Source organism: Micrasema longulum, unplaced genomic scaffold, assembly GCF_059751315.1.
Source record: "Micrasema longulum isolate JH-2025_06_02 unplaced genomic scaffold, ASM5975131v1 h1tg000097l, whole genome shotgun sequence".
Classification (NCBI taxonomy): Eukaryota; Metazoa; Arthropoda; class Insecta; order Trichoptera; family Brachycentridae; genus Micrasema; species Micrasema longulum.
The window spans coordinates 3,301,114-3,373,202 of record NW_028277303.1 but is presented as its reverse complement, the minus strand read 5'-3'; the positions used below and the strand labels follow the sequence as shown (position 1 = coordinate 3,373,202).

The following is a 72,089-nucleotide window of genomic DNA, read 5'->3' as shown; positions in this document are numbered from 1 at the left end:
TTTTTAATATTCTTTGGGGGAAAAAATTGTTTGGCAACAAGTCAAATGGATTCGATATGGTGGAGAAAGTAATGATGTACAATTTAAAAAGTCCTTGGATATATCTCTACCCTTTGAAACAATTCAATTTTTCCGGAGTGGCAAATCCAATGAACTATTGCAAAAAAGTCCTTCTTTGTATTTTAAACCTAATTGATAATGACTGTCCTGATTTTTTCAAAACATCAAAAGACAGTTCTAATGTGCCATGCACAGAAATTATAAATTATTTTAATGAAAACTAATATATTTATACACATAAGTGTAAATTATTTTATCTTAATAATGAATATAAAGAGAGTCTTTTGAATGTACCTACATAATAAAAAATATAATTTATTGTTTTTTCTTATCCCATCCTTCACTCTGAGCTCCTTCACTTATGTTATCTGAATCCCATCATATATTAGATCTATATGAGATAGGAGTGGAGTTTATGTAATGGGATGGGTTTAATAATTATATAAATATATTGCACTCTCTAGAGCGCAAGTCTGATCACCTTTCCTTTACATAATTATTAATCTTTATAATACAATAAATAATAATACTATTATAATCATTTTGAGTTGGACGGTGTGGTGGCAGTGTCGTGGACTCTGCGTTCAATGATTCTCGGTTCGAATTCTTGTTCCGACACCACTTGATTCCTATTTTCAAACACAAGTCGCTCAGGCTTTCTTGAAAATGGTATTTACAAATCAAAATACTGGCAAATATTGTAAGATTGCACAAATTTGTTTTCAAATATAACATACTCGAATAAACATATTTTTAATACTACGTCTATATGATCTAGTACCCTATGTACCATTTGGGGGTACATGTGAGTCAATTTATTATTGTTTTTTTATTTTTATTGGTTTTGATTCGGTATCAAATGACATGAGTGTCCATTTTAATAATTGATGACCGAATATTTGGAAAAGAACAATGGCATAAGTCAGAAAAAAGTAATAAATTATTAAGTTACACTAATTTAGGTAACAGAAAAATTTAATATTCTTTCTCAACTCTACTGGTGCAAAAATTTATTAAAAATAATAAAGCCGTTAACGATTTGTAGGATATTTTATAAAAAACCGAAATTCTTAAATTTTATTTTGGCTCTCCTGAAAACCTGCATTTTTTTACTCATTCCGTTATTCCTTTCGCACACAGATATACTTCAAAGGGTTTATTTGTTTACACCTAAAAAAAAATTTAAAAAGTAAAATATGTAGGTACTCTAATTTTAATTTTTGAAGTGTGGGGTCTGGTGGGATGTTTCAGCTGTGGCCTATTTTAGAAACTTCTGCATAATGTTAGTAAGTAAAACATTATTTCTTAGTAATTATAAAAACTGAATTATTTTAATGTATTCTTCACAGAGTACGGTAGTTGACTAAGCAAATAAATAATTGCCTTTTTAACGTTTTTTTTTTTAATGTCTGTACTTTAGAATAATTCGTTTTTTGCTTGAGGTTGCACAATGTTATGCCATCATTGCACGCGTAAAATATTTTTTTACTACAGCATTTTAGGAGATAATGAAGATTTACAGTGTACTTGTTGACAAACATTGGAGCATCATTCAAATATTTTTTGCATATTTTACTGATCTTGTATTTCCATCATTAAATTCCTTATCAAAATCTACTTAAATAACAGAAGTGCCTATATGAGACATGTTTAGGACAAATATAAAATGAAAATCTACTTATCATCATTATCATTCCCTTTTCACACCTGAGCGGTGCATAGGACACTGCATTGGTACACCAATCGCAGCGAATCTTAATCATTTTTGTTACATGAAGGTAAGAAGACTAGTCTTACGCTTCAGTTACCAGTCCGGGGACTATGAAATATTCTGGTGTAAGAACACCCTTTTAAATAAATAATTCTTATTTGTTTATTTATATATACGCCCAATGGGCATTTTTATGGACACATTTATGCATAGAAAATTATTATAACAAAATTAGAAAGACTCAATGGTTTATAGTAGACTTTGTGGGAGTGGAAGCGGGAGAGAGGTGTTTAGAGTTGAATTTGATTCAGTGAACGTTTGAAAGAAGACAACTTGTTATCAAAGAAATCAAGACTGGTATGTTTGTTGGCAGACCTAAGAATTCTGGGCATAGGGGAATGAAAACTAAAGTTAGTTCTATGGTTATCAGTATGAAAGAGTAAGTTTTGTCTGAAGTTTCTAGTTGGGATATTTAATTTTATTGAGCTCAGTAGTTCAGGCACATCAAAGAGTGAGTTGAGAATTTTAAATAGGACCATAAGGTCGGATTTATTTCGACGGTCTTGAAGAGAAGATATATTCAAGGTAGTTTCTAACTCATTATACGTATATAGGTCTCTGGATAAGCCCAAACTCCAGCCTATCTTTCTTAAAAATCGAAGTTGAACTGATTCAATATTCTTGATGTGAACATCATAATATGGAGACTAGATAACAGAGGAATACTCTAGGTGCGGGCGAACTACGGAACAGAAGAGAGTTTTAAAGGTATTGATATTTTTGAAGTCAGCTGTGCTTCTGTTAATAAACCCAAGAAATTTTAAGGATTTATTGATAACATGTTCAATATAAATTGTAAAAGAAAGTTTAGTGTCAAGTATAATACCCAAATCTTGTATACTAGACACAGATGATAATATTTCATCGTTCGGTGAGTAGTCGTATATGATTGGATTTTCCAGACGAAAAAATCTCATAACCTTGCACTTACTTAAGTTGAGATGTAGATTATTGGATGAGCACCAGGTGCTAAAAGACAATAAGTCAGATTGTAATAGTGAACAATTGGAAGGGCTGTCAATCTGTTTCAGAATTTTAGTGTCATCAGCAAACAGCCAAATCGATGAAGTAAGAAAATCATTTTTAAAATCATTGATGAACAGATTTAATAGCAAAAGAGCTAGGTGAGCACCCTAAGGTACACCCGAAGATACATTAATGCTGTTAGAGATGGAATTATTTACCCTTACAAACTGTTTCCTTTCACTGAGATATGACTTAAAAAAAGATAACAATGGATTACGAATTCCAAACGAAAACAGTTAGGTCAACAGTATTTGGTGATCGACCTTGTCAAAAGCTTTAGAAAAATCGGTATAAATCACATCGAATTGTTTATTTTTCTCCAGACCTTATCAACCAACCTCCTGACAAGGAATCGTACCCGAGACCTCTTGGATGGTAGGCAAACGCGCTGACCATTAGACCACAAGGCCGACTAATTATACAGTATCATCATGTGAGCAGTTTTTTTTTTTGAAATTTTATATCTTAACAATTGCACGAATTATTCGAAAAATTACCATTCTCCATACTAGATAATTTGTGCCAAGTATCAACATTCCACGTATTGTTGTTTTATTATTGAAGAGAAAACAATAGAACGCTAGTTTAAACAAAAGGTTGAGTGATTAATTTTGATTTATTTATGGACTTATTCAGTCCCTTTAACAACAATAAATACATTTTTTTATTTACAGATACAATTGAAATAAAATACGACTAACGAAAATTAAAGTTAGGAAAAAAAAAAAAAAACTACTTCAAGACATGACCAGATCTAATTTAGTTATTGTTTGAATCTAGAAAGACTTGCACCAAAAAAGTCCAGATCCTGTCTCGAATTTACAATGCAACACAGTCGGGACAGTTGGTGAATGCAAGCCATAAAGGAACAACACATTATTATTTCGCAACCTGCGGTTCAAAACATTGAATGCCACTTGTTCCAGTAACAATGGTACAGCAGTTAAGCCATTTAGTAAATTCATCATGAATATGGAGTCAATTTTATGTCTACGTTTTTGTACACTTGAAATTTTAAACATTAACTAAATTTCTCTGTAAGTGTAGTCTCCCCTCTCAAGGCCAATTATTCATGCTACTTTTCTTAGCAGACGATGTTGCACCGTGATGATAGACTTCAAAATACCGTCTGTTTTACTGAGAGATATTACCGCATTTGGTGCTCTGTTATAACTTACTTTCCTTTAATATTCTTCATAGATTCTTCATAAGATAAAGAATAAGTTTTGTTATGTCCAAATGCTTGCAGACTGGCTGGATTTCATCCCTAGGGAGTTGTTCATATTTAAATTTATTTCAACAGAGAGGGAAAAAGTTTTCGAGAAGGGAATATGGAAGTCTAGGCATTTACAGGGCTTATGACCTGTCATTGGCTGGTTTAAGTGGCCACTTTACACACTGTGTAACATTCACCATTCTGCCCATGTTTGAACATCCACATTTCCTCAACTCTTCCATCTGTTGACTTTTGTGAAGTAAAAGAGCTGAAACCTTTATCACGTCAAATTGGAAGGGCTGTCAATCTGTTTCAGAATTTTAGTGTCATCAGCAAACAGCCAAATCGATGAAGTAAGAAAATCATTTTTAAAATCATTGATGAACAGATTTAATAGCAAAAGAGCTAGGTGAGCACCCTAAGGTACACCCGAAGATACATTAATGCTGTTAGAGATGGAATTATTTACCCTTACAAACTGTTTCCTTTCACTGAGATATGACTTAAAAAAAGATAACAATGGATTACGAATTCCAAACGAAAACAGTTAGGTCAACAGTATTTGGTGATCGACCTTGTCAAAAGCTTTAGAAAAATCGGTATAAATCACATCGAATTGTTTATTTTTCTCCAGACCTTATCAACCAACCTCCTGACAAGGAATCGTACCCGAGACCTCTTGGATGGTAGGCAAACGCGCTGACCATTAGACCACAAGGCCGACTAATTATACAGTATCATCATGTGAGCAGTTTTTTTTTTTGAAATTTTATATCTTAACAATTGCACGAATTATTCGAAAAATTACCATTCTCCATACTAGATAATTTGTGCCAAGTATCAACATTCCACGTATTGTTGTTTTATTATTGAAGAGAAAACAATAGAACGCTAGTTTAAACAAAAGGTTGAGTGATTAATTTTGATTTATTTATGGACTTATTCAGTCCCTTTAACAACAATAAATACATTTTTTTATTTACAGATACAATTGAAATAAAATACGACTAACGAAAATTAAAGTTAGGAAAAAAAAAAAAAAACTACTTCAAGACATGACCAGATCTAATTTAGTTATTGTTTGAATCTAGAAAGACTTGCACCAAAAAAGTCCAGATCCTGTCTCGAATTTACAATGCAACACAGTCGGGACAGTTGGTGAATGCAAGCCATAAAGGAACAACACATTATTATTTCGCAACCTGCGGTTCAAAACATTGAATGCCACTTGTTCCAGTAACAATGGTACAGCAGTTAAGCCATTTAGTAAATTCATCATGAATATGGAGTCAATTTTATGTCTACGTTTTTGTACACTTGAAATTTTAAACATTAACTAAATTTCTCTGTAAGTGTAGTCTCCCCTCTCAAGGCCAATTATTCATGCTACTTTTCTTAGCAGACGATGTTGCACCGTGATGATAGACTTCAAAATACCGTCTGTTTTACTGAGAGATATTACCGCATTTGGTGCTCTGTTATAACTTACTTTCCTTTAATATTCTTCATAGATTCTTCATAAGATAAAGAATAAGTTTTGTTATGTCCAAATGCTTGCAGACTGGCTGGATTTCATCCCTAGGGAGTTGTTCATATTTAAATTTATTTCAACAGAGAGGGAAAAAGTTTTCGAGAAGGGAATATGGAAGTCTAGGCATTTACAGGGCTTATGACCTGTCATTGGCTGGTTTAAGTGGCCACTTTACACACTGTGTAACATTCACCATTCTGCCCATGTTTGAACATCCACATTTCCTCAACTCTTCCATCTGTTGACTTTTGTGAAGTAAAAGAGCTGAAACCTTTATCACGTCAAACATGGGCAGAATGGTGAATGTTACACAGTGTGTAAAGTGGCCACTTAAACCAGCCAATGACAGGTCATAAGCCCTGTAAATGCCTAGACTTCCATATTCCCTTCTCGAAAACTTTTTCCCTCTCTATTGAAATAAATTTAAATATGAACAACTCCCTAGGGATGAAATCCAGCCAGTCTGCAAGCATTTGGACATAATCAAACATTGTTGAATTACTACCCGGTAAAAGAAGAAGTATAAAAATTGGAAAATTGTTTCCAGGCGTTGCCTAGTAGGTGATTTGGTTCAGCCGGATGAATCTCACCCACGTGATAAAGGTTTCAGCTCTTTTACTTCACAAAAGTCAACAGATGGAAGAGTTGAGGAAATGTGGATGTTCAAACATGGGCAGAATGGTGAATGTTACACAGTGTGTAAAGTGGCCACTTAAACCAGCCAATGACAGGTCATAAGCCCTGTAAATGCCTAGACTTCCATATTCCCTTCTCGAAAACTTTTTCCCTCTCTGTTGAAATAAATTTAAATAAGTTTTGTGTTTATAAGTCAGTCTGAAGTAAAAGCAAATTTCAGGAATGCGTTTTTTTTATTCCATTTCTAATTTAAGGTAAGAAGAACTCTGAAAAAAAGGAAGTTGAGTGGAGATTAGTTCGCTTTATGGTGTAGTGGTTAACGCTTTGCCTACTATGCATGATGCCTTGGTTTTGATTCCCGACAAGGTTGACATGAAATATTTATTTAAAAAGGTGCAATTTTCACAGGAATATTTCATAGTCCCTAGACCAAATCTAAAGGGTAAGATTTATAATCTCACCTTCATGTACCGAGTAAGTGTATGAGCGAACTTTTAGAAGATGAAGTTAAACTATGAAAAGAACATAACATTAATATATTTAAGTTTAGTGTTAAGTCTGAAATGTAAAAAATTTTCTTCATTGGACCTTGTTCGAATCCAAATAAGGTTAACATAATTTTTTTATTTGATACTTCGCAGGCTGACTGGCCTTCCTTTAAGAAACAATGCAGTGCTCTATGCACTTTTATATGGGGATAAGGGAATGATGATGGGTAGTGTAAAGCTGGATTGAAATAACCGGTTCATTTAAAACAAAAATTAAGACGAAAATAAAATTCAAAGGAAACAATGATTTCTTTAGAATATATTTAATTAATATCAATAAAAAATACAACATTAGCAATAATTTCTTAGTAATTCAGTATATAGATTACAAACAAATCTATAAAATTATTTAAAAACATTACTTATCCAAAATAACTTTTTTGTATTAAATTGAAAATACTATATAGCAATCCTAGACACTTAAATGGCGTGATTGGGACTATTAAAAATTTGGTAAGAAAAATAATACATAAAATAAAAGAAAGCACGTTGTGCTAACTTATTGATTTAAAAAAATAAATATATTGTAATAAGATTTATAATATACGTATATAATATTAACTAAAGAAAATAAATAAATTAATAAAATAAATCTAATAATATGAAGATGTAAACATAATAGGCATGTATAAACTTGTACTTACACTTTTCAACAAGAGGTATCTTTGGTTGTATAAACCTTACTGTAAAAACTAAAATATGAACTTGGATTGCTGGCAATATGGTACTAAGTGGTATAATATGAATAAAAATAGTGCAAATAGTTCCATTTTTGTTACGGTTATTCAATGAAGAAGTTAAGCGGTTTTTTCATATTTTTATTATTTGTTAATAGACTATAAAACTAAACAAAAAAAAATTGTATGTATCGTATTATCACGATTTTTTTGTTTCGTAATTTTTAATTACTTTACATGTTATGTCACAAGTTCTTTTTGGTCAATTCTGCTGACTGGTGAGTTGGCTTCCCGTAAACTGAAAATTTATCACAACACTTTATTATTGGTTGATTCGAAAGAACTGGTGACGTCATTCAAGGCAGTTTGTTTTTATATTAATATTTTACTTTTTCAATAAACTTCACAGTAAAATTGAATGCTCTTATTTTTACGGCAAAAAACTATTTTTACACCCAATTTCCCTTAGCACTAAACTTCCTCATTGTGTTATAAAAACATGAACCTATATAATACATGGCATTATCATTTCAAAATTTTATTATAAAGATGAAAAAACTGAGAATTTACTGGCTAAAATATAAGTTTTGTGCTTTGTAAAAGCTATTAAAATGTAAGTCCAATAAACCTCCAACGCTCATTATGTGTAAAGGATCTAGGTGTCTTCCATGATAGTAAATTACTTTTTGACGCCCATGTTGACAGCATCATAAAAAAGTCATCGCATGCGTTTGGCTTTGTTATGCGTAGCTCTACGTCGTTCACTATGGCAAAGACACTTAAAATCCTTTACTGTACATTAGTGCGAAGCAACTTAGAATATGCATCACAAATATGGAATCCTATGTACAATGTGCAGATATCACGCATTGAAAATATTCAAAAAAAATTCGTAAAGTTCATGTGTTTCCGGTTGAAACTTGAGTTTAAATCTGACCAGTATATTCATATATGTAAAAAACATCACCTACTGCCTCTGCAAAAACGTCGTGAAGTAGCGGATATAATTTATTTATTTAAAATTGCCTCTGGTTCAATTGACTGTCCTGAACTACTTTGCAAACTTTCTATCAATGTTCCTTCCAAAGTTTTAAGAAATAACCCTCTTCTTCACATACCTCTTGTTTCATCTAATTATAGGCAAAATTCATATTTATGGCGAACTTTTAATAATTTTAATGTACTAAATAAATCATTTAACATAGATTTATTTGAAAATAATCTTAATAACGTGTGGCGTTTGCTTTCAAAATAACTCGTAGTATTTTTTTTCTTTTCTTTTAAATTTACATTTAATTACTATTCATTTTATGTTCGAGAATCTTTTTTAACTTACTGTGATGCTACTTGTGAAAACCTGTAATTGGCTTATTTGTTATTTGTTTTGTTATATAAATATGATATAATTATAGCTGTTGGTTATCCAAATAAATAAAAATAAAAATAAAATAAATAAAATATCAGGCATTTATGATAAATTATCTTCAATACTAATATACTGTAGTCAATTTATGATCAAAGTCAAAGAAAATTTCTAATAAGTGTATTACGTTGTACTTGTAACATAAGAAGTTTTACTCCATTATCAGAAAGGAAAAAACTTCACAGGAATTAACCAATTTGATTATTAGTTCAGAAAACAATGGGAATTTTTAAATTTCGAGGGTTTGGAGAGTCCGATTGTCAAATTTTATTTCATTATGTTGGTATACCCTAAAGTATGCTAAAATTTTAAGCTGTATTCATATTCATTGTTTACTTTGTCTGTGGCAGCCGCAAAGGTTAGACGTGTTTTTATGAGCTTGATGATTTTCGTTTGTTAAAAAAATGGATCAAAGAATTTGTATAAAATTTTGTATAAATAATGAAATAAAGTGTAACAAAGTGTGTGAAATGTTAACAAAGGGCTACGGTGAGTCTGCTGTGAGTAAAACAAGAGTTTACGAGTGGTATAAGCGTTTCCAAGATGGCGACCGGCCTGGACGCCCCAGCACGTTAACAACCGATGCAAACGTGGAAAAAGTTAAGGAAATGGTAATGAACGATCGGCTAATAACAATCAGAGGAGTCACTGATGATGTTGAAATATCAATTGGCTCATGCCGTGAAGTTTTTTTTAATGTTTTGGGTATGAAACGCGTGGCAGCAAAATTTGTTCCAAAATTGTTTTTGAACTTTGAACAAAAACAGCGGCAAATGGAAGCTGCTCAGGTGTCACTAAATGAAGTCAACGACGAAGCAGAATTACTGAAACGTGTTATAACAGGTGACGAAACATGGGTTTACGGATATGATGTCGAAACGAAGGCTCAATCGTCCCAGTGGAGGCATTCTGAATTGCTAAAATGAAAACCGCCGAGCCTGCCGAACACATCTAACCTTAGCAGCTACCACAGACAAAGTGAACAATTAATATAATAGACAATTTTAGCATAAGTACATAAACATAGAGAAAAAAAAATGACAATCAAACTCTCCAAACCCGCGAAATTTAAAAATTCCTGTTATCTTCCGAAGAAACCTCGTATGTATTGATATCTAATTTTGTGGCAAAACTGTCAAGTAAATGTCTTGTTAAAAGGTAAATTGAGGATAAATATATCCTACACATATATCAAAATGTCATCGTGATCATAGAACAATGACGGATGTGCGAAAAATGACACATTTACTTTTTAAATATTTGATCTTGAAAAAGATTTTATAAAGGCTTTATATTCCAGGTTTAAAAAAAAAACATATAAATAAACTAAGTATCGATGGATATACTTTTGTACTTATCAAGTTGACATAAGGTGTCAAAAAATAATTAACCGCTCTCATGTAAAGTTGAAGAAAATCACAGGCGTCGTTGTTCATAGATCATGACGATATTTACTATGTATACTTAAAGAAGAGTTATATGCATCTGGTTCCACAAAAAATTTAAAACAATAGGTTTAACAAACACTCTATAATGAGGGAGTTTGGTGGGTTTTTTTTATTTGTTAATGGGCTCTCAAACTAAGTCAATTTTTGAATCGTTTATCAGGTTCTTTGTAATTTTGAAATTATTCCGCACATGATGTCATAAGTTTTCTCCATTGTGAGTTGGCTTCCCGGAAACAGGAAATATATCACTTTATCATTGGTTTATCTGAATGAACTTGTGACGTAGTTCATTTTTATTATTTTTTTCATACATTTTTGAGAAACATCGCCTTACAATTAAATGCACTTATTTTTACCGCGTGCAAGAAAACATTTTTAATATCCAATTTTCCGTAACACTGAACTTTCTCATCAAACTATTTTTTAAAACTGTATATCATTCATACATTATTGAATGAAAGTTGAGTCAAAATATTTTTTTATTTCCTCAAAGCTTTTCAACTATAAGAGAACATTATTTTAAGTATGCAACTCTTCATTTTTCTTATTCCTAATTATTAATTCCTAATTTATCCTAAGACCTATTTTTGGTCTGTTTATCGATAATTATTATAATATCTAAACACCTAAAAGTTATTAATAAAAATAATCTGAGGTAATTCTTTTTTTTTATTTATAAACATGCACATGGCCAAAAACATACAAAATGTATAAATAATTAAATAAAAATAATAATATCAGAATAGTATCAAAAATACAAAATGTGCGATGCAAACAAAAATTTTCATATTCAATTTTAAACAACTTACTGCCAATACAAGTTAAAAACACATATCTTTACTATTAATTCTCCATTTGCATGGATAATTTTACCTTCAAGATTAAAATTTTGCTGGAATGTACTTTTTGCTTTGAGAAATTGTATTTTTATAGCAAAATATTAATATTTTATAACTAGCATAGAAATAAAATAATGTAAAAATACACATCTCTTTGATCGGCAAGTTACTACATACTACACCTTCCATATTTCTCATTCGAGGAATAATATTGTACTCTTTTTAGGTATTTCTAGATATAATATTTTTATAACAAAATATATATTTTTATTAATTATAATGAACCTATTATAATTATTCTGAATAAAGGTTAAGGGGTAGAACTAGGAAAATTGGAAGTAAGTATGAATGTTTAACAATATGTGATATTTAAATGATAAATAATTTGAGAGATTACACTGTTAATGAATAATGAACTAAATTAAGAATTAACAATATTGGGTAACATAACCACACTAAACCTGTATTCGAAACAAACTGAACACATGTAATTAGTAGCTACAAAAATGTGTGGAAATTTTTTGCTACATATTTTGGAAATCATAACACCAAGATAAAATAATATTATTGATAATTAAATCTCTCTCTCTCTCTATCTGTACTCCTTGTTTTCCACATCTCTGTGTTTATGGTGCATTAAGCGCTGCATTAGATATATGCAGTTTATCATAAATCACAATATGAAAACGAGAACATCAGTCATCAGACACCAGCAAAATAAAATATTTTAGTGACCGAACATCAATTTTTTAGTTGTCCACCAGGGAAAATCACGGACCACGAGTTGCGCAATACATTGACAATGAAACTATTTGAATATACTTGTTTTGTGCAAAACCGATTTGAATAATGTTTTTCATTGTTGCAGGCATCAATTTAATTCATGTTTTCTATTTACAATTCACAAAACTATTTATTTACGCCAGAGGTGGTGGTAAGGGCGCATCCTCTTCATAAACCATAACTAACTTAGCATATGATCTTTTCTTCTTTGTGACCTGCAATCAACCACAAAGTTTATTATTATTTAATGGAAATAAGGATTTCTTCGTGATTAACATATTACTAAAATGTAATGAAGGCTTATTATCAATTGAAATCTTTTCAGGGATTTATTTTTCTAATAATTATTATTGCACTTCTATAGTTTAAGGAAATAAATAATTTTTCTAAAAAAAATTATACTGTTGCACAGTGTGTTCGAATGTTTAATAGACAATGTTAATATATTAGTCATCGACGGCAATCCATTACCGCGTAACTCAAATTTGACCACTCTAGAGAAGAAGAGATTGAAATGTTTTTTTTTTATGTCTTCAGTAAAATTATGGAGTTTTTTTAACATTCAGGTAAATCTTACGTTACAATTGTTTTTACTAGCAATGTTTGAATATATTTACCACAAAATGGTCTTAGGTAGTTACGTGCGGTTACATACACAGTGACGGATTGCCGTCGAGGTAGTGTGTGTCGGTGAACTAATTAAACATACAATTTCGGCTTGTGGAAGTTGCACATTTGAATGGACTGGATTTGAGATCGAAGTTTAAAGAGTGAAACCACATTTTTGTAGCAAATTGTGGTGAAGTTTAGTTTATTATTTCTTACAAGTTTATTGACATAATTAGGAAATAAGTCTTGCGTATTTGAAAAAAATATCTAAATATTTCGATTCTGAGCATTTTACCAAATTAAACAGTTAATTGATATGCAACGAAAATGCCTGCTGTTTTCCGAAACTGTTTATTAAGAATAGTGACATCCTTCAGTCTAGCACTTTCACTACTAACTTTTATAAACCAATTCAGCAAAAAATATCATTTCTTTTTTTAAATTTACTTTTTATTTATTTTATTTTGAATCTTGAAATAGGGCACACATAAACATATTACACCGTGCATTTATTTAATTTATAAGTTATTGAATACATATTTATTAACCTTCTTTATGAATTTTGATATTTTTTACTGCCTTATATAAAATATAAATTTGGGACTTCTCTTTTTTTCTAAATGGGAGTCTGATTTCTACCTTTTCTCTGGTATTGTGATCATGTTCATGTTGGCTTTGATCATTTTTTTTATTTGTCATTCAATTTTCTTTACAATCAAACTACAAAAAAATTGTTTGTATGTATGAAAAACTTTCATTATGCCCCTCACTACAATTTAGTCGATTTGTGATCAATAAAATACTTCAGTCCTTTAATCTCATACTAGTTTCTCTGTATGGGGGCGCCGGATGAGAAGGTTGCGCAGTAGGTGACGTAGAAAGTTGACTTGCAATCACATGAGGGCTCGAGGATCTAGAGCGTAGGTCCTGCATTTTGCATGATTCACACTTCCAGTTACCGCGTGAAATTTGGGACATTCTTTTAAAAATAGTAGAGGAAGTACCCAAACATGAATGGTGCACTCATATAGCACCTTGAGCACTTTAAGGTCTTCGTTGGGCTCATGTTTTTCAAGCAAATTTTGCAATTCATGATGTTAATTAACAATGCGTGATTTAGTAGTCGACGCCTGGCAAATTATTGTCCGCAATTATACTAGCGTGACGAGCCAAAGTGACAACCAATAGCAGTGCACAGAGGGCCGAACAGATCTTGAAACAACAACTGTCAAAGACTGTTTACTTCAAACACTTCCTTTTTATACAACGTTTTCACTTGTTAAAAAAATCACTTACACAGCGCAAATAATGTAAAATTTTACAGAAGAGTTCATTTGTTATGATGGAAGCATTTTACGGACTAGCCACGAATAAAGTTTTGCTTTATTTTTAAATTTATGAGTGACAAATGTCAAACTTCGCGGATACAATTTAATGATTATATTTTTTGCTGTTTTTTTGCACGAAAGAATTTGAGCTCATTGAAGCTAACACTTCCACAGAACAAGTAGGTAAAAACAATGTTATATTTATGCTTCACGACACTTGGCACTGATTTTATGTTCTGTAAACTTGATAATAACAGGACAACGTTTGGTAGGTATGTTGACGTATTTGATTTGTGATATATATTTTTGAATGTCAATGTATCAAAGTGTTTGCTTATTTCTTTTTCGCGAGGTCGACATCCCATCCCATATCATTATATATTAGAAAACCAATCTGTTCAGAGAGTTGACACCGTACGCGATCTGGGTGTTATTCTTGATAGCAAACTTACATTTGAGAATCACTTCGATGACATACTGACCCGTGCACATAGAAACCTTGGTTTTGTACTTTGTACATGTCAGGTATTTCAAGATATCGCGTGTATTAAAATGGTCTACTTTGCTCATGTTCGCAGTTTGCTCGAGTATGCCTCTTCTGTTTGGTCTCCACAATATGTCACACATAAAGAACAGTTTGAGAAAATTCAATGGACATTTCTTAGACATCTTAACTGGAGATGCAGGTATACCGATCTCAATTATATGTCTTCCTACAAAAAACACCACTTGCTTACTTTAGAAGATCGCCGTCTACTGTTGGACATGGACATCATTAAATGTCTCCAGCTACCGCACCCGACACACGTCAGCTCTCTATTTCATGTGCCAGCAGTTCGTACGAACTATGCCCTGAACTCTCCACTTATACGGTTTGCTCGTGAATATAATTTGAACTTTTCCCTTATTGATCCATTTGATTGTAAAAAAATAACATTTAAAATGCGCGTCTTAAAACATACTTTTTTGTCTTATACTTAGTTTCAATAATAAAGTCTTATTTTATTTTATCTCTAATTCTTAATGTTTTATATATATTTATATTTTCGACACTTGACACCTGAGCAATATTTACACACATGTCCACCCTCATTCCAATATAACACCCACTCACCCACCCACTCACTCACTTACACTCACACAAACACACTAGTATGTATTGTATGTGTATTTAATGTATTTCTGTGGATATCTGTCATTGGTTTTATTCTCTGTATATTTTATTTGTTATATTTTTGGTACATGTTATTCTGTTGATATCCCCAATAAATAAAATAAGAAATGACAGTGAAGGATTACGTTAGTTAAAGATTGAGACTGCAGCATGCCCCTTCGGATCCTGTTCCAGAAAGGAAAAAAAAACATGCAAACAACTAACACACATTGGAAACATTCACAGAATTGGCTTAATATAACACGCACTCAAATAACAAAAGAAAACAATTTGCACTGGAAAATACATACATAAAACTTCAAGAAAACACTGGCAAAATCATAACAAAACAAACCTAACAGATCTTTATAAATTCCTATTAAGCCTTCGCAAAATTCCCTATTGATATCCAATTAGAAAATAACCTGATTCGAATCTTCTTCTCCAGAGCTATTGCTGGTTATCCCTTCCTCGAGCATCAATGTTTCAGAAAGGCCATCAAGTTGCAGATCCATATACAGCTGTGACAGTTGTTCATTCACCAAAGCAGGCTGAAAAGTTTTCCATTTTATTTAGTGTAAATATTTAAATAAGTAAACGAATATTAAGCAATCAGGTAACACACACGAATTATTCCCTTTTTTTATTTCTTGATTAGGAACTTTTTACCAAAACATGATAACATTGGCCGAAAACAAGTTACATGCATTCAGAAATTATTATAAGCATTATATAGACGACAAACATTGATAGATTTCGTTAATTGCCGAGAATTTTGCTTTTAGAAAATGACTTAATTAACCTGGTTGAAAACACAGTTGGAGTGCGCATTAGATAGAGCTGCACATGAACCAGCGGCCATTTTAAACAAAATTTAAATGCATTTGATTTATCCGCATATTAGTATAGAACTTATCACTATTATTTGATAAAGGCAGGCAGCCTTGGCTGGTGTGCCTATATCTCGTGGCAATTAATTGCAGTCAGAAAACATCCTGCAGGATAGGAAGTTTTTCTTGGGATTGAGGTGGAATCGGGGACGATAAAGCTTCCAGTTACGACCCTGTATTTTGGTGTTAGGGTTTAATCATAGAATTAAGAATAGTCCAGAAACCGCATACGCACATCAAACAGAAGGCGACTCAACTACTCATAAATGAATAGGTTTACGTTTTGACCAATTAGTTTCATTGTAGACATCGCTCAGTACGCAACTCCTGATTTGAATTCAACTATGCCGTGTTGTGTCCTTTTAAAGTTTAGAAATACTGCTAGGATCTTAAAGAAACAGGATGCAATCACAATTCACCTGTAATTTGCAAATGAATGTGTATATAACAAATGCATTACTTGAAAATTGAATTATTTTTCCATCTGTCAGATTGTCGAAGAAACAAAATGGAAATTTCGTTAGTGTTGCCAGGGTAGAATTTTTTTTTACTATTAAATTATTTAAAAATATCAGTTTTATGTCAAATAAAATTTGTTTTATATTTTAAGTTCAAAGTTCATTAATTCAATGACTCTTATTAAATGACCCTTTACTTATCTACTCTGTTGTGTCAATCAATGTTTCCGCGTGCACAATAAAATTTTAGAGAAATTAACAGATTGCTTTTTTTTACCTTACATTTGTGTTATGATTTTTTTTTTCCCCCATCTAGCAACATTACCCGGCGACTTCACGAATACGCGTGGCGAAATTAAGCCGGAGTGGGGGAATTATTGGACACAGTCCGATGTATTCAAATATGATTCTACTGGACTGTTACTTCTGGACTGTTCTTCATTCTATGGGTTTAATTAATATATCTCGGCAATCATAGTAATAATTTAGTATATTTTAGGTTTCTATCATGTCCCCATTTTTCAAATGATGTAAGCCCTAGTGCTTTTAATTGGTGGGGAAGTAATTGAAGAATTATTAAAATTTTGATTTTTAATTAATGTAGGTTAACTATTTTTTTGTACTTACTTGGCTTATGTTGTTCAGAGAATTCATGTCAGATTTTAAGACTTCATCGACTTCCCTAACAGATACTTGGTATCTGTAAACTAAATCGGATGTCACACACACCTAAAAAATCAGTCAAAAATAGAAACTATAAGACATATTTTATTTTTAATACACCTACAAGCTTCTAAAATTGTAAATAATATGATATAATAAATACGTTTTGGTGTACTCAAAAAAAAAATATTTCTTTAAAACTAACATATTATATAATACTTATGTAATATTCTAACAAATTCTATTTTAAGCGTTTAAATGTCAGACAAATTTAACAGATTTTGGAATGCTTTTGGGATAGAAAAATAATGTCAATAGGGATACGTTGTGCTAGAGGATGTGGAAGAATGGTCTCTCTATTCATTTTCAATAGTGTTTGGCGGTAAAACAAATTCTAGATTTTTACACGCAAATGTTCATGTTACACTGTACCATGCGCGAGATATCTCGCTTGCGGCACCTAAAGGGCTAATATATTCACTTCTTTCAAACAAAAAGAAAAATTTATATTACCGCATCTAACCAAGGTGGCTGCACATTGTTAACTTGTTTCTGTTTCCGAACATTCCAACTGGCATTATTTGACATTGACGAAGAGCTTTCTGAATTCAATTGTTTTCTTTTGACATACACATTTGTAAAATTCTGTATCCCTCCTTGTCTCCATAACTGTACCTACAAGAACCATAACGCCTTAATGAATAATCAAATTTTAATGACGAAGAACATTAAACAATTGTAATAATCATCTCAAATTTGAAGTAAAAATTTAAAAAATTAATAACACAAGAAGATATTGAAATTAAAATGAATTTATTATTAATAAAATTATTACAACAGTGCAAAGTATTAAATTTGCATTTATAATATTTATTATCAAAAAAATTATAAACAATGGAATAAATTAGAAAAATTATTACTTATGTTTTATGTTACATTTGCCAGCAATAAAGTGTTTTCTTTTCCATTACCAACAATTCATCCCAAACTCAGCATGTAATATAATTATACTACTTATAAAAGTAAAACAGTCCTATCACCCTAAGATTGCTGGCTCTACTCAAGTTCACAGCGTTACATATAAGTTCATAATAATGATTTGAAAATAATATTGATATTACATAGTTACTAAAATAATGGAAATTAATCTACATATGTTGATTCCATGTGGTTCGCATAAAACACTCACGAGGCCGCCTACCAAATTTTATTTTGTTTTATTTCTATTCAATTTAAACTAACAGTTTACTCAAGTTAAAGACATGAAAATAAATTTGGTTTAGTCTTTATAAATACAAAATGGTCATACTCTTCGGTTCTTGGATTCGTTTGTAGTAGAATCTTTGTCCATGGATAAACACGTAGTGTTACTTGGTTCACCACCGCTATCTATATCTTCAGTACTGTAAGCATCTGTTTTAAGGAATGAAGAATAAAATGAAGAATTGCTGGAACCATCTCCATATGCGTCTTCAGCTGACAATTCTTTTTTATTGTGACTTGATGGGATTACACGCTAAAAAATAAATGCATACAATTGTACAAAGGGATAAAAAATACAAATACGAAATTGATAAATACAATCTTGAGAATGAGCTGACCTATGAGAAATTTTATTATTTTGAGCGGTGAATTATTTTATGCTTTATTAAATTAGTTCATTACATCTTAAGAACTCACATAAACTTGTAAATTAAAAAAACTTAGTTTGTAGGCAATGTAAAAAATAAACATATGGTCTGTTATATCATGTTAGGATAAATCTAAATCTACCGAAAACCTAACAGTGGACAGTAATTTTGTTACGTATTTGAATTATCCTATAGTAAATATATTTATTTATTATTCACAGTAAATATATATTGACAAACATGAAATATTTCATTACTTAAAGGTTTTCTTAGTGAAATCGATCATTTTAGATTTTATCTCAAATTGTGACAGAATTAAAATAAATTAAGACTTGGTTACACAAATCAAGTTACATAACTGAAGTTGTTACATTGAATAGTCAAACTTACCCTGCTAAAGACTGACAGTTGGTTGGGGTTTCTAACACGTTCCCCCCCCATAGGGGAATGATTATATGTAATCCTGTTAGAAACTCCAGTTGATGATGATGTCTCCTTTATAGGGGAATGACTACCTTTGAATGGAGAAGAGTTTCCAGAAAAAGCTCTTGGCATTGAACTAAAACCACTAACTTTTGGAGTAACTGTTGCTACTTGGGAAGCCTGAAATATCAAATTGATTTGCAAAAATATCTAAACAACCTCTCTACACTACTTATCACTTTAAAAGTAAGCAGTTCAGAATGTAGTATTTACTTCAATTGTAATTTTTACTATGCTAAAAAATGCCTAAACTTTCTAGTTTTTCTAAATTTATTGTATTATATTTTATTTACTTTTGACATAAATAAAACACAAAAATATTTGTGACGGGCAAGAGCATTTTTTATGGACTTATGTATATTTAACATTGAGTGGACTACTAATAAAGAACAAAGACATAAAAAACAAAATAAAATACTGAATTTAACCCTCTCTAGAATTGAAAAAAGATTACTGTTCAAACACAAGAGCTTGACTCGCCATTTAATAGGGAAATGTCACCTTTTTTTAAAATTTAAAAGTAATAAGGGTCTATGAAATACTGTCGATTAAAAAAAAAATTATTTTAGTACTCATTAGTAGCATAAACAATATTTAATTTATAATTTTGGATTCCCGCAAAAATGGTAATTGTATTGGCCACGCCCTTAATATGTCACGATTCATGTTAATTTTGAACATTGTTTGTAACTGTTAAAATTTTTGTAGAACATCACCACGAATCTTGACGTCACAATAATTATCAATGCCAAAAAAAATGTCGCGTTTTTCTAGGGACATATTTAAAAAAATTTCTTTTTTAAAGTTATGTATGGAAACATTTCTCCACAATATCCATATTGATTATGAAAATACAATGGATTTTTCTAAATCCATTTCGTATATTTTTATTTGTATTCGTAGTATGTGATAATTCCCTATTGTATTTTTTTAAATTAATTTTTTCACATGGAATTAAGAATAGTCCAGAAACCGCATACACGCATCAAACAGAAGGTGACTAAACTACTCTCAAAATAGTAGTTTTACATTTTGACCTATTAGTTTCTTTGAAGACGTTGCTCAGTACGCAACTACCAATTTGAATTCAACTATGCCGTGTTGTGTCGTTTTAAAGTGTAGAAATACTGCTGGGATCTTAAAGAAACAGGATGGGATCACATCGTAATTAGCAAATGCACGTGTAAGTAGCAAATGCATTAATTGAATATTGAATTATTTTTCCATCTGTCAGATTGTTAAAGAAAACAAAATGGACATTTCGTTAGTGTTGCCAGGGTAGTATTTTTTTTTTACCCTACTTTGCTTATCTAATGAGAGAACTAATGAAAATTGGACCTCGGATTAAACAACGCCGTGATGGACATTTGACCGACATTATCTTTAATACATCAAATATTATTTAAATTGATATAAAAATATCAGTTTATGTAAAATAAAATTTGTTTTATGTTTTAAGTTCAAAGTTCATCAATTCAATTACTCTTATAAAATGACCCTTTAACTATCTACTCTGTTGTGTCAATCGATGTTTCAACGCGCGCAATAAAATTTTAGAGAAATTAACAAATTGCTTTATTTTTTACCTTACATTTGTGTAATGATTATATTTTTTCCCATCTGGCAACATTACGCGGTGACTTCTCGAATTTCGGTGAAAGTGGGGCAAAGTGGAGGGATTTTAAGACACAGTCCGATGTATTTAAATATGATTCTGGACTATTCTTAATTCTATGTGTTTTCATATTTTTTTTTTGAATGAGGGTTTTTTTTCAATTTCAAAATATAATAAATGTAACACAGTTTGTAGTGATCACTCAAACCAGCTAATGATGGGTAAATTAATACCCTAGACTTCCAAATCCATTTCTTAAAAAAAGTTTTTCCCATTCAATTAAGATATTGATTTTTCTAAATAAGGAGGATTATGTTGAAAAATAATACACTACCTGTTCGTAATTATTATTCGATTGTGATCCAATTGGTTTGATACTCGAGATAGTAGATACGAATGGAGTTTGAGGAGTGGCAGGTGCTGAGTTTGTTGACAATGGTTGGTAAGCTAACGGGAGAGGTGAATACATAAATCCTTGGGTTGTGAGTACTGGTTGTGGGTATTGTATCACATACTGAACTGAAAATCATAGAAAAACACTAAATAAACTTCAAAACCGGCATTTTTTTTTTATTAATAAAGTATTTACTTAACTATGATTTGATTTCCACAGATTATACATTTGAAATGTTGACCTGGCTTTAACACAGTTTTTCAAGCAAATTGAGACAAATTTAAGGACAAAAAGCTTTTTTTTCCTTCATGTTCAGTGCATACATATTTTTTGTATTACACAGCGTTTTTTTTTTGTGTTTTAATACCATTTTAAATGGCAAAAGAGACCATTATTCATGTGCATTATTTAGTTAGATAAGAAGTTGTTAGGTAAAGTGCACGCGTAAATAATAATTAAATTATTGAATTATCAACAAGTTAGGATATACATTTATAAGTATAGAAATAACATAACAATATTACCTCCATTAATTATTGATTCCATTGGTGTTTGTACTGTTAGAGGTTTCGAGTAACTACTGTTTAATCCAGCACTTGTTAGACTAATTAAGCTTTGTGGTAAAACAACATCTAAAAGAAAATGAAATATTAAGTAGGTAAAAACATTTTAACATTATTTAGAAAACTAATAATAAAATGACGCATTTCTCCTAAGTTGGAGTTGATTAACTTTTCTCTCGCGAGCATCATCTCACTATCTCACTTTACACATAATTTAGGCCCTCATATTGTATTCAGACATGAGGCACGATTAATCATCGATTGGCTACTTTACAATATGGAGCATAATTTGGCAAGCCAACTGAAATGACAATTTGGCTGTGAAATAAGCATTTTATACAAAATACAATTGTTTTTACTTTGGGACGAATGCATAGTTTTTTTCTCTTTTGACACATGTATGTAAATTTGTGTAAAACTCATTTGACTTTACTATTCAGCTAAAAACTGAACCCCTGTCGCAGTATATTCGACATGGCTGTAGCATTAAATTCGTTTTAATATCTGATTATCTGTTTAACTCTAATCTTTACAGACGTTCAATACAATTTGAAGTGTCATAAAATGTTTACATCTCAATGTGTTAGTTGAGTTGCCATAATTTGAGTTGATGTTTATGTAAACCAAAATTTGAATAGTATTGTATTGCCACAAGGCAGCGCCGTATTCATGGAGTAAAAGTAGAGGTAAATTTACCTGGTGTTTTTGACAAAGCTTGTTGAGACGGTATTCCTGAATGTGAGACATACTTGATAACTTTATGGTTATCATTCTCTACATCCCATGAAACTGATCCTGATCTTTTCAACCCAGTCTCAAACTTATTCCCCTATAAAAAAAATTTAAAAGTAAATTTTCTTAGAACTGATTCAAGTAGTATTCAATATTATAAATCCATTCGACCGGGCAGAACCAGTTAGCAGGTAAACACATATATTCACACTCTATTATACACATATTTTTATTCAAATTATTTTATATAAAACTGAATCCAATAGTGCTCAAGATCTTTTAAGAGGACTAAAATTTCACGGCAAAAAAAAACCTTTCACTAAATATAAATATTATATATAGAGATAAACAGGTTTTTTTCTACTTCTTTTTTGGTATTTTTAAACCTTGTACATAAAAAAAACTAATTTGCTGTTGGTAAATTTTTTTGTTTGTATGCGTGTAAAATAAATTAAATTGAAACCGAGAATACGATAATAATAATTTTTGTATTATTATTATTATATTTTTACATTGGATTTTTCCAAATATTTAAATATTGGGGAAAATATTAAGTCAATAATAAATGTGCTGGATAATGTAAACCAAGTTGTGGTAGATTGAGGTTCGGGCTTCTGATCCCTGAGTCCACTACAATACCACAGGACCACAATCCTTTTTTGAATGAATTGAAAAAAAAACATATTTAAAAATGTAAACAAAAGGAATAACTCATTACCCTCTCCTGTAATTTTACATAAACGGTATTGCAGTATCATTGACGACACATATGCTAAAATTAATGGTGGTTCAAAAAGTGTCCAAATTCAAATTTGGTATTTTGTTTTTGCACGGTTGTAGTGGTGAATGACAGGCAGGCTTGAGAAAAATCTAATTTTCAATTTTTATGATCACACCGGGAATTCGGTGGCATTAGGTGGTATACAACTTTGCTTTCGCCCTTTTCCTGTTTTAGCAGTAAGTAGTCCTCAAAATAAATAGATAGGTCATGAAATAAACTTGAGTCAATATAACATCATAGAAACATTAGTCGATTTGTGTTTGCGTCATAAAGTTATCTCGATTGAAAATGCCAGTTTACGAGCCAAATTCTCGTAATTTGCGGCTGAGGCTCATTGAATGCTTTGAAATACTTATGGTGAGGCCGCTACTAGTTAAACAAGGTGTCGTGAGTGGTTTCAACGCTTCAACAATGGTGATTTTCACATCGAAGACAGCCATAGCGGTGAAAGGGAGAAGGTTTTTAAAGATGCAGAATTAGATGCATTACTTGATGGAGACTCGTGTCAAAGTCAAGAAGAATTGGCATGATCATTAGAAGAGACTCAACACACAATTCCAAAATGCCTCAAAACCATGGAAATGATTCAGAAGCAAGGAAATTGGATGCTGTATGCGTTGAACCTGAGAGATGTAGAACGGCGTTTGTTTGCTTGTGAACAGGTGCTTGAAAGGCAAAGATAGAAGGGATTTCTGAATCGCATTGTGACTGGGGACAAAAATGAGTCCATTACAATAAATCATAAGAATTTCCCAGCCATGCTTCAACATTGATTTTGCAGCATGACAATGCTCGGCTCCATTTAGTGAAAGTGGTCAAGACATACTTGAAAACTTTGAAATGGGAAGTCCTACCCCACCCACCGTAGTATACACACGTTGCACCCTCCGACTATCACTTGTTTTGACCAATAGCACACGGCGTGGCTGATCAGTATTTCCAATCTTATGAAGAAGTAAAAAGGACCGATTCGTGGATCGCTTCAAAAGATTACCAGTTTTTTTAACGCAAGATGGAACAAAGTATTGTCCGGCAGTGTACAATACTTGAATTTTAAATATATAACCAGTTTTTTACAATAAGGACTCAAATTTTGGAAAAAAAAAATGGCGGAAGCAAAGTTGTACACCTAATATGCAAATATTGCGTTATGTAAAATATGAAAAAGGGGGTAGAAAAACTTACTTGTGCATCCACAAGAGCGATATTGGTAGAATTCATACATGATTTCATATTGTGATCATTTTTCTTCTCTTTCTTATCTCCCTTATCCCTCTCTTCAGCTTTAGAGATGCATCGAGCTTCTTTATACTTTTTCACCATAAGTTTTTCCATTACAGAGTTGTGCCTAAAACCCAAAACAATAACAATAGTTTGTAAACAAAAATAACAAAATAAAAAGAATATGGAAAATAATGTATGTAAGTATAGAACTAAATATTAGGTAAATCAGATATGAATGTCGTATTTTAAAGTTCGAGCTTTGATGATCAGCCGTGCTTCGTTCATCTGTCTGTGACAACAACTGTGTGAAATATGTGTGCACAAAACCACTCCCATAACCAACACAACATAAAACCATGCCATATGATATTAACAATACATATTTTACGCCTTATTTAAACATGCCAATATATATCGAGGATATACTGAGAGAATGCATTAAGTCAACAGTCTTTCATATATTTCACATATTTTAAAATAAAGGTGCATGATGTTGATTTCCAATTTTATACTATGCCTAGAATAATGATTACTCTTTCAAAGCTATAAATAAAAGAAAATTGCGGGAGAAATAATGCGTTGAAAGAATAAAGCTTTGAATGCGATTATCTCGAAACTTATTTTAATGACTTAATGCATTCTGTCAGTAAAGCCTCGATATACTAAATAAACCATTAAGATAAAATTGTATAGAGGTGTACAAATTAGTTCGGTCCGTTTTCAAAAGATGGTTCTGGTTGTTATGGATGTTTCATAGTAACGGCTGATTTTGGTGATTTCAGAGAAGTCAGACATTTGTCAATAATATTAAGTTTATATCGCTTTGAATTTTATACAAAAACCCTGTTTTTTACTTTGTTGAATACGTCAAATTTTGTGTTAACTAAGCAGCATTTGCGGAAGGTTTTAGTTTTCTGCTTTAATGAGGAACTTCAGCCCTTCAGCCCGGGAAATTGGATACAAAAGATGTTTTCTTGCGCGGGGTAAAAATTAAAGCATTCAGTTGTACGGCAAAGTTTCTTGAAAATGCACAAAAAAAAATCATAAAAATTAACTACTTTGAACGGCGTCACAGGTTCATATAAATCAACCAGTGATACGAGAGTTGTGAAAGATATCTAGTTTGCTTATGGTAAACGGACCAATCGGCAGAACTGACAGAGAATAAGTGGAAGAGAACCTCTGATGTCACACGCGGAGTTATTTCAGAAATACAAAACTTTAAAAAATCATAGCGCCGATAATATGATACATAAAATTTAAAAAAAAAAACATTTATGGCTTAGTTTGATAGTCTATTAAGAAATAAAAAAGTCTACAGAACTTCCGCATTGGAAGCAAAGTACAGCTGAAGCGCATTGAATGCTTGTAGAAGTTTATGGTGACAATGCTCCAACTGATAAATCATGGAGGGAATGGTTTCTACGTTTGAAGAATGGTGATTTCAGCGTTGAAGACAAGCCTCGCTTTGGTAAGCCAAAAATATTTGAACACAAAGAATTGGTGGTATTACTCGATGAAGATCTGAGTCAAACGCAAGAGGAGCTTGCAAAATCATTTGGAGTCACCCAACAAGCAGTTTCTGTATGGCTGAATTCCATGGGAATAATTCACAAGCGAAGCAATTGGGTGCCTTATAAACTGAAACCGAGAGACATTGAAATGAATATTCTATGACAACCCCAAGAAGAAAAAATAATACGCTATGCCCAGTCAATCATTGCCATCGATCTCAACATCAACACCAAAGCCGAATATTCATGGTTCGAATGTCATGCTGTGTATCTGGTGGGACTAAGGGGTATTATATACTTAACAAATTGCAACAGGGATGGAGAATACCTCAAATAAGGGAATATGGAAGTCTAGGCATTTACAGGGCTTATGACCTGTCATTGGCTGGTTTAAGTGGCCACTTTACACACTGTGTAACATTCACCATTTTGCCTATGTTTGAACATCCATATTTCTTCAATTCTTCCATTTGTTGATTTTAGTGAAGTTAAAGAGCTGAAACCTTTATTGTTGTGAAGAGGTTCATCTGAATGAATTATTTCACACACTAGGTATTGTATACTATGAGCTGCTACAACCTTGTGATTCTATTACGGGTAATCAATATACGCTACAATTGATTTGTTTGAATCCTGCAGTATGAGTTATAATTATTATTTTTATTATTATTAATAATACACTAGCAGCTATTAAGCTGATGCGTGTATATCAAGTGTACATGGTTATAAAACATTATAAATTGATGTGTGCGTCTAGGCGGTTTTTGAACACATTAACTGAACAAGCACCGATCACTTTATCGAGAAGGCTATTCCATTTTTCCACAACTCGGTTTGTCAGGAAAATCTTCCTGGGGTTGAATGAGAAGGAGGTAGTGTTGAGTTTCAATGAATGACCTCTGAAATGGCGGTTTTCATTCATAGTGAATATTAATTTCAACTTGGGTACATTATATTGCTTAGTTAAGATTTTGAATGTTTCAATCAAGTCACTACGCTGCCTCCACTCTTCCAGTGAACTTAACTTAAGCGGTCCTCGTATGATTTATTTCTTAGAGAAACCACCATTTTAGTTGCTCTTCTCTGGACTTTCTCCAACAACTCTATGTTTTTATATAAAAATAGGGACTCCAGATTTGGTAGGCATACTCCAGAAGTGGACGAACATATGTTTTATAAATTTTGAGGAACAAATCTTGGGTGATGTAAGCGAATTTTTTTTTTATTAAGTATAAGAGGGAACTGGTGCGTTTGACAATTTCGATAATATGTGATTCCCATTTAAGATCACAAGTAATCACAACTCCGAGATCTTTTGCGTTACTGCTTGCACTTGATATCCATCCACGGTAAATATTATTTTCGGATTTTTAAGGCTAATGTGTAGGACGGTGCATTTATCAGGGTTTAGCGTTAAGAGCCATTCTTTCGCCCGTTGAAAAATCTGATTAAGGTCATCTTGGATTTGCTGGTGGCTTATTATTGAGTTGGCAAACAACTTTGTATCGTCAGCAAAGAAAGATATGGGGGTACGAATAAGTTCTCTCAAATCAGTCAAGTAGATTCCAAATGCAATCGGGCTAACAACTGATCCCTGAGGCACCCCGCTCAGAACTGTGAGAGGGTCTGAGAGATCCTTCCCAACTTTCACTCGAAATGTTCTATTATCAAGAAATCCTCAATCCAATCCAAGAGTTTTCCACAGATACCAAAATGTTCCAATTTAGACACAAGTCGTTTTATTGGTACTCAATCAAAAGCTTTCTCATAATCAAGATATATGACATCTGTAGGATGACGTTCGTTCCACTCTTGAGTCCAAGTATCCACACAGGATAGGAGATTTGTCACTGTTGATCGTTTCGGCATAAAGTCGTGTTGCTCTTCTACGATAAAAATTTCTTGCGAAAGGAATCCTCTAATGTTATTGTACATGACAAAGTTATTCTCCTGCATTATAACACTCGATCTCATGTCGCAAAAAAATATTTGGAAACGCTCAAATGGGATATTCTACTGCACCCGCCGTTTTCACCGGACATTGCTCTTTCTGATTACCAGTTGTTCTAACGGATGCAGCACAATTAGGCAGGTCACCGGTTCACTTCTTTCGCAGAAATCTAAAATTGGCTCTTAACTTGGATCGCCTCAAAAGACAAGACATTTTTTCGGGATGGAATTTGAATATTGCCTGAGAGGTGGGAAAAAGTAGTAGCCAGCGATGGACAATACTTTGAATAGTCTGTTCATCCATTTTGTTCTGAAATAAATGCATTTTTGACCACAACAAAACGGACCAAACTAATTTGCACTCTTAATATGTTAATGAGTTCTTTAAAAAAAACTCTGAAACTACAGGTACTAAAAACATCCGTACAGTGGTCGATGATACTTTAGACAACTGCAAGTTTAGGAGAATACGGTAAATTGTTATCCTTTAATTAAATAAATAGATCACATTCTGTTCAATGTTTATTTATTCGAAAAATAAACTTAATAAATCCATAATTGACAATGTTAAATGCTTTAAACTATAAAAAAGAGACAGAAGGAGTTTCTCTATAATTTTTCATTACAAGTTATTTTTATTGCTGATTGTGCCTGACAACTGCAGTATTATTTCAGGCCATTAGATCTATGAAACGGGACAACTAATATTAATATGATAAACATAAATTGTGAATTTTGTAATGCAAAACCCCCAGAGTAATAATGCGCTATAGCTATAGAGATGCCATTTCGCTCTATTGCATATAACAAAAGCGTTGCAAATTTTTAGTTTAGTTTTTTGTTTAACAACAAATGTGTAATGGACAGGTTCGTTGCTGTGCTTGCGATTCTCGACCTGAGTACCTATAGCCCATTGCTTTGCTGCAAACTGTAGCTAACATCATGATTGATCACAGAATGATTTTTGTCCACGATGGGCGGCTCAGAAGCGTTATTACTTTGAGGTAAAACCCATAAATTTCATACAAAATGACATCATATTATTATGCCAATAAAATAACCGTTTTATTATAAAATAATTAGAATAATTGGCCGTGACCAGGCAGAACAAAGAATACAATTTCGTGTGTGATAGAATCAGAATCCTGAACGAGTGTTTTCCAATGTCTACCTCTCAGGTAAAAATCTTGAAAAAGGAAATTGAGTGCGGTTAAGTCCGCCTCGTAGTGTAGTGGTTGACCCGTAAGCCTTTAATGCTTGAGGTCCCAGATTCAATTGCTGGCAAGGTCGACTGAAACATTGATTTATAAGGTTGGTTATACACTTCAATATTTCTTTAACCCTGGACTGGCACTTAAAGCATAAGACTGACGTTATTTTCGTGTTACAGATGATTGAGATACAGTGCATAGTTCCCTATGCACCAGTTCGTACAGATAGGGTAATGACGAGGAAGAATTATAAAATATACACATTTAAAGTCATACTTATTGAGCAAATCTTCAGTTAGATGAGATGGTTTTAAATCAATGCACACTGAAACTTTTGGTGCAGCATGGAATGGAGTTTGACCGACCGGACCCGATGTTGAATCCACTTCCATAACTCCTGATTTTCCAGAATTTGGGATGATCGGTGGTTTCCTAAAAATAAATTTTCACCTAGATAATAAATGTGTGTAAAAATTAATAAAACCACTTCACTTAAACAGTTCATGTTACAAAATATGTTTACAGCATTGCTCATTATTAAAAAACAGAAAATTACTACCATGTTCTATTCTAATCAGCCTTATTTTTAAATTAAAAATATCATTTAGGCCTCAGTTGAGAAATAAAATAACAAAATAGCATTTTTAATATTAAACATGGCATAAAGTAATAATTAAATTAAATCACAACAGTTGTTTGCCAAGAATTTTGAAGAAAAGTTATGTTACCGACAATTTAAAACTACTTGATTAGTTCTGTAGAGTTGTAAATGTATTTGATAGATTCACTATCCTCATGTGACAATTTAAAAAGCAAAAAATACATTTGAATGGCAAATGTGGAAAACAGGGTCAATTATTAGGGGGACCATAAAGAAAATCGTGTATTTTATGACCCGCCATTGGAGTGCAGTTTGTTTCTAGAAACAATGAAGGAAAAACGTTAGTGAGTTTTTTTTTGTTGCTTCATTTACAAGTCATAAAATCTATATTATTGTTAAGGGTAAAATGTCCAAACCAGAAATTGACAAAGGACACATCAGGAACTGTATGTTTTTTTTTGACCAAGGCTTAAATGCCAGTAAGGTAAACAATGTCATTGAAGAAGTTTATGGTGAAATGCTAACAGCACGTAGGTGTCAATTTTGGTTTCTAAGGTTCGAATCGGGCAATAGAAATCTAAAAGATGCACCAAAATCTGGACGGCCTTCAAAATTTGACGACAACATATTAAAAGCCCCGGTCGAATCAGATCCTCGATTAACATTGGGGAGTTATCCATAGCCAACTGTGTAGTTACATTTAGAACACATTTCTTTATGGTCCCTCTATTAAAATATACAAAATATCTGATATTGCAAATAATTTACCTGTATTCTTCAAGTGGAACTTGATTGTAATCAGTACTTACAAAACCGCTATAAAGTTTTTCAACTGCATCATACTCACTAGTATGAGGTCTACTTTCAAAAAACCTGAAATTAAAATCTGGTTTAGTACAATTTTGTAATGCTTTTATAGTGTTTCGATTTATTTATATAAAGATTAATCCAAAGTTTACCTTTGCAGATTTTCATTATAGTTTATTTGGTTATAGCTTGGTAGAGTTTCTGCACTAGATTTGCTATCACAGTAATCATGATGAGGTGATATTTCCCCAAGCATGACGGAACCCCGCTCCTGCAAAGTAGAATAAAATAAAAGGGGTCATTTCAAAGGCATTTAACACAAATAATTCATATTACTATTAAAAACCCATAGTCGAAAACTTATATTTGAAAAAAAGCAAACGATTCGCATTATTTTAGAGCCGTTTTCAGCTAGTCATAACTTTACATTGATTGAAGATAGGAATTAGGTTATGGTAGAGCACGGTTCAGACTTCAGAGCCCTTATTCTATCACTCCTTTATTTCAGGTGAGGATTTTGGTTCAGTATGATCAGATTTCTAAATTGCCTCAACTCATGCTTTAAGATATTGACAACATCAAAAGAGTTAAAAAGAATAATGAGAAATATTTACCGAAATACTGAGAGTGTCAGGAACTTCTAATCTAAGTTCTTCAGAGCGAGCATAAACATTTATATAGCCTTCCTCGGTGATCCTTTTTCTTTCAGGAACTGTTTTCTTGTCTTGAACAGATGGTGTAATCAGCTGCAGGGAGAATGCATAAAATTACATATTGGAGGAAATTCTTACACCCTACTCATATCATAAAATAATTGCTTGGAGGGCAAGATTTGAATGACGGGAACTCGTCACAAGAGTCGCCTTCACAGGTTAAAGTGAGGAACTGACCCCCACCACCTATCAATTAAAATAATTTATCAAACTCACCCTGTTAGAACTAGTTGTTGGAAAATTGTGAACATTTATAATTCTTTTCTCCTTAATTGAAGCATCATGGAACTCTCTTGGCTGGAAAGGGAAAATGGGCCTATTTGAAGGTTTAGTTGCTGACCTCTCACTAGTTGGAGTTCTGGCCGCAGGTCGGAAACTACATACTTCCGGACTATCCATTATTTGATGGCAAGCCTAAAATAACATACTTTTGCTGTCACATGAAAAACGTACAAACACTACACTAAGCTTGTTTATTTAAAACTTATAAACTGAACATTATTCCAATTTTAAAAATAAAGTGTTTTTTAAAGGTAATGCAATTTTAACTATTGTTATTTTATTTGGGATAGTTATTGAAATATATATATAAAGAAATTATATGGATCATTATTGTTGAAGAAAAATTACCTGCTGGTAATTATCAAACGGAAGTCCTAGGGGCTTGATGCCTGAAGAAAGAGTAGAAGCCAGTGGAACTTGAGGAGCAGTGGGTGTTGAGGTCATTTGCATTGGTTGGTATGGCATTGGTAGCGATGAATACATCAATCCCTGAGTAGTAAATACAGTTTGAGGGTACTGAATCATGTACTGAACTATAAATAGAAAAATTAACAGTTTTATTCGTCTACTCAAGCATTAGGTGCTTCCACGTAATATCAATGTTACGCTAAGCTAACACTTAAAGCAAAAAATTATGAATATTGAAAAAAAAAATTGCTGGGTCTGGAGAGTAAATGTAGTAATTTAAAATTATTATTGAACTTCATGAGCGTGCAAATGTCAAAAGTCTCTTCTTAAGTTGACTGAATAATAGTTTACTAACAGCAAAATAAACACAATCATATTTATTGAAATTCTGCTTACAGGGTTGTGGAGATTTTTGTGCCGTAGATATATCTGTAGATGTATGTGGTGGTTGAGGTGATAATAAATAAACAGCCGGATACGTTCCTGGATATTGGATGTTTCCACTAGCTATCATGAAATATAAATTTTCCATTAGAAGTTAAATTATATACTTATTTAAATAACTATAAATATATGACAGGGGAGATATCATATCAAATATTGTAAGTAAAGGGAGATAACTTTTAAATGTGACTAAATTTGATAATCAATAATAATTAGACCACCAGTATAGGTTTTAATATTTTTACAAAAACAAACATTAAAAAAATTAGTCTACAAAAAAACTCTAAAACTCCCTTACAATCGACATCTTGACATAGAAAAAAGTATTCTAAGGGATACAAAGTCTAAGTAAATTAACGAGAAGGGGGGGAGGGATGTATGGAAAGACATCAACAAGTCATTCCTACCCCTCGGATCTCCTCAATGTCTCTTATGTTAAGGTATGAAATTCACAAACAACGGGTCAAAGGTATTTGAATAATATAAAAATTTACCTATGGATCCTGCTGATGCTAAAGTAGAACTCTGCACATGATTCATTGTTGCTGAAAATGGTGGCCAAAGACTGACAACTGGTGGCACTGAAATAAAAATAAAAATTTGTAAGCGGATATAAAAAGAATACCTTTAGGAAAAAAAAACCATTAGAAACATTAATTAGATTTCTTGTGAATTGAAAAAAAAATTTCTGCTTGATTTAAAAACGTGAAAGAGTTGCGAATAATTGAGTTATTTATTATCAATATCAATTGATGAAATAACCTTTTTATATTTGTATATATACATATGTGCGTGAATTTTTTATTTTCAGTTATATTCTTTAAGATATAAAGTTACACTTTGTAAAACATAAATTGTGTACTTTTAAATAACTTCTATTGTATCTTTTTAAACATGTTTTTATTACCTTACTTTTTAAACCTTTGTATAACTGTTACCTATTATTTTTTATAAACTTAATATTATCAATTTTTTTTTTATAAACTTAATTATTATCAATATCAATTTTCAATTTTAACTTTTCAATTTTAACTTTTTAATTTTAATTCTTAATTTTAACTTTCAATTTAAACTTTTAACTTAATTTTAATTTAAACTTTTCATTTTAATTTTAACTTTTACTTTTAATTTTAATAATTTGATTTCAACTCTTAATTTATACTTACCTACATCTACTACCTGCATCGAATAATTTATTGTTACTTGTGATTTTTTTTAACAATTAAATTGAAATGTTCATGGAAGCAGAGAGAGAGGAGGAAAGTAGAGTAGCTTTACAATGTCTTCTCCTTTATATGAACTTTTTATGGAATATTTTTATTTTTACTTTTTTAGAATTAAATTATTTTTCCCCTCTCCTCCTGCATTCATTAGTGTGAAATCTGTAATTGGTCTTACTTTTTAAAATTGTTCTTTTGTACCTTGTTGTTTATATAAAGACTGTATGATTTCATTAATAAATAAATAAAATAAATAAATTATTATTATTATTATGGATAACTTATACAGCGCCATTTTTGTAACAAAATACCTCAAGGGCGCTTTACATAGTGATTCTTTTGAATTTGTAATTTAATTAAAATAATTTATTTTGTTGTCACATGCTACGGATTTATTCAAATGATTTAGAGAACAAGTGGGTTTTAAGTTTTTTCCGAAACATCACTTCACTTTCACAGCCTCGCACCTCTGCTGGGAGAGCATTCAATGCCATAGGGCCTGCGACCGCAAATGCGCGTTCACTAAATTTAGTGCGCTGTTTGCGTAGAGGTAAAATAACTTTTCCTCTCACCGTAGACATAGCTGATCTAAGCGTTAGATGCCTGTCAGCTAGTTCATCTGGAATGCATAGTTCCCTTAGATATTCCGGAGCAGAGTTGTGCAGTGACTTATACATAAGCCAACAGAGTTTGTATTCGACCCTCTGTGGAAAACGTAGCCAATGTAGTTCCCGAAGTAGTGGAGTGATATGACTGAACTTAGAGATTCCGAAAATAAGTCTCGCTGCGGCATTCAATACAGATTGTAGGCGAGTCATTTTGTTCATTGGTAGACCTGCATAGATACTATTACAATAATCGACTCTAGACACTACAAACGCATTTATTAATTGACGGGCGGCATCAACTGGCAAATTTTTGCGTATGCATTTAATTTGTCTCAGCTGGTAGAAGCATGAACTTATCGTTCTACTAATTTGAGCGTCAAGAGAAAGGTCAGAATTGAGTAAAACTCCCAGTAGTTTAACGGTGAGTAAAGCGGTACTCCCTACATTGGGTAGGGCCGTATCCTGGATCAAATTCTGTCGTCTGGCTGAAGCGACCCATAGTTGTTCAGTTTTTGATGGGTTTAATGTTAGTCTGTTTTCAGCCATCCAGTTTCCTATTTTCTCGATGCATCCATAAATTAAATTGACAAGCACACTTCTCTCGCCTGGTTTATTATTATATATAAGAAAATTTGTATTATAAAAGCCCGATGGGGGTTGAATGTATAGAAAAAAAAATGCAGTTTTTTTACCTGCGTCGACTGATCCTACTGTAGTTTGTACTGCTAGAGGTGTCGAGTAATTATTGTTATTAACAAATCCACTGCTCACTGCATTAAACATGTTTTGTGGAAAAGAAATAGCTAAAAGAAAACAAATACATATTATTATATTATGAACTCAAATTCTATACAGGCAGACTAGGTATAAAATACACCGTAATGTTTTTATTGAAATGGTCGATAATTTGTAGAAACTCTTTTTTATTACCTAACAAATAAAAATACACCAGACGGCTTCACACCGTTTCAAAATAACACAATGTAATATTACTACTCGAGCATTAATTTCATGTGCAACAGTAATACTTAAAAAGAAAAATAGATATAAAGGAATAACCCGCTAAGCCTCTATTTCAAAGGCTTGTCAGCAGGTAGGAAAGAGAGGATATGGAAGAAAGCAATGAAAAATACACAACACCCAGACCAATTGAGAAAAAAATCTTTCTTGGATTTCTTTCTTGCAACTGGTGGGAATTCAACCCGCCATGCCAGTCTCACAGTTAGCTGTCTAACCAACTGGTTTTAGGACTGCCTACAATTTTAGGATTTTCGAATTGAAATTAAAAGTATACAAATTGATATATCATGTTTGAATCACTAACTTTGCGGGAAAAATCAATAGATTAAAAAAAAAAAACACTATCTTCTATGCACCAAATTTTTTTTTCATTTTTAACCAACAAGTGTTTTAGCAATTACACCACGGGTGCTGCATTTGACCAAGTAAATGCCTGAACTTATATATTTCCCTCTCAAAAATGTTCTCCATCCCTGTTAAAATATATGTAGATTTCAATAACTCCCAAGGGGTGCTATCCAATTGTTATCTACGAACATTTAGACGCAGTCAAAATATTATTTGTAAATCTACCTGGCCTTGCTTGTGTAAGTTGACGAGATTGATGAGAGGCCATTTCTGGTTGTGGAGATAACTTCATAATTTTATGGTTATCACCATCTATGTTCCATGAAATTGACCCGGATCTTTTCATTCCAGTTTCAATCTTATTTCCCTGTAAATGAATAAATAAATCATAAATGCATAATTTCATTAAAATATTATGTTTTATTGAGGAAGGCCAACAGACATAAGTTATTTATAAATCAAATGTAATATAAAAGTCAAATTACTGACTTTCTCATAATTACCATACACCGTCGTTGCGCCTGCAAAATCCATTCAGCATTTATTTTTTCTAGTATTTTTAATTTCTCATTAAGATTACACTTTGTTTCAAGAAAATAAACTTTAATATTTGTTTACAGTAAAATAACGCATTATTTCTTTTGTAATCAATGTAAAAATATTTTTAAAAATCCATCATCAAAAAGTGCATTGTTTAAATTATCTCCTTATTTTTTTTTAAATGCCACTGAACGGATATTGCAGGCGCAATGACGATATATAGAATCGGGTTGTAGTCCCGTGGCTAGTGTCCGAGGTTCGAACCCCACTCTACCCCACCCTGATTTCCAATTTCAAATAGCTTACAACTCGTTGAAAATGTCTACAAAAATTGAAATATTTGGGAAAATTACAAGAATGCTAATATTTATTTTTATTGAAATAAATCAAATAATGTCAAACACAAACATGTCTAATAGGTGCGAACGTTTTCATGGTCACTTTTATCAAAATGTTTCTTTTTTGGGTGATACTGTGTGTGTTGGATTTGTTCCGATGTTTTGACTACCATTGCGGGAGCCATCTTCAGGGTAAACTGAGTGAAATTCAAAAAGAAAAAAAAGAAACATATTGACAAACATGTCTACTCACTAACTTTCAACAAACTGAATCATAAACCATTAAAGGAAGATTCCCGGAAAATTATTGATGTGTCATGGGTACATTTCAAGCCATGATCGCCAAATACCGTAACCGACAAAAATGGTATTTAATGGGAAAATATTTAGTCTTCTTAATTATTAAGGAATTACTCAGAGAGTAAAATTTGATTTTGAATATTTATTTTATTGATATCAAAAAAATAAATATTCTAAACAAAATTTTACTCTAAGTAATTCCTTAATAGTTAAGAAGAAGAAAATTTGCCTCGATATGTTTGATTACATACTTATGTTTTTTTAATTTTATTAGTACCTGTATTTATTATAAGATATTGTATTTACCATCGTTAGAATGGACTGCATAAGTCCGTCAAATAAATAAATATTTTAAATCTTAATTGAATGACTTTTTAACTTATAAGGTACTAAATGTTGCAATCCTGCATTTATTTTCTACACATAAAATAGAAAAATGTTTAAATCTTGTTGCATTTATAAAATAATATGTTTTGGGATGTTAATATAAAACTACTTCTAAAATTGTGGACTCATACTGAATAAATAAATAAAATAAAAGAAGCAAAGAAAGAGATATGTTTTTTAACCTCAAAAATATATTTCATACAGTTATTTTTAAATAAAAACATACCTGTGTGTCAATTTGAGCAATATTAGCAGAATTCATCAACAGCTTGTTATTGTGCTCATTTTTCTTATCTCTCTTATCTCCTTTATCCCTCTCTTCAGCCTTAGAGACGGATCTAGCCTCTTTGTGTTTTTTTACCATAAGCTTTTCCATTACAGAGTTGTGCCTAAAAATCAAAAACAGAATAATGAATACATAAAACTATAATAATTTGATATATTTTATCCTACGAAATCCACAAATCATAGACAGCAGTGATGCTTTGTGTTTCTAATATTCAAAAACAAAGATGAAAGTAGGCTGAATGCTGTCAAAATGCAATCTTTTAGGCGAATGTGTGGTAAAACTATGTACGACGGGTGCACAAATGTCGAGATCCGTGCATTACGTTAGGTTGAGACAAGCATTATTGGTTTGGACGTGTAGAACGAATGGACAGTGAAAGAACGGCTAAAAGAATTTATGATGCAAATATTGATGGATACAGAAAATGAGGAAAACCGAGAAAGACATGGCATGACCAAATCCAACAAACGCTTGGAGATGGAAAAGTCAAAAGTATGAATAATCATCATGCGAGCATGAGAAAGTGCATGTAGGGGAAGTGAAGTCTGTATGGAAAGATAGGTTAAAGTGGCATCCTGTCCTCTCTGCTTACCTCTACGGAGAAATGACGTGATGGTTTGTAAGTTTTGTTTAAAATGTCCAGAGTTAAGCCGTTACGTCGAGTATTTTTTTTTCAATAGTCAGTTTAGATCACATGCCTAAATATATTCATTAAGAAAAGGGACTTGACGCACCATCATTGACAATGTGTTTTAAACTATTTAATTTTATTAAATTTTACACAAATAAATTCAACTACATCATAGGTAAAATAAAATAAAAGTTAGTATTAAATTTCATTGTTCCTCTCCAAAGAAGGACTTAACCATAAGCTAGACTCGCATAGTGAAACAAATGTTTGAGTCATACTTATTGAGTAATTCTTCTGTTAGATGAGTTGATTTATAATGAATGCACAGGGAAAGTTTTGGTCCCTCGTTTTCAGCATCATACATCCCCGTGCGTTGATAGAGTTGATCTTTTGATACACTAGAACCGTCACTCGCTCCTGACTTGGCACAGTCTGGGATAACCGGTGATTTCCTGGAATAAACACCACATGAAATATTTAGTATTTTAAGTATGCCAATTTTAGTGTTTACTGAATTGAACTGTGGAGGGATTATTAAAATCCATTTCACTTTCCTTCACTTTATTTCCTTCAACCTTCTTGAAATGCTCTTTTTTCTCCTTAGTGTGTAATACTCTCCTATTTATATTTGTGAAAAACTTTGGCCGGATGTATGTACTATTTTTATTTATTTATTTATATATATATTGCCACTTTGAAGTTGATGTATACTTCATTAGTGAGAAGCCAGTTAGAGTATAACTCTACAATATGGACTCCTTACTACAACTGTCACCAAAATTCTCTTGAAAGAGTCAAAAAAAAAATCTTACGGTATATAAATTTTAAACTTAGAATCAGTCATGAATTTTTAAATTACGATTTTTTACTAAAAACATTAAATTTGTTAAAACTTAACGATAGAAGAAAAATTATAGACTATTTAAATTTATTCAAAATTGTAAATTCAATATGGGATTGCCGTGAACTATTATCTCTCATCAACTTCAGGGTGCCTGGAATGACTAGACAGGTGCCACCGTTTTGTAGCAACAATTCACGGACAGTGTATACTTGTAATGCCGTATTAAATAGACTTCATGAACTCGGCAATAGTTATTCCCACATATCTGATTTTTTATATATTTAGTGTAGGGTATTGTTCCTATAGAACAAACCTTTTGAACTTTTTCAAAGATGGTGAATGGTAATTATATTTATTTATTCATGCATTTCATAATATATATGTATACAGTTTTTTGTTCATTTTGCCTAGCTGTGTGAAACAGTACTTATGATTTTCTTGTTGTTTTACTGTAGAATGTTTTATTATTTCAACTTTCTACTGAATATGCTGTATAATTTTTAGGTTAATTTTTTTTTTTTATAAATCTTTTAAAAAAAAAAAATATTAAGCCAAATATGTTAATATTATTAATGTTTGTAAAAGGCAGATTTGCCGTTTATGTTTATTAAATAAATAAATAAATAATTTCAGTTCTTTTCTTCCATATGAAATATTTTTACAATAGAATAAGAACATACCCCCCAAATCATTGCAACTCAACAAAAACTTGTTTGAATACTCTTTGAAACTTCTAATATAAGACACCTACACAATTATATAGTGAGTGCGTTGAGATTAGTCTTAACTATTTGACAGTTTTGCCCAAACGTTACTCGGGCACAAAGTTTTTCCTATTTTGACGAGCCCATGTCTTGTTCGGCAAATTTTATTTTAAGCATTTGTTGGGAGTCCGAGCGTTGTTTGGTTACTTCTTGTTTTTGTTTTTCATGGAAAATACTCGTGTATTCTGTTTGGAGAACATAAGAAAATATTTTGATAAAATCTGATTAGTTAATTACGAGCGAATGTTCAATGAAGTTAGACTAGCTACGAACTAATTTACATAGGATGTTTAAATACTAAAAAGAAGTATTTTATATTATTATCCAAAGCAAACCCATACATATTATTTCAATCCCATGTGGCATACAGCTTTCATTGTACATATTGGCATGTTTTTACTGTCTTAATTTGCCAAGAGGTCCAATTATTACAGCACAAAATATCCAAACATAAGAAATATCACATTTAACTATTGGGATATTATCAGAAATCATACCCAGAAACCCAGTGTAGGGAATTATGTTATGTAGTCATTACATGATGGGGGCCACCTCCAGGATAGAATATCACTCACGTGGATAGAAATAGTATATATAATACTTTTATAAACAAAGTTATGGTATATTTTACCTGAAATCCTCTTCTAGAACACGATCGAAATAATCATTTGTGTAACTATTATTGACTTTCTCAACTAGGCCACATTCTACAGTGTGAGGTCTACTTTCAAAAAATCTGAAATAAAAATTTGAATCAATGGTCACTCTAATTTTGAACACCATTGCACCTTGCAGAAATGTAATATTTATTATGTACAGGTGCCGCAAAATTACATTTATGGTTTAATTTTGTTGTAACTTTTTATTTAATTTATTTTCTTTTAGAATTTTGCAAACAAGACCCGGGGAATTAGATACAGAGCATTATACAACTGAACAAAAAATTAAAGTGATTAAATTTATTTTCAAAACTAACAGTTGATTATTTTGGCACAGCGTCTACATTGTCAATATTTGAATGTGCGAATCACACTCGTTGACGGGTCCCCTTGAATAATTCTCCCCCTCCAAGCCCAGATCTGCAAAGTATCGGTCTATTAGTCAGGGAGCGAGCTCTTTAACATCCTCAGGTTTAGCCAGTGGTCCCCCGAGGATGAGGCTCCTTTTATATTGCAAAGCATTTACACTCACATAGAATGTGTATATGTGTTTCCTCATCTGCGCTGCAGAACCTACATCTAGAAGTTTTGGAAAGGTTCATTCTAGCAAGGTGTTTGTTCAATCTGCAGTGCCCTGGGCGGGCTCTAGTGATAACCCACACTTGATTTCGGCTGAACTTTATTAGGTCAAAGGCAAACATTTGCGAGTATCCTTTTATCAGTTCCTTTGCAAGTATGATATACAGATAATTCAAGAGCAGTTCATCAACAACAATTACGCACACTTAAGTGTACTGTTTGGTGTGGTGTATTGTCCAAAAATATCATTGGTCCCTTCTCCTTTGAAAATAAAGCCAGTGCCACAGTTATTATCAATACTGCTCTATATTAGATGACATTGGAAACAATATTGACACCATCTGTACAAAACCACCCACAATTGGGTTTTAACAGGGTGGAGCATATTGTCAGATACAATGACTGTTACCAGTTTTCTTTAAGCATATTTTTTATGCAGAAGTTGTTTCAATTGGCCACCATAATCACTGGATTTAACCACTACGTAAATTGGGCTTATCTAAAAGAATGAGTGTACGTCAATAAGACAGCAACCATCCACTGAAATTCGTGCCATAATTTGAAATTTGTAGAAGGTGATGAAATAAGGTTGAATAGAGTAATTATGCAATGCAGAAAATGGCCAACATTTGCTGAAAATGATATTTTTTAGTTTATGTTTAGGTCAATAAAATTCCTCATTTGTACGCAGAACTAAGTTAAACTAAGTAAAAGTTACACAAATTTAAACCATAAAGATTATTTAGCATAATCCTGTATATGTACGCATCAAACTAAAGCATTTAACAGCACAATATTGTTTACTGCAATTTTATAAAATTACACTTGCGAAATACACAGTATTACGAATGTACATATTTTTTTTAATAAAGGGGCTAACATCACTGTTGGAGGATATTACTTGGCAATAAGGCTGGTATTGTAACAGGTGTTAACTTCCATCAATAGATGTTACAAAACTAATTAAAATTAAATAAAAGTTAGTAACTCAAATAACAAAATTTTTCATTTCAAGTTACAGAGTTAATCAATTTGACCAATGAAATTATTGTTTAATTTTGGTCTATTATCAATATTTTAATTTGAAAAAGGCCTGCCAACAATACGAATATCTTTTTGTTTCAAATTTCATAGAATGCTCTAGTTTTATATCATTACAAAAACATATATTTTTATACCTTTGTAAGTTTTCATTGTAGTTCATTTGGTTGTAGCTTGGTGGTGTTTCTGTACTTGACTTACTATCACAGTAATCATGGTGAGGTGATATTTCCCCTAGCATAACAGAATCTCGCTCCTGCAAGGTAAAACATAATAAGCACATCATTTCAAAGGTTCAAAGTTGTCAGTTAAAGACAAATAATAGAAAGCATGAAATATTTTGAGATCCCTGTTCTATATTTGAAAATAATTTATCATCACACATTTCACACTCGACAATATAAGCACGGTAATTAGTACAAGCAAAGCATTGCCAGGTTCAGCTCATAATCTAATAAAATACAGCAAAAGTGGATTCTCATTTTATTTATGCAAAGATCTTTAAAAGTTTTGACTTAATCATCCTCTTCATAGAATCTACAACAATAGGTATTATGATAAAATACTATATGATTACCGAAATGCTGATTTTATCAGGAACATCCAATCTCAACTCTTCTTCAGATCGAGCACACTCTTCAACAAGGTTCTCCATAAAGCTTGCTAAGGCTTTGCATCTTTTACGAACAATATTTTTATTTGCCTCACTTCTCTTTCCATGAGGCTGAAACAAAGTACATTTATTTAAACAGTCTATTATTTTTTTTGCAAACCTAAACCATATCCTAACACACATTCCTTTGTCATTAATAGAGTGTGTGATGTGAGGGTTGGCATGGGTTAGCTCGAGGATTTATATGTAGATCATGTTTCTGAACAGTTTCGGGAAAGGGTGTGCGCCTGTATAAAAATAGTTGCAACTTGTCGATTTATTTCTTAATGTCTTCCGCATACAATTTAGATGATATCGCTCTTCACCTGTCATTGAAATGAAATAAGTTTGAGAAATTGCTAGCCTATGTAAATACTTAAATTTCATGTTAATTAATATGTCACCAGTATATAAATGGTACAACTTATGGTATAATTGTTTGCATCATGTAATACAAGCTTTAGTATGGGTATATTTGCACTATTATTGACCTTGCTTATAATGTACAAGGTAACAAGTACGAGTATACACATCTAACCTTTCTGAATAGTTTGAACAAGATTGTGGCCCCGTGGTAGCGTCGCAGACTCACGGATCAGAGACCCGAGGTTGAAACCGCGCTCTACCGCAACTTGATTCTCATTCTCTAATAGTGAGTTATTTACAACTTGTTAAAATGATCCCAAAATTGAAAAATTTAGATAAATCATAAGAATAAAAAAAATATTTCAGAAAAAAAATAGATATATAGGTATGTATATATTATGTAGTAGGAAAGATTGAAATCAATTTTCTCACAGAGAAATAATCTAAGTATTATTACCTCAATAAGGTTATTTAATATATCCTCTTTAATTGATTTACTTTTCTTAACAGCTTCTTCCGATAAACCTTTATTCACTTTGAGTTTGGTGGAATCAGAAACATCTAGTTCAGTTGGACTCTGAAATAAAACACAATTACCGAATCAATAAAATATCACCGCAATGTGTATAATTTAATTTGAATATTAAAAATGACACATTGTTAATACCTCTAAAACCTCATTGTTACATATGATGAATTCTATTTTCTTGGACCAAGGATTAACAAATGTTGACCAATCACTGACTATTGTTAAGAATTCACCATTTTGTTTACAGAATCTGAAAAAAAAATGATTTAATAAAGTTATAAAGTTTTTTAATATCTATATTTACATTTTTCAATGGTGATTAAGCTGAAAAATACGCTGGAACGCATCTGTTGGTCAAATTGGATAGAATTAAAATGGAAGAAAAAAGCAGAGAATTAAATACCCCTGTTATCATGTGTATTATAGACTGTACAAAAGCTTTTGACTGCATGCGGTGGGAGTCCTTATGGGAAACCTTTAGAGATATGGGAGTTCCAACTCACTAATTATCACTTATTCCTAATCTATATGTGAAGAGCACAGCTAAAGTGAAAGTGGACAATTCCATGTCGACAAGTTTCAGCACAGAGAAAGAAGTCGGTCAGGGATGTATTCTGTCTCCATCTCTATTCAACTTGTTCAGGGAGCACATGATGAGAAGGGTACTGGAAGGCTGGGAAGGAGGATTCAAAATTGGTGGTTGCATAATCTGCAACCTAATATTTGCAGACGATACTACACTACTTGCTAAAGATGAGCTGGAAATGGCAGATATATTGACTCGGGTAGCAGATGGAAGTCGCGAATTTGGGTTGGAAATAAACAAAACCAAAACAAAGCTCATGATCGTTGACAGAGCCAATATGCTACTACCATCAAATAGACTCCAAGACCTTGCAAAAGTGCAAGATTTTGTTTATTTTGGTTCATCCGTCTCTGCGGGCAGTGCCTGCACAAAAGAAATTAAGATGCGTCTAAATTGAAGAAAAAACATGACTTGACTGAGCAAAATTTGGTAAGACCGGGGCCTCTCAAAGGAAACAAAAATGTACATAGCGCGTACGCTTGTTTTTTCAATATTCGCAGAATAGATGCCTTTAAGATGCGGTGTTGGCGTTGAAAATTGAGGATCCCATGGGCGGCTAGAAGAATGGATGTCTCCATACTGCAGGAACTTAACGTGAAAGTTCGCCTATCGGCCATATACTAACAACGTATTCCGCAGTTCTTCGGACACATAGTCAGACATGACCCAGAAAACCTGGAGAAAATAATAATCATAGGCAGTGCGCCAGGACAAAAAAGCAGAGGCAGAGGTGCAGCTCGATGGATCAACTAGGTGAAAAAAATGACACCAGAGCCATGAAGGGAAGAGACATATTGTCAGTAGAATGGCTGGGGAAAATACCAACGATCACGACCCTCAGAATCAAGGAACGACAAGAAGGAAGGAGAGAATGAAGAAACATTTCATAGGTTCTTTTAAAAATACTACTTTAGGATTCTAAATTGTTTTATGTTAAAAATTACCTATACGGTTTGCTTCGAAACGGCTTTTCGGATTTGGCCACCATTTCATATACTTCCTTTAAGTAAGGCATATCTTCTGGGTGATAAAAATCAAATATTGACCGTCCTATTATATCCTGTGGTAGATATCCTAAAGGAGTCATAGGATCAATATGGCTTACTATTCCCGAAGCTGTATGGCGACTGGCAAAATGAGTTATTTTTATTTTACCATCTGTAAAATTAAATTGAAATAAACATTTGATTACAGATTGAAACCAATTTTTAAAAAATACATAACTATTAAATATAACTGGCGGAGTGGGTGTAAGCACATCTAGTTGTTGGGATTGAAGTCTCAGGTGCGATTCTCAATAGGACTAAATAAAATATAAAATAATCCAAAAAAGCTATTATCAATTTAATCATAAACTATTTAAAAAAATATGTCTATATAAAAATATGACATGTTTGGCATTGATAGTTGTGACGTCAAGATTCGTGACGATGGTCTTTAAAAATTTTAATGGTTTGGAACAAAATGACAAATTAAAAAATATTTTTTATGCTACTAATAAGTAGCAATTTTTTTTCTTACTGGACAGTTGCACTTGACACTTCTTAGACCCTTATTACTTTAAAAATGTAAAAAACAAAACATGATATTTCCCTATTGAAATGGAAACCACAAACTAAAAACTTACATTAATAACATTCATTTAGACTCAAACAATACTACTTGAGGCGGTGTGTAGAAGGCGTTTAAACATAAGTCTTTGTTTTTCCTTTATGTTATATTTTTCTGTATGTAAAAATGTATCAATATTTTGAGTATGTCCAAATGCTTTTTATAATCAATGTATTGTAAAATCATTTTAGTGTTATGTATGATATTACTTTATCTTTATGTTACTATGTTCTGTCTAAAATAAATTTTATGTAATTAATGAATAAAACAATATATAGACCTTACAGTAATAAGTTGAAAGAGTCGCCCATACCGAGGAAAACCATTATTTGATTTTTGACCATGAACTTAGCTACAGATTACAGTAATACAAGGGGCTGTAGGTACTTGCGTTGAGAATTGCGAGCGCTAACCGAAACCGTTCATTATACGTTGGTTGTTAAACTAAAAACCAAACTAAAACCAAACCAAAAATTTGAAACGATTTTGTTCCATGCAAGAGAGCTATGGGCTTGTCAAGAGAATTATTACTCTGAGATATAGATAGATTCAATAGAAACAGATAATTAAATCATTTACAGGGGTTAGTTTTGATCTACAAATTGTCTGTTTGTTTTCATTAATATCTAACGTATTAATTTAAAGTACGAACAATGATACATCACTAACCTCCAAAAGACGAGCCAACAGGAACTGCGGAGATGACTAGATAGATCTCACTATTTTCTAGAGCATTTACATCTCTGAATGTTAGGGTCAATTGGTAAGGCACATAATTCAAATCTCTCTCCCTTACTCCAAAACTGCACCCAAGCTCATTTTTAAGTCCACGGTATCGACGAACGCGACAGAATAAAGATGTGCGAGGACCATCTAGAAAAAGACAAATAAACATGTACTTACTAAAAAAAAAAAGTAAGAAGTTTTTTTTTCTGAAACCTTTATACATTTTGAGTAAAAAGTTTAAATTAAAATTAGGTACAATCCTGTATTACTCAATACAAATTTAGCAAGTATTCCTGGTTACTAGATATCGTTCAAATCCATGATGTTTTTTAAAAATCAGCCACATTTGGCCTAAAAAATAATACAAATTGATTTTAAGTTGAATAGATAAATCAAAAGTCAGGAATAATTTTTTTTTTTTTATCATCATCACACCATTATTCCTGTCCGCACCCAACAGTGCATAAGATACCAGATTGGTATATTAACAGAGGCATATGTTGATCTTTTTGTTACATAAAGGTAAGATAATCAGTCTTACGCTTCAGGTGCCAGTCAAAAAATATTCCAGTGTAAAAACACTTATTTCAAAATCTATATCATGTCAGCCATGTCAGGAATCGAATTCGAGACCTCTTGCATGGTAAGCAAACAGGCTGACCATTAGATTACTAGGTGGATGAAAAAAATATGTTTATGTAATTTTATTTTGTTAAAAGTAATAAGTATATGGAATGGTTAGTTCTTTACTTTTGTTGTAACTCTTTACTTACGTGTTTTTAATTGAATTTTACATTTATTAATGTTAAGTGTTCTAAAACTTTACTTTTCAAGCACTTTTTTTTCTCTTCTCTTCCCTCTTTTTTAAAACTGCTATTTTCTTTAATTTACGTTTCTTTCGAAAAGGTAAATATTGATATTTGCTACAGATTAAATATATTTTTATTATTTTTATACGGAACCACTGTTTACTATTGTTTCCTTTTGGATGTTTTTGTTTTTTTTTAAAATATTATACTATTTTTTACTGTTTTTTTTGTTGCTGGTTTTATAGTAATTATGTAAAAGGTTCATGAAACCATAAATAAATGATTAACAAAAATATTTCAACTTGTCGGAGGTTTAAGAATGGAAATCAAATTGTGGAATGGTTCAAACTTCATATCTCTGGTCCGTGAGTCCACGACATTACCACAAAACCACAATTCGATTAATATATACGTGAGTTAATTTGTCTTTACTTACCCTTTTTACTCACGATTGGAGAATCCCCAAAAGTTTGCGCCACTCCAGATGTTGTATGAGACGTAAAAGTGGATCGGTCCTAGAAATTTGATCATTTAATTTCATATAATATTAAAAAAAGAACAGTCTTTTATAAATTATAAGTTAGTTTTATTTGATGGAATAAAACTAACTAAAGAATTCTGACTATTAATTAGCGTCGCTTATATTGTAATAAATTATGTTTATTTATTCATATTTTTTCCATTATAGATTATATTTAATAATAAAAATGATGTGACCTCATTGGGGTTACCCTTGCCAAGGACACTTAACAATATACTTCTTTTTAAAAATATTTTTACATTTGAGAATAAACGAAGAAGACTAACTTAATGAACTACCAAGTACCAAGACAGAACGAGCACTTATAAAGAAGGCACACATTATTAAGGCTTTTAGGGGGCATATGCAGTATATGGACTGTATCACCAATGCTTAGTGACAATTATTGTTATCAAAAATTGCTAAGTCTGTTCTCTTTTTTTTCGCTCCTTTTTAATTCTTCTGAGAAACCAATTCTCCAAGTCTCGGTATTTGTAGTTTTAGGTCTTAAAATTAATTATAGAAATAAGCTTATTTTTCATAATACTTCCTAATCAGAAGTTACCCATTAGAGGGCAAAAAAGTGAATTAGACAAATCTTAATGAAATATCACTAAGACGTGTGAACACATCAGTAAAGAATTGTGAAAATATCAGACAGAAATGTGAACATATAATATACCTTTGGATGAATAAAGTCCATAAAAGACCGGCCGATCCACATATCTTTTGGGTAACCCAAGGCATCAGTAAGATAAGAATTTGTATACAGTACCACCCCGTCACACATAGACACCACACACGAGAATCCATCCTGAAAATCAACACAAAACATTGAAATAAAATTTGAAATTTGGCAACAACAATCATTTTCAGTCATAAAGGCGTCCGTAAATAACAGAATATACTGTCTAACTGGAAACTATTTCAATTCTAATGTGTACAGCAAAATATGCCACAGATACATATTGTGACAAAATAATTTCAACGGACATAATCAAGTTACAACACCTTCTAATACGTTTATATTCTTGTTTTTTATTATCTCTCGAGTCTCGAGACGATATTTTCATTTCAAACGCAGCGGTAAATGAAGACTGACGACAATCAAAATTGAAATCCATGACTTACGTTAAAAGTTATTATTAGTAGTAAAACGCGAGCAGAAACGATATTAATGGAAAAACAAGTCAAACAAGGAAATGAGCATTTCTAAATGTCAGATTGTACCAAAGATTGATATTTGACCATTGATTTATTAAGTAGTGTATTAATAAATCAATGTATTTGACACATAAAGTGACAGCCACATCGAATTCAGGTCGTAAATTACCAGCTGTCAAATACTGTAAATAAACGACAGAGCTGCCAACCTCGATCAAGCGAAATTCGGTAATCGGGACGAAAATTTTTGTTGATTTGTTGAAAAATCGGCTGGCTGTTAAGGGGAGTGGAAAGGAATATGTTAGCACTGAGGTATAATATTGTTGTCGTAGGTTGTAATTGTGTGCGAGGCATAAATATGTCGGCCTCGTGGTGTAGAGGTTAACGCGTTCGATTCCCGACATGGTGGACATGAAATATTTATTTAAAAAGGTGATTTTACACTTGTATATTTGAACTTAGTTATGCAGAAAGCATCCAGGCCACAATTTTGAAAAAAAATATATTAGTGTTATCGGATGCCGTAAGGTCAATTCTACGTTCTGCTAAAAACAGCCATGCCGCTTTTCTTTTGAAAATACTGTTGATCACAAAAACGGCATTTCTCAATTTGCAGACAACACCCACAGCACTAAAGAAACCTTACGGTATAGATACTGATGAGAAAATTAATGCCCTCAGAAATCTAGTTCTCTTAAATAAATTAAAGTGGATAAATACATTAGTATTTTTATTTAATTTAATAAAATAATAAGTTCAATACATAATGACACGACATACATTAGAGTTTCACCAGGGCTGGTTGTTTTCTATAAAATGCACATCTGAGGTTGTGTGGTCTACGAGACTTTAAAAATCATTTGAAACTGGTCAAATACATGATAAATATATTTTTTTTCTGTTGTAAAGAAAACTAATGCATGCATTATTTATCATTTGTAACAGTAAAAAACATTGCAACTCTTGTGAAGAATTGATTATTCACCCCTTTCACAAAAGTGCTATTATCTCAGTATCATTTTTCTGTGGCTGCCAACTTTTTGCATAACTACGTTCATTTCATAGGTCCCGGACTGGCACCTGACGTATAAGATTGATTATTTAACTTTTATGTAAGGGAAATGATCAAGAAACGCCGCGATTGGTGTGCCAATGCAGTGCCCTATGCACCATTATGTGCGGAATGGATGTGATGATGAGATATAATCAAATAAAGATGATGCTTCATAGAACGAATGGCTTAAAATATGTTTTAAGAATGAGCGTTGTCATGTCACATCAACATTGCCATGCAAAACGTGTAGTAGAGTAAAAAAAACTATAAGTCTACCGTGCAAACCACGAGCCCACTGCGTGATTGGCCCATTTCACACCACGGCATGATAAAATACAGTACGGTGGATCGATATTTATTGTTTTACAATTGTTTATTTATTCAATGCCTGGCAAACGCAATAACCAGTTCACCATGAAACCGACTAATCTCCAGTCGATTTCCTTTTGCGGGATTTTTACCTGAGAGTACTCGCTAAATTGAATTAATGATTTTGATTAAATTATTATTAAAATCTCCAAGTTTAACGATATTATTTTAATCTGGTTGTAGTCCCGTGTAGTGTTGCGGACTCACGGATCAGAGGTCCGAGATTCGAACCCCACTCTACCCCAACTTGATTTTCATTTTATAAAAGTGGGAAATTTACATCTCGTTGAAAAGGGTCACCAAAATTGGAATATTTGGGTAAATTATAAGAACGCTAATATTTTTATTTTATTTTAAATCATATATTTTATTAATCGAGGCTTTTTTATTGATGTTTTTATTAGTCATTAACTATGGAGTTTTATAAAAAAATAAATATTATTAAATTCAAATGGGTAATAACGATATTTGAATTTGTTCCAACAGAGGGTAAACATTTTTGAGAAGGGAATGTGGGAGTCAAGGCATTTACAGGGCTTATGACCTGTCATTGGCTGGTTTGATTGGCCACTTTATGCACTGTGTAACATTCACATTTCCTCAACTCTTACCTGACTAGAATTACTTTTTGAAATTTATTCTTCCTGTAAAACGGTGGGGTCATACATAAGCATTTTTTGGCATATAAAACAACACTTTTTGTTCAAAATTAACATTTTTGTAACTTGAAAATGAAACTTTAAATAAATAAAGCAGTTTTTGGATTTAATCCACTAAGAAAGTTGTCATTTTATTATGATTTAAACATTTTCAAAAAGGATTTTTTTGCTAAAATTTTAAAACAAAAAAGTTAAAAAGTACCTTTACCTACCCTGCCTACTCACCACTATCATATTTATAATGTCATAATATACAATTGAACGTAGTTATGCAGAAAGCAGCCAGCCATAGAAAAACGAAACTGAGATAATAGCTCTTTTGTGAAAAAAGTGAATAATCAAATCTGCACAACAGTTGGAATATTTTTGACTTTTAAAAATGATAAACAATGAACACATTTTTTTTTTATTAACAAGAATCTAATTATGCATTTGACCGGTTTTAATGATTTTTTGAGCATCGTAAGACTTTTCTAGTCCCGTGGGTGTTTTCTGCAAATAGAGAAATGTCTTTTTTGTGATTGACACTATTTTTAGAAGGTGATTATTACAGTTTTTTTAATAAAACCACCTGGCTGTTTTTACCAGAACATATACACAATTGACCTCACTGCACCCGATAACACCAATAACTCATTTTTTCAAAGTTGTCGACTGGCGGCGTTCTGCATAACTACGTTCAATTATGGTTTTTAAAGCAAACAGAGAATAAAAAACAGCTTTGTAAAAGAATCAATGTTCATAAAGTTACAAAAAGATAAAAACATCTGAATAGATAGATTAGTAATGTTTTTTTTTACCGTCACATGGGTTATATGATTCTCTGTTGAAATATCTTGGACTGGCTTTGTTAGGGGAATCGGTTGTTCTGATGTCGTATTTTTTTGAGGACTGCGGCAATCGACACTCAATTGTTCATCTGTAGCAGCTTCAAGTTGTGAAGCAGATTTGGCATCATCTGCTAAAAACACAATATTAAAGGAGTGACAAAATTTCAAAACAGGGGAAATTATTCATTCAAACATCAAAGAAAAAAATCCATAAATAAGTTTCACTTTTACATGCAATTTACATGAAGGTAGTTATTTTAATTTGTTTGGATTGAAATTCATTTCATAACCTGCCTTTAACTGGCTGTAAGTGTTTTATCCGTTAAGTATAAGATTATAATCTGAGATTATGGAGGAAATTTTATTATTCAATCTTAAAACACAAATAAATCGTATTTTTTTTACTTTAAAAAAGGGTATTCATATAAAAAAAATTAAGATGCTGGAAATAAAAACATAAAACCAACCGAAATTATTGTAGCATTACATCAATAGATCAATAATTTTTCAACATCTCTATAATGTCTAGTTATATTATAGCTTATTATCGTTGGTTCTGCAATACATAATAATGTGTTTCAACGATATAATATAAAGAACCGGAAAAAACTATAAAGGTATAATAATATACAGCATCAAGTTATTGTTGTGCATATATTTTCTAAATTTAGAATTAAATATCAAGTTTTTTATTCCTTTGAGAATCCTAGTTTTGACTAATGAAAACATAATACTAATATGTATTTGAAACCAATACGATATGATAAACCTACATGTACGAGTATTATAGAACCAAAAACTTTTTTATATTTTTAACTAGTGTTTATAGCGATTCACATCAAGGGCACTTTAAAAAAATGCATTAACAGTTAGGTACACATAATGTTTATAAACGTTTACTCCGCCCTTCTTGTAGTAATAATATATAAGTGCGATAGTAAATAAAATAACAGGAATTAAAATTAATTAAAAAATATGATGAGTATATTATTTCGGGTGTTTTATATTTTTCGATGTTTTGAAAATACTTTAAAACTTATTAATTCACATTTTATTCACAATAATCATTTGATTATCCATTAAATGTTGAACTGATTTATAGCGCAAATGTCCTTTATTTTTATTCACATTTTATTGCAATGACAAGATAAAGTTTTATTATTTATTTTAGATGCTTAAATCTTGTATATTAAATGTTAATTGTTACGTAAATACTTGTATGTATTCTGGAAAGTGTTTATTGGTTTAATTAATAAATTGAAATTCATACCGCCGCCATTCCTCTCCCAAAAAAAACTGTCCTTAGTTCTTCGAATTGTATAAAAACAGTATTAAGCTACTAGTGCTAAGGCTACCAGATTTCAGAGAGCTCCTTCGGGCAGCTTTTCTCGTTTGACAATGAGCAAATTTTCCGTGTATGTGGGCACCGCCAAGGAGACTTATGTCCTCAGATGCGGTGTGCGGTGTGCGGTATGTGGTGAGCAAGCTGTATAAAAACAGTTTGATGGTGATGTTAGTTAGATTTAGTAAGTAACTTCTTACAACCTGGTTGCCGGTTTAAAGTTGCACCTTCGTCTGTCTGTCACACGGTCAAACTAGTGCACTCTTGCAGTTCATTTAAATGTTTCCACTTGCAGTCTAAACAGTAATTAAACATTTCAATGTTTCAAGTTACGTAGTAAGTAATTCACAATAGCAAATGGCGTCAAAACACACATCATTACTAAACCTAAATCATTTCAAAGCGTCTGCATTCTGTGGGCAGAAATATCTATGTACATTGGATATACATAAAAAGAGTCCAACAAAATGATAATACTTATTATTTGTTTCATATTTTTAATCTGATGAAAAGTTATATATAAAAGTGGAAAATATTAAATAATGTGTCCATCTAATTTTTAAAATATTTTTTTTCAGATTTAAAAAATAACAATAATAGCAATCAAAAGTATTACCTACTAGAATATTTTCATGACGATTTATTAAAATGATTTCCATAAATATATTATATTATTGTGTTTTATGTTTCTAATATTACGTTTCATTACTATTTTAGATTGTATTGACCGATATTGTGTATTGCCACAAAAATGTTTTCGTTTTATATACCGTCCCAAATGAGTTTTTTTTTTATATAACTCCTGGGAGTATAATATCCAATTCATGTATTCTATGTCTTTCATATTGCTAGATTTGAGTACCTACATACTCGTATACTACATTATTGTTTTTGTGTTTCGGTTTACATAAATTGTGAGGACAGAGAATTTTGATAAATCGGCATTCGAATATTGTTTTCCTGTCGCTGTTTTGCAAATGCCTCCCCAATACTGTGCGAAAAAGACAACTGCATGTCAGACCTTTTATTAGAATAGGCAAATTCGACGTTTCGTTGTCCCGTTTTTCGCACCTCAAAACTGAACCGATTATGTTATTTTTTTAGGCAGAATAAGGGAATAAAATTTCCTGTTTCGGTACGTTTTGAGTTTTCCAAAAATAGTTATATTTGTATACCGTGCGCCCGAAGACAGCAGATAAAACGTAGCTTTTTTACGGGGTTTTTTTATGGTTCTAGTTCCCATAATGAACCCTTTTTTTAAAACGAAACAATAGGAACACGCCAATTGTAAATATCTATAGTGTGTAAAAAAACCACCGCGCTGAGAAAATACAGAAATACGTTAGTGTGAAGAAAAGTCGGGCCGCACATTCTCTTAAGATTAAACATTATTAAGTATACTTACTTACTTATACGCACCCGGAACCCTCTAAAATTATGACACTTACTTAACTCATGTCCAAACGCTCAGTCCTGCCCTACGCGTATTTAGTCGTTCTCTAACCGCTAGACGGGTTTTGACGTGACATTTAATTCTAAACCGGAATGCTTGGTTGTGTGGTGAAGGTAGGTAAAAATTTTCTGATAAACGTAAAAATATATTGTAACTTTTCATTGATAAGTAGGTACCCAGGTACTTGTTTATGCTTGAATTCCAAAACATAAAATAATTAATTTTCTAATACGAAAGAAACTCTGCTTTTCTCGCCAACAGTGGTGCACTTTATTTAGGAATGCTATTCTTAGTTAATATTATTTTAATACTACCAAAAATCCCGTAAAAAGAAATCAATGGGTGGAAATTATAAGAAATAATCTGATTAGAATCCATAAAAAAAGAATGTTTTTTGTTTTTTCAAACAAACAAACAATTTTTTCCATGAATAAAAAAATAACATTTTTTTTCCATTCTTGGCGAAGGCAGCCCTGGTGAACGGTGAAAAAAACATTTACGCTCCTATCTTTTTGTCTAATTAATAAACTAAAGATTTGAAGGACTTTAAATATGCTCATGACAAAGATCTACATTTCACTGAAAACTGCACGTAAATCGGTCCAGTAGTTATTCAGTCTATCGAGGACACACATACGAAAATTGCCTTTTAAGATACGTACTTAATATATAAAGTGTTAATATAGGTTGTGTCCATTTTTTTCTAAATAAGAGAACAAGGGGAGACACAATAAAAAAAATAATACAGCAAATCAGTCCATATAATGTATTCTTCTTCATTATTTCACCAGAAATTATTCAATTATGTACAACTTTTTGCCAAAGTTCTACAAGTTTTTCAATGCCTGTGCGATAAAAACCATTTGGTCTTGACTCGAGGAATTCGTTCAACCATGTCAGCAATTCGACTTCATTATTGAAGGAAACGCCCCGCAAATTGTTCGAGAGTGACCGGAAAAGGTGAAAATCGGACGCCGCGGTCTGGAGAATATGGAGGGTGCAGCAGGAGTTCCCAGCCAAGTGATTGAATGGCATTTTTTGCAATGTTGGCGATAATTAGGGCGGGCGTTTTCGGGTTCCAGAATATCGTCATATTACCGATCCGGTTTTATTTGTTGTTTTTTGAGCTTCTGCATTTGCGGAATGTACTTGGCGTTGACTGACTGATTGCGTTCAAGTATCTCGCAGTGGATGACGCCTTTCAATCCCACCTGATGAAAATAATCGCCATGCGCGGATTCAAACATCGTTTCGCTCTGGGCGTTGCTTGTTGACCTATTCTCTCTATTTCTTCATATTTACAAAAAGACTTCAATAATGACGCGGTAAAGGAACCTGTGCTTGTGATAACGCGTAGCTCGATGACCCCCGAGCAAACCGCTGACCGAGGACGTTGATTTTTGCTGTTTTCACTCAAAACATGTGAAACCCAAGCGCAGAACTTCTGAACTTTTCCCATTGATTTAAGATGGCGGTATACAGTCATGTGACTACAATTCATCTGCTCAGCCAATTCTACAATGGTTTGAAGGAGATCTTCTTGAATAATATGGTTTAAGCGGCTCTCATCGAAGTCCACTGATCGTTCGGAACGCTCCATGTCATTCAGGTCGAAATTACGATCTTCGAAAGGCAAAAACCATCGACGAGCTGTTCTTTCATTCATAGCATCTTCACCGTACACTGCGCAAATATCGCGAGTAGCTTTGGCAGCTTTATTCCTCGATTGAACGCGAATAGAAAGAGGTGCCAAAAATTGGCACTTTCACCTACTTGACATTCCATTTTGGAGGCTTGTAATCAAATAAAATAATACACGTAACGTAAAAGCAAACAAAATATCTTGAAGAGCAGAAAATTTTCTTTCGAATGACGTATAACCTTTGCCATTTTGTTTTCCTTTTAATTCTCATTTTTAAATTTGGATAAAAACGGGTACAACTTATGTTAACAGCATATATGTACGTGTATAATATATTATGTATTTACATATTATAATATGCAGAAAATCACTCATTTTCCAAAAGAAGATACTGCAATAGAATAAAGTTTTCACGCACTGCTGAAGGTTATATTGCTTCTAACTAGTTATCATTTCATGCTTTTGTTTGAGACAGCCAAGTAATTCACAATGACATTCACAAAATAAACAAATAAAAAACAATATAAAAATGAAAACGAATAAGACCATTATGTTCGGACCCCAAACCTAGATTTTCAGCGAGATACAGTTTATTCTGAAAAAATATTATTCAACATTTATATTTCATTAATAAAAATTCATTTTAGCGTTGTTAATATCTAACTACTAAAATATTTTCATTTTGGGCCAATTTTTTAATAATCGTTAATAACCATGACAGAAAATGAATAAAAAATGGAATCAAGCGGTAAAACGTGATTTGAACCTCGGACCTCAGATCCGCGAGTTCACGGTATATTCAATATTTACTAGAGAAGTGATTTGAGGTTTTTAATGCTTTATTTATGATTGATATCAAAGGGATTAATATAAACTAGGGGTTTTATGCGTTATCCCGCTTTTTTTCCTTTATTTCTATTTGACGTAGTGTGGAGAAAATTTCGATTTGGAAAATAAAAAAATCTGGAAATCTGGCTGCAAGGCATAAAACCAGGAGTCGTTCATTAGATCCGATTATAATTTTTGCACAGTTATTCTCTAACTACTGTTTTTTTAATTTCGTGAACTTAAAAATAATTTTATGATTGTAATATTTTTGTATCGGACATCGCCGCGCGTGCGATAATACAACGTACAACACGGCCTGTGACGCGGCGAACGAGCGCCAAACGTTAGGCACCGACACCAAGCCGAGCGGCCCTTTTGCGGGCGCCCAGGCGGAGATGGTAGCTGCACGGGGAAAATGGACGGAATGACCGCGGAGAGACGGTCGAACCCCCGGCCACGACTGAAGCTTCCCGAGTGGCCGCTAGGGCGACGAATGGCGCTCGGACGAGAGTGTGCGGTGCCAGTGTTTTTAGGTTAATATTTGTATATCATGTTTTTATGTTTATTTTCGGCTAGGAGTCTCGATTTGTAATCTAACTAGCTGCCCCTAAAATAAAGACGGTTAATTATGTCACTCGCAGGGGCAGAAGTTAGGATATCGAGACCCTAGCCACATATTTGTATCAGATTGCGGGGAATCAGACCCTGTCAAATCCTCTAAAACTCATGTCACCCTTTTTCTCAGTATGTGGGACCTTTCCCTGTATCATTTCTACATTAAATAAGATACGGGGAAGAGGCCTACATACTCCCTTTACATGTAAAACTCATCTCGAGGGAGTTATTTTATCTTATAAGCATACGTGTAAAAACAATATCTGAAATTGTCCAGCCAATAGGAGAGCGTGCTACGGCGTAAGCCGGGAAAGTCCGACCCCTTCTCGCTCTCCCTTGCGGCTTATGTATGCTGTCTCGTACCGTGCCCGACTGCGGCACGGTACAAATTACTTGATAGAACCTCTGTATTTTTATTGAATAAAGTGTGTATAGTGTATAACCAAGACTGCGTTTTATTATATCTACGCCCTCTCCGCCTCTGATGTCGCCGCCTGCCCTTCTGAAGAAGAAAACTGAAGCCTGAAGAAAGCTATCACCCGATAGCCGGTCAAATAGCAGCTCCAAGCCACCTCCTATCTACAGTTCAACTGTATGCACGGCGAGGTGTCGTGTATAATTTTTTTGTCTTTAGTCCGTTGTAAAGATTCAGGATGTCCAATAAATGTATAGTAAAAAAAGTGATTTGCGAAAATAAACGTTTATCATAAAGCGAACTAATTTTTTATAAATTTGAAAACGTGTAAAAAAATTGGTCATCTATAAATAAATAAATTATTAAATTTTATTTAAAGCAATTAAAAAGTATTACGAAATGGAAAAAAATATTTATGAAGAAAAAAACATATCAAAATTTAAAATAATGGTCAAGACATATGTGATAAACAATTTATAAATTAAATATATTTGCAATGTTATTATTAGAACACACATAACAATATGTATGATATGTGTGCCCTACTTTAAGATTTAAATAAAAAAATTAAAAAAATAAAATAATAATAAGATGTAATTATTATATTATTGGCGACTCGCGTGGTCTAGTGACTAAGACGTTCCGCCTCACGCACCGGTTTCGGGTTTCACTGGGTCTCCTATGTATGTTGAAATTCGCTAAAGTAATTGGGGCTCTTGGCGTATCGTAGTGGAAAACCAAATATACCTTAGATTGTACTTTGAGACGTCATGTTAGCACACTGTAAGAATGTTGGAAGACTTTTCATTTTAGATAATAACTTACTCTTGTACAGATTAGTTTCTAATTCCTAAAAATAAGGGAATAATGTTGTGTCGAAACTAAGTACCTACTTACATTGTTTTGCAATGGTATTGTCAATTTTTAATTACAGCTTTCCTTAAGTCGCCTCGAACAATGTCTATTTTTATTTTTTACGTTCTTATATAAATATCAAAAACCTTTATTCTATAAATAAATTTTCTCGCACACGGTGTTTTGTTGGCCTGATGACCTCTGTATCAATGATTACAATTCTTCATAGAAAATTATTTTTAAACATTTACCCCCAGCTAAAAAAAGCCGTGTTAATTAAAGACTCGAGGGTCACCCACTGAAAAATATATGTTTAAGCCAATGTCTGAGAAGAACTCCCTCCCCCTGTAAGTCTTTGTGTTTCAGTGACATTTTTGGCTGTATATTATAGCAATACCTACCTACGTCTTTATAGTTCTTCACCGTAATTATTATTGCCATTGTGTGGGTATTTCAGATGAACAAAGAACTTCAATATAATTTTACCCTTACATAAAAAAAAAAAACTTATCGGCCCGTTCTATTTTATGACTAATTTTAGTTCGGTCCGCAATCACATCAAAACAAACTTTTCCTATTCTCTCCTCTCCTATTTATTGTAAATCGGCATTTTTGCTTTTATATATACTAAAATGCTACAACGGTCGAAAAAAGTAAATAGTAGATATTTATTGAAATAATATTTATTTTGTGTACAATACGGAATATTATATTGCCCAGCTTTCACCCTATGGAGGGTGAAAGCTGGGCAATTTAAAGATTAAAAATCCATTTAATTATAGTGTAATTTTGCTACAATAAAACGAATTATTATGTAAGATAAAATGCTTACGATGCAAAAGCTTACAATAAAACGAATATAAATTTACTAAAAAGTGACCCTCAATTTAATTTGTTTAAGATAACGCAGGTGAATAGTAAGTATTATATTATATAAATGGTCAAACTAACTTTCTTAACTAACGACGTCTAAAATAGATAAATTAATATGTAAAATATTTTCTTGATTTTAAACATACGTACATAGTTTTACGCACACATACTTACTGTTTTATTAATTTATTTCAGTATATTCATTTACCCACAATCATAAAAATATATTTAAATATTCAAATGACAAGTGTCCAAGTTGATCTTATGTACGCTATTTTGAAATGCACGAATTGATAAGCTTTGTACAAATATCCAATGTAACGATCCTCGATGAAATGATCAGGAGCACTATTTATCATATTATATTACTGAACTGTCACATGACGATCGTCCACTTACAACCAATATAGTATTATACACAGATTGTCCCAAGTCGAGGGCTGTAGTACAAAATTGGATTTTACATACCAGATGTTCTGCACACACAGAAGACAACGCGTCGAGATCACGATTCATGAATGGCAACTCCGAGATGCACAGTCTTACCTAATGAAGAAATGTGTTTCCTGCTGCAGCGGAATTCAAACATTAGTAGGTAATCCAGTAGAAGTTTCTAAACAATTACGATGCAATCATCAACAAAGTGGTTTTAAAGTTTATTTTTATTTACTGCACTCTTAAAAGTAATTACGCTTCGCTCGTATAAAAAAGCTCAGCCGTGGTAAAAAAGATAACACCGAGAAAGCAATACCACAATTATATATTATTACCTTAAAAAATTATCAAACATTTTAAATGAAATGATTTAAACTTACAAACCAATATTGAAGCAAACGCATACCTAATGTGTAAAAAGCGTCATCCTACAGTAAAAATACATAGAATTACATAATAATAACATAAATTGATTTCTTCCTTCGCTACTTATTTGAAATTAATTTACAACTCATGCCAAAAATAATAGAAAATTCAACACTACGTGTTGATATAAACGTTAAATATATATTACAATTCGGTTATATATTTTCCTTGCTAAATGTGTCGATGTTTGCTATTTTTGTAAAAACAAAAGAATTTACTATATATTATCATACAACGCTTAAAATCATCAATCATACGAGTGTATATTTCCCCTTCCTATTAACTCAAAAGAAAACTATTGAAACCAGACATAAAAAATATTAAAAAAAAAAAAAAATCTTTTTAAAATATTAAATTTTATCATTAGATAATATTGTAAACTTTCTGCTGGTAAAAAACAGAAAACAACGTTAAGGAAAAAAAGGTTTCGGTATTTTTTGTATAAAAACCGTCACATTAGGGTCATACAAATTTATAATATGCTTCTAAAAATATTGTTATGTTATGTTTTTTGCTATTCACAGAACTACAGAGGTAGATAATTAGGTGAATAGGTTTAAAGGTAAAAAAAACATCTAAATTTTAAGCAGTCGATCATCAAAACAGAGAGCGAAGAATGTTTTTTGTTAATCTCAGGACTATATGAAAATACGAGATCATAATTTAGGTATCGTATTTATTTTATATTAACCTAAATAAACAAAATATAAACACCGCAAAATATCAGAAAACTCATTGAAATCTTTAACCAACCTGTTTGCAGTTGTAAGTTAACTGCTGAATTAATATCATCAGCCTCTCCAGATGCTGCTTTGATTTCTTTTTGCGCAGGACTCTCAGGATGTATCGATGACACATCTGTGAATTAATAAATGATGAATGAATATTAAACCAATCACTCATTTGATAACCCAGCATTATGTAACTTGAATAACTGTTTTACAAACACATTAAAACACTCAGCATTGTTTTAAAAAAATAAATTTACAACGCGGCTAAAATCAAATAACATATTAGCGATTCGTAATTCAGAACCTAAATTGTTTTTACTAAAGGAAAGTCACTTAATACCAAATTTTTAATCTCACGCAAGAGTTTAGTGATTATTTGTGATTCGTTTACATAAGTTGTAAATAATACATATAGCAATCTTCTTTATTGTTTAATCGGAGACAAAACTAATTTTAATTTTAGTTCTCAATTTAAGTCCGTATAAACAATTATTTTTTAATACTTCTGTAAATAATGTTTTAAGAAAAAATGAAGGGTCATGGTTATAAACAACGCAAAGTACAAAAAAAATATTTTGAATCTACGCATTGACATATTAATACACAAAGACATGCTCTGAGCCCTCAGAAATGATGACACTTCACTCATGCCCAAACGCTCAGTCATGGCCAACGCGTATTTAATCGTTCTTCCACCGCCAGCCAGGCGTGACGTTTAGAATCGGAACCAAAATGCCCGCTGGTGTCACGAAATGGTATAAAAACCTTTCGGATAAACATTGTAAAAAGGATTGCGTTTTTTTGGTAAATATTAGTTCATAAGTGATTAACAAAACTTAAAACAATAATTATTCTAATAGAAACTTAGAGTATAGAAATATAGTTTTTTGTAAACGTCAAACTACGCCTAGCGGCACAATTACGAAGCTCTTCTTAATTACAGGGGTACACTGATAAGAATACGTTTTTAATATATAATAAGCCTCTGTTAATATTATTTTTGCATTCCCCAACATATTCAATTAAAATAAATAAATCGGCCAAAATTATAAATAATTTACGGAAATCATCTGATTGGAATGTTGATTGTCAACATTACAAATACAAAGTTTTTCATGTACCAAAAATGAGTATCCTCAATGTTTTTGGTAGTATATGCATGATCTTTGAATGCAGCCCTGGCAGCTAATAAACTAACTCGGTGACCATGAGTACATATTCGTATCATAATAATAATAATAATAATAATTATGGATAACTTATATAGCGCCATTTTCGTAATAAAATACCCCAAGGGCGCTTTACATGGTGATTCTATTGTTAAGTTAATTTAATTGAAGCTTTTAAATTTGTAATTTAATTAAAATAATTTATTTTGTTGTCACGTGCTACGGATTGCTAGTGCTAGTCACATAGGTATTAGTATGACAATGGAATCTACGTAATTAAAACTCACCCGCGAGGTTAATGGGTGGTTGCCAAGGGCCTCACAAACTTTACCCCTCTTCATTCTCACTTTTCTTTTTATTTTCTATTTATTCTCATGTTTTTATTTACCTAAAAATAACCTCTTTCACTCCGACAATGGCTTTTGGAATTGTTAATTTTTCGACCCCGCAAGATAAGTAAACCAACTAATTGTTCAAAGTTTGAATACAAATACGAATACCTTTCATCTCGACCTTATTTGTTGTTTCCTCGGAAACTTCTGGTTCGAGGGGGTCTGGATCACTTTCTGCGTTTCTCTCAGTCGGCAAACGGTTGGTCGAAACATTATCCTGATGAGTTAAAGTGCTGGACTGGCCCTTTGCTTTCTTTTTTTTATCTTTTACACGTTTCGACGAAGTCACAGCCTCTGCATCTTCACTATCGAGTCAATAGAAAAATGTAGTAAATAAAAATATACTTCAGTTTAATGTAAAAAACATGATGTCAATTTATTTACCTGTTATTTAATGTCGATGAAGTATTTCCTCCATATCCGCTGCTTCCACTGGAATCACTTCCAAAACGTCTAGATTTTGAACTACCACTAAAAGCAGAAAAACGAAGTTATGAACACTTTTACCAAAAATATATAGGTACCTACCTAAATCTAATTTGAATCGCCTACCCGAATAAAGATTTCTGGTTTACTATACAAACGTTTGTTTTTTGAAAAGGCTCGAATTTCCGCAAAAAAAAAACCATTTCTGGCGGCATGAAGTAAACGTTCCCAAACTTAATGAGGAAGATCTGTGCTACGGGAAATTGGATTTAAAAAATGTTTTCTTAAGATGCTGTAAAAATTGGAGCATTCAATTGTATGGCGAAGTTTCTTTAATGAATAAAAATGAATCATTTTGAATGACGTCACGAGTTCTTGTAAATCAAGCATGATAGTGTTGTGATAGATTTTCGGTTTACGGGAAGCTAATTCACCAATCAAAAGAACTCACCGCAGAGAGCTCGTAACGTCATATCAAATAAAAATATGTAAAGAAAAAATTCGCTTAGTTTGATAGTCTATTAACAAATAAAAAAAATAAAAAAAATCCACTGAACTTCCTCATTGTGATATGTCAGAGTCGAACCTCTCGTTGATGTAATCAGCAACATCAACCATACTTCCCATCCCAGCCAGACTAATAAGTAGTAAGTATTTATATATATATTTTTTTTTTACAAAATTCATAATAATATTTTTTTTACTAAAATGCTTTCCTTCCATAGTTTTATTTACACAATATATAGCTTGATTATTAGATGTTTTTTCATTACTAATTTTAAAATTATTTAATTAAGTACTATTTACTATTATTTGGTTTTTTATTCGATAATTTCAAACAATAGTATAGTGAGTTTATAAAAACCATATCTCAATTATCATTTCAATTATGTTTTTGGATTTCTATTGATTTTAATGAAACTCTTATTTTGTATATTACGTATGTAACTAAATTTATATTTGACTATTTTTTTATATTATCTTCTTTTGAATTTTATTATTTATTTCGAGATTGTTATTCTATTGCATCACATGTTATTAAAATGTAATTCATTTGACTATTTATTTTTTATTGTTAATTATTATGGCTTTATTTGGGCACAACACAAAAAGCCTTAATAAGTTCATGAATGAAACGAGTGAAAAAATTCACAGAAATTCCATGCCAATTTCTATTTCCTACCTTCTGTGAGATTGACTGTTCCGACAACTGTTGGAGTATGCAGAATCCGAAATTTTGGTCGGTGTTCCTTCCGATCCTTCAGCGTTCTCCATGTTAATATCCTATCTGAAAAAATATATGGAAATGTATAACGCAACCCCCCAACACATGGGACTTAAATAACACGCACAGATAAACAACTGAATGATTTACAGTAGGGAAATTTCACATACTACGAATACCGACAAAAATAAATGAAACGGATTTATAATAATTGATTGTATTTCGAAAATCTATTCATATAGATTTTCAATATACAATTAATTAATATTGTGGAGAAATATTTTCATACATAAGTTTATAAAAGAAATTATAAATAAAAATATCTCTAGAAAAACGCAATATGTTTGGCACTGGTAATTGTGACTTCAAGATTCGTGACGGTTTCAAACAAAGTTCAAAATTAACACAAATCGTGACGTATTAGGGGCGTGATCAATGCAATGACTGTTTTCGTGGGAATTCCAAATTATAAATTGAACAATATTTTTTATTTTACTAATAAAAAGTATTTTTTTTACTCGACAGTATTTTATAGACCCCTATTACTTTAAAATTGTAAAAAAGTTATATATCCCTATTCTGAAAACAAAGTTACGTTTCAATAAAAAATATAATTGTTCAAAAATCGGTATTTTATTCACAGTTCTAACATTTATTGGGCACAAATCACTAACTCCATGGAACCAAAGTCCTGTGTTGAGTTGAGATGAATATATGCATAACACTTTCATACATATCACCACATTTATTATACAAAACTAAAACATCATTAAAAAACACATAACATGTCAACTTATAAAAGAACATACAACGAAGAAACATTTATACATATTTGGGTAATTTATATAGCGCCATTTTTGTGAAAATCACCTCAAAGGCGCTGTACTATAAATAAATATCCCAGCACGTCTTGCAGCTACAGAGCGCATGGACAATAAGAAATCTGGCCCATTTTTACATTTTATTTATTTTTTATTTGGCAATGAAGTTCAGAGTTTTAGTGATATTTAAAAAAATGAAATAAAAAACAAATTGATAAAAATAGAAGTAAGATTACAACAAGTCTTGCAGCTACTGAGCGTATGAACGGTTGGAATTCTAGACCCATTGACTAAATCTATATATTTGATAGTTTACAAATCGTTTGCAGCTACAAAAGGCACGGACGAGTGAAATTCTAGCAACTTAAAATTGCCTATAAATTTACAAAAAAAAAACATTGAAGTACATGAAAAAACTAATTTAAATTTTCAAAAAACTATCAAAGAATTTTTCACTTGAATCTCCACCCCAAGGAAGATCCAGTGAAACTCTTTTTTTTAAATAGATTTTGTCCTTGATATTAAAACAATACTTCAAATTTTAGGTAGACGTCATTGATATCGATTTTCTAAAGGTTTTAGCAGTTACAACTTCCACTCTAGATTTGAGTTGAATGTAATGTAGGAGAGACCAAGGAGAGTTGTAACAGAGGAAGGTTGTAACAATGGTGATTAAAAAATATCTATGATCGATAGAGAACTGGCAACATCGCGCATTTATTTCGTATTTGATGTGCTACATGATGGAGTTGGCAACAGCTGTCTACAGGAAGTGATTGGATGTATACGACATCTGGATGAAAAAAAAAACAAAAGTAAGTTTTTGGCTAATACTTAGCTTATTATTCGATATGTATTACGTAAATGCTGACGTGATATTTTTTTCAATATGCACTCACTTTTAAAATTTCGTTTTTTAAAGCTCGCCTCTTGTTTTGAAGTTAAAAGCCATTATTCTAAACATGGTGTAATTTTTTGGGCATAGGAAAGTTGAAACAAGCTGTTTCAATTCTCCTCTTTAATTTTTTTCTCTAATATAATGTTTTTTGGTGTGAATTTTAAAACTTAATTGTTTATAGTTCTTGTTCCAGAATGCCCAATCAATATGTAAGGCAGACAGACAGGGGCATAGCTAGCGTATACATCTATAAATTAGCCAATGAGGAGGTGACTTAAAGGAGCAGAGTCTCAGAAATTCCGCATCATCATACACTCTTAACTACATTTCACTCTTTAGATTTATGAATAAGAATCACATCCCGTCCAATAAAAAATACCGAACAGTTACAACTCACCTTGACCTCTGTTTCAACTTACCTCGGTACTTGGAGAGTTGTAACGCGGGGAGTTGTTTTAGTTTTAGCCAATTTTCTCATTGACCCTGATTATTTTTACCTATTTTTAATTGAGTTTACATAGTGTATAAAATTGGCTATGTTGAAGTACAAAATTCACAGAGGTAGGGATTTTTTGGATGAGATGTACTAGAGAATGTAAAAACTGTTTCAACCCTCCTGGGTCTCCCCTAATAATATAGCTTTGATTACTTCACTATAACGTAATTTAATTTGACTTTTACAATTATTTTTTTTTAGTGTTAACCATTATGAACTGAAAACATCTCGCCGAAATTGGGATACAATGAACCATCCATTGTATGATCTAAAAATGCAAACTATTCCTAATATTGTGTTATTTTTAATTATATTATCTAGGTATTTATACCTTTTAATTTTTAATTTAATAAGGAAAGGGGTGAAATAAAGTTTATTTTATTCACGAACCAATATTAAATGTCTTCAACTATAATCAACTAAAATCCCAGATATCCCTTAATTTATGTATACACATAATCAGAAAATAATAAATCGTTTTGAGCCAAAAAATAAATAAGTATCATCATCATCATCTTTTCCTTTCTGCACCTAATGGTGCATAGAGCAATTCATTGGTACACCAATAATGGCAGCGTATCTTAATATTTATTTTGTTACATGAAGGTAAGATGATCAACCTTACGCTTCAGGTACCAGTCCAGGGACTATGAAATATTCTAGCGTAAAAACAACCTTTTGTAATAAATAAGTATCTAACAAAGGAAATTTCTAGAAGAATTATTCCTTTTACGTCTAGGTACGTACTTTTTTTAATGACAGTAGTCATTAAAAATGACAAATCAAGTGAGTTGTGCATTGTGATATTAATTGATATTAGTTCATTATATTTAAGTGCGTAATAGAGTTTTATTCTTATTTAAATAATTTCATACTTGTTGGCTTATCTAAAGAAAACAGGTAAGTACCAATGAGGAATTTATTTTGTTTAAAGGTATAATTCACGGTATAAATCACTGAATTTAAACCACAAATTTAGCAGATGATAGATTTTCCATGATGCCTTTAAAGACATAAACATATATTATATGCGAAACAAAATAAGTTTAGGTGTCGCCGCAAAATAGTTATATCAGTCACTTAATTGGGCGGCTAGGCTGTTCATTAAATGCCAGCAGTCAATTGAATGGCTTGGCCGTTCGTTGAATTGATTAAGATAGCTCAACGTTCAACGTGTTGGCTGGTTGAAAACTAGCCCATTAGAAACGGCCGAACCATACCGAACCGAATAATAAAAAAAACTTTTTTTATTTCATTTATAAGTTAAGGATTAAGTTCAGTAATTTTTTTTTAAATATTTTAAATTAATAAATTTTACCCAACCTATTCTAACCTAACTGGACTTCATAAAATAATTAAATATAAGAAACAAAATTATTGTTATAAGATTAACGTTCTATCAATCAGATGAATCTCACCCGCATCAATAAAGGTTTCAGCTCTTTAACTTCACAAACATCAACGGATAATATAACCGAAGGAATACAGATGTTCAAATGTAGGAAAATGGTGAATTTAACACAGTGTGTATAGTGGCCAGTTAATCCTGCTATGAGAGGTCATAAACCCTGTCGATTCCTAGACATCTATAATCCCTTCTGTGCAATATTTTTCATATCAGTATGTTACATTACAAAAATATGAAATTAAAATTAAGAAAACTCAATAAAAACCGTATTCAAAAATTACAAAACAAAATTTAAATACACTATATAAAAATATTAACAGAAATTGAAAAGGTGGAAGGGATGTCAACCCGAAACAAAGGCAAAGGATGTAAAGTGTCTTTCTGGAGCCGCTGTTGCTGGATATTAATAAATTTTTCTTAGTGAATCTGCATTCTGATCTACAACACAAAACGAACGCGGCCTTATGGTGCCCGAAAATCTCAGTAAAGTTAAACACAGAGAATTGCGTGAATTTTAGTAAAAATAATAAAACCTACTTAATCATAAATATCATGTATATATATTTACAATTAAGATGACATACATTGTATCGTGATATATGCATATCAGTTGTATATCGTTGGGTTTGTAGCACAAGTTGGTAAATAATAGCTTAGTGTAATTATCTCACCCCAAACAGTACAATAGAATATTACAAAACATTATTGTTTGTATTTATAAAATACGAAAGACTTCAGTTAAGTTTTTAACCTTTCACTCACTAAGTCCAAAAATTACACATGATCCGAACGGGGGGACCAAACGACCCCAGCGCCTACTTGTATATGGCATCAGGAGAATAAAACGTTGGAAGTTGGAGGACCGTGCAATAATTTATACATTTTTATTACTCATTCGTGTATTTTATTCATTTTTGTTAGTTTGCCGAATGCTTATGTACATAAAGTGAAATTGACCATCCACCCTTCGATCCGGCTAGGATAAAAACATATTATTTGATATCAATTATGAAGAGATCTCACTTTTCGAAAATGTGTAGTTACCAACTTGTACCAGAGACCCGACGATTTATCCTTCGCACCCTGGTTGAAAATTATTCAGAAAATTTGGCGTGAAATTTAAGTACGTAATTCTCTTTAAAAAATAAAATTACAGGCAACAACTTAGTTCTCAAACGAATGAAGCATTTTTTCCATGTTATTATTTTCGGAATTACACAACAGCTATTGTTACGAGGGTAATGGCGGAAGAGACTTGCACGTGCCAACACTGTCAACAAATCTCTCAACATCTGTATAAGCCGCGTGAATATCGATTATGTCAGGTTTATGAGACGTTATTTCAGTTCTTTTTAGTCGCGTTAGTTTCCCTTTTCACCGGTAATCTTGTTAAACGTTCATACCACCTTTACGAATAAATTAATATACCATTACATGTTGAATGCCATATCAAGTATTTCGGTGTACTCCCGAAGTGAGTATAAAAAGGCTGGTTGCATTTGAGCGGATTCTTTTAAAATTAGCACGTACTACGAGTATGAGTTATTTAATTTTATTTTATTTATTATATATACGGCCTAAACCAATTACAAGAGTTACACAACAAACATATTTACAAGAAACTGAAGATAAAAAAAATAAACTATGTAGCAATTTAGCAAAGACAGAAAAGGGCAATAAAAAAATGGTGTACAATATATTCATGAACGCGATAAACATATGACTTCGAGCTAAACCATGCCGATCTATCTTCATCCCTCGCTGTTTTAGTGACGAAAAGATCTGCAAAAAGCTGGAAGATCTATCTCAAAGAATTCCAAGTTGTGTGACGAATTGACTAATCTACATATTCTGGACATTAGGTCATAAAAACAAAAGTTATTCCTAGGAGATTTAATAAATAGCAGATTTTGACTTCTAGTGACATGTTTGGGAACATGAAAAGAAGTTGATTGCAACAGAGATGGGACATCACTTATAGTATTAAGTATTTTATAAATGCATGTAAGGTCCATCTCAGTTCTACGTTTTTCCGCTGACGACAGATTAAGATATTGCTCTATTTCAAAATAGAAATAATTATTCCATGTTTTATTACATTACATTTTTATTAACTTGAAATGAAATTTCTATGACATGCTGGTATGAAGTTACATTAATTAAAATTATTGTTTTTGAGCTGTATTTGAATTTGATTTAAAATCAAACAATAACCTTTAATTAACAAACTTGTTTGTCTTAGTAAAGTGAAAAATATGCCTCCAAAATATACATAATTTTCTGTGTGCAGGCGTACGATGTTTTGTGTACGAAGTAGAACTAGAACTCTGGACGAGTGTTTTCAACTCGATGGCTGCCCTATAGGTAAAAATCCTGAATAAGGAAATCGAGGGAAGATAAGTCCTCGTTGTGTAGTGGTAAGCGCGTTTACATACCATTTTTAAGGACTTGGGTTTAATTCCTGGCAGCGTGGACGTGAAATATTGATGTTAAAGCTTGTTTAAACTACAATATTTACTGTTCCTGAACTGGAACCTGAAGCGTAATACTGATCGCATTACCTTCAGGTAACAGATGATTAAAATACGCTGCATTTGGTTTACCAACACAGCGTGTTGCGGTGCATCGCTGGGTGCGGGAAGGGAAATGATCATCATGAAAAAATAAAAGTCGATTTTCTTTTATTCGATTGCGTTTATTCATTGTAATCAAGAGCATATTGATTTATAAGACAGGTAAAAACGTTGATTGTATTTAGTATCTAAAGAAAAATAAAGGCCTTCTAGAAAAAAATATATAAAACATTTTTGAAAAACTGCATTTTTTTTCTAAAATTGTTGCAACAAAAAGGAAAACATTTTCGAGAATGGAATATGGGAGTCTAAGCATTAACGGGGATTAAGACATATCATTGGCTGTTTTAAGTGGTCACATTTACACACTGTGAACCATTTACAGCTCTGCCTATGTTTAATCATCCACCCTTCCTGAACTCTTCCGTCTATTGACTTTTGTGAAGTAAAAGACCTGAAACCCTTATCATGTGTGTGAGATTCATCCGGCTGAATCATTTTGCCTACTAGGCAACGCCTGAAATTAATTTTTATGTTAACAGTTATTTTAAATAACAATCGTTTGGGTATGCCCAAAAGTTTGTGGACATGCTAAATTCGTCACTAGGGCTTTATTTTGATCCAAAATTGTCGCAACAGAGAAGGAAACAAATTTTGAGAGGGGGATATGAAAATCTAGGCTGTTACTATGTGTTATATTAGAAGTTAACTTTAATTTTATCTACAAAGTAAAATTAAGTTTTCTGTTTTAAAAACTGAATATGCATACAGTTTTCTTAATATTTTAAATTTTAGGTTACCGACGAAGACACATTACATTTTTATCCGAATATACACATTTTCGTAAAAAAAATTAGATTTTACTTTATCGACAGTTGAAGATAATTCTGTTAACTTCCCATTGTAATGTAAAAAAAAACGTAGTTACCACAACGCTGATACTGATTTCAATACGCCCCTCCCCATGACCGCCTGCTAAAAATTAACGCATTCAACGAGGGATGTGACGATACGAACGTTCTAAAAAAAGGATAGGTTTATAGGTGAAAATCTGTTACGCAAGAGAAGCCTCGCAACAACATTATATCGTTTTCACGTCGCGTAGGTATCACAATGCGTCTGTGACAAAAACGTGACTTATTTAACCTATGTAACGCTTCTCAGCTTTCGGGTAGGACAAATACCTACCCCTGTTGATTGAAATTCTACAT

General features: G+C 32.0%; 1 protein-coding gene across 4 annotated transcripts; it reads right to left on the bottom strand.

Annotated features, from left to right (window-relative positions):
* Positions 1 to 11,952: 11,952 nt before the first annotated feature.
* Positions 11,953 to 52,101, bottom strand: per (period circadian regulator). 4 transcript variants are annotated; one of them, XM_088236878.1, is made up of 32 exons: positions 51,826 to 51,990; positions 48,462 to 48,593; positions 47,696 to 47,774; positions 46,394 to 46,597; positions 45,058 to 45,271; positions 43,666 to 43,777; positions 43,456 to 43,575; positions 42,558 to 42,704; positions 42,118 to 42,236; positions 40,333 to 40,437; positions 38,372 to 38,545; positions 37,400 to 37,562; positions 35,834 to 35,975; positions 34,933 to 35,043; positions 32,907 to 32,993; positions 32,365 to 32,475; positions 31,909 to 32,093; positions 31,495 to 31,692; positions 31,180 to 31,311; positions 30,718 to 30,836; positions 30,527 to 30,631; positions 29,434 to 29,589; positions 24,444 to 24,606; positions 22,442 to 22,574; positions 21,707 to 21,814; positions 21,123 to 21,307; positions 19,081 to 19,293; positions 18,369 to 18,575; positions 17,573 to 17,734; positions 17,024 to 17,125; positions 15,474 to 15,599; positions 11,953 to 12,173 (listed from the first exon to the last, which is right to left on the bottom strand). In XM_088236878.1, the coding sequence occupies exons 2-32, from the start codon at positions 48,567 to 48,569 to the stop codon at positions 12,093 to 12,095; spliced, it is 4,371 nt and encodes a 1,456-aa protein (XP_088093004.1). In that variant the 5' UTR covers positions 48,570 to 48,593; positions 51,826 to 51,990; the 3' UTR covers positions 11,953 to 12,092. The 4 variants fall into 4 exon arrangements, with proteins under 4 accessions (XP_088093004.1, XP_088092997.1, XP_088092981.1 ...); XM_088236871.1 differs by lacking the exon at positions 32,365 to 32,475 and having other exon boundaries at positions 51,826 to 52,101; XM_088236855.1 differs by lacking the exon at positions 51,826 to 51,990 and having other exon boundaries at positions 48,462 to 48,618.
* Positions 52,102 to 72,089: the final 19,988 nt, after the last annotated feature.

Coding starts and splice junctions, on each gene's coding strand:
- per (XM_088236855.1), bottom strand. CDS start 48,614: ATGTTTTGTGTTGATTTTCAGGATGGATTCTCGTGTGTGGTGTCTATG. Junction 42,705..43,455: donor TATTAAATAACCTTATTGAG/GTAATAATACTT, acceptor ACTTTGTTTCAG/CCTCATGGAAAGAGAAGTGA. Junction 29,590..30,526: donor GTTCCACTTGAAGAATACAG/GTAAATTATTTG, acceptor ATTTATTTTTAG/GAAACCACCGATCATCCCAA.